General features: G+C 40.4%; 7 protein-coding genes across 24 annotated transcripts; 3 read left to right on the forward strand and 4 right to left on the reverse strand.

Annotated features, from left to right (window-relative positions):
• The first annotated feature begins 4,854 nt into the window (after nucleotides 1-4,854).
• Nucleotides 4,855-7,943, forward strand: pih1d1 (PIH1 domain containing 1). Its single transcript, XM_072443565.1, has 10 exons — nucleotides 4,855-4,983; nucleotides 5,113-5,170; nucleotides 5,291-5,479; nucleotides 5,908-5,969; nucleotides 6,760-6,841; nucleotides 6,918-7,014; nucleotides 7,266-7,289; nucleotides 7,366-7,444; nucleotides 7,621-7,764; nucleotides 7,838-7,943. Exons 1-10 carry the CDS (start codon nucleotides 4,903-4,905, stop codon nucleotides 7,871-7,873), a joined length of 852 nt encoding a protein of 283 aa, XP_072299666.1. The 5' UTR covers nucleotides 4,855-4,902; the 3' UTR covers nucleotides 7,874-7,943.
• A 1,144-nt stretch (nucleotides 7,944-9,087) lies between these two features.
• tnnt1 (troponin T type 1 (skeletal, slow)) lies at nucleotides 9,088-24,404 on the forward strand. 18 transcript variants are annotated; one of them, XM_072443563.1, is made up of 20 exons: nucleotides 9,114-9,160; nucleotides 16,587-16,614; nucleotides 16,694-16,713; nucleotides 16,789-16,818; nucleotides 17,241-17,252; nucleotides 17,576-17,596; nucleotides 18,142-18,171; nucleotides 18,503-18,523; nucleotides 18,821-18,841; nucleotides 19,663-19,683; nucleotides 19,876-19,899; nucleotides 20,084-20,105; nucleotides 20,180-20,240; nucleotides 23,029-23,145; nucleotides 23,288-23,365; nucleotides 23,562-23,672; nucleotides 23,741-23,850; nucleotides 23,974-24,064; nucleotides 24,135-24,175; nucleotides 24,246-24,404. In XM_072443563.1, exons 2-20 carry the CDS (start codon nucleotides 16,589-16,591, stop codon nucleotides 24,289-24,291), a joined length of 903 nt encoding a protein of 300 aa, XP_072299664.1. In that variant the 5' UTR covers nucleotides 9,114-9,160; nucleotides 16,587-16,588; the 3' UTR covers nucleotides 24,292-24,404. The 18 variants fall into 18 exon arrangements, with proteins under 18 accessions (XP_072299649.1, XP_072299650.1, XP_072299652.1 ...); XM_072443548.1 differs by lacking the exon at nucleotides 17,241-17,252 and having other exon boundaries at nucleotides 9,088-9,160; XM_072443549.1 differs by lacking the exons at nucleotides 17,241-17,252; nucleotides 18,142-18,171 and having other exon boundaries at nucleotides 9,088-9,160.
• A 771-nt stretch (nucleotides 24,405-25,175) lies between these two features.
• syt5a (synaptotagmin Va) lies at nucleotides 25,176-30,239 on the reverse strand. The gene is made up of 10 exons (XM_072443543.1): nucleotides 30,140-30,239; nucleotides 28,480-28,655; nucleotides 27,585-27,599; nucleotides 27,327-27,511; nucleotides 26,665-26,751; nucleotides 26,440-26,607; nucleotides 26,204-26,371; nucleotides 25,983-26,100; nucleotides 25,767-25,900; nucleotides 25,176-25,678 (listed from the first exon to the last, which is right to left on the reverse strand). The coding sequence occupies exons 2-10, from the start codon at nucleotides 28,646-28,648 to the stop codon at nucleotides 25,469-25,471; spliced, it is 1,254 nt and encodes a 417-aa protein (XP_072299644.1). The 5' UTR covers nucleotides 28,649-28,655; nucleotides 30,140-30,239; the 3' UTR covers nucleotides 25,176-25,468.
• A 3,488-nt stretch (nucleotides 30,240-33,727) lies between these two features.
• On the reverse strand, nucleotides 33,728-35,233 carry LOC140358612 (ferritin, middle subunit). The gene is made up of 4 exons (XM_072443566.1): nucleotides 34,924-35,233; nucleotides 34,395-34,541; nucleotides 34,167-34,292; nucleotides 33,728-34,085 (listed from the first exon to the last, which is right to left on the reverse strand). Exons 1-4 carry the CDS (start codon nucleotides 35,023-35,025, stop codon nucleotides 33,927-33,929), a joined length of 534 nt encoding a protein of 177 aa, XP_072299667.1. The 5' UTR covers nucleotides 35,026-35,233; the 3' UTR covers nucleotides 33,728-33,926.
• A 3,735-nt stretch (nucleotides 35,234-38,968) lies between these two features.
• LOC140358613 (ferritin, middle subunit) lies at nucleotides 38,969-40,477 on the reverse strand. The gene is made up of 4 exons (XM_072443567.1): nucleotides 40,169-40,477; nucleotides 39,639-39,785; nucleotides 39,410-39,535; nucleotides 38,969-39,328 (listed from the first exon to the last, which is right to left on the reverse strand). The coding sequence occupies exons 1-4, from the start codon at nucleotides 40,268-40,270 to the stop codon at nucleotides 39,170-39,172; spliced, it is 534 nt and encodes a 177-aa protein (XP_072299668.1). The 5' UTR covers nucleotides 40,271-40,477; the 3' UTR covers nucleotides 38,969-39,169.
• A 2,529-nt stretch (nucleotides 40,478-43,006) lies between these two features.
• aldh16a1 (aldehyde dehydrogenase 16 family, member A1) lies at nucleotides 43,007-49,155 on the reverse strand. The gene is made up of 17 exons (XM_072443569.1): nucleotides 48,955-49,155; nucleotides 48,240-48,339; nucleotides 48,004-48,130; nucleotides 47,779-47,936; nucleotides 47,625-47,702; nucleotides 47,364-47,551; nucleotides 47,132-47,290; nucleotides 46,654-46,812; nucleotides 46,416-46,572; nucleotides 46,117-46,192; nucleotides 45,903-46,008; nucleotides 45,674-45,804; nucleotides 45,391-45,564; nucleotides 44,662-44,866; nucleotides 43,671-43,856; nucleotides 43,338-43,463; nucleotides 43,007-43,260 (listed from the first exon to the last, which is right to left on the reverse strand). The coding sequence occupies exons 1-17, from the start codon at nucleotides 49,042-49,044 to the stop codon at nucleotides 43,096-43,098; spliced, it is 2,385 nt and encodes a 794-aa protein (XP_072299670.1). The 5' UTR covers nucleotides 49,045-49,155; the 3' UTR covers nucleotides 43,007-43,095.
• Nucleotides 49,156-49,939: 784 nt separating this feature from the next.
• On the forward strand, nucleotides 49,940-58,895 carry LOC140358614 (histone acetyltransferase KAT7-like). The gene is made up of 15 exons (XM_072443568.1): nucleotides 49,940-50,159; nucleotides 52,484-52,625; nucleotides 52,921-53,094; nucleotides 54,197-54,445; nucleotides 54,652-54,734; nucleotides 55,113-55,199; nucleotides 55,533-55,631; nucleotides 55,700-55,810; nucleotides 55,910-56,101; nucleotides 56,578-56,667; nucleotides 56,736-56,876; nucleotides 57,329-57,422; nucleotides 57,495-57,641; nucleotides 58,546-58,652; nucleotides 58,732-58,895. Exons 1-15 carry the CDS (start codon nucleotides 49,977-49,979, stop codon nucleotides 58,828-58,830), a joined length of 1,998 nt encoding a protein of 665 aa, XP_072299669.1. The 5' UTR covers nucleotides 49,940-49,976; the 3' UTR covers nucleotides 58,831-58,895.
• Nucleotides 58,896-62,294: the final 3,399 nt, after the last annotated feature.

Here is a 62,294-nt window from a genome sequence, read left to right on the forward strand (position 1 = left end):
AAACAAACAATGGTATATTACTTTGGTATTTGACCATTTTGTTCTCATAAACATTTGACTAATAAATTAATTCATGTTCTTCCAGTGGCCCATGACGGTGTCATATATTCAGTGTTGGCACTGTCTTTGACTGTGAATTTGCTGTTGGTGTGTTATGTTGTGAGTAATCTAAACCACAGAGTGAGTGAGTAAATGCCTTTTTATTAACATTTTCAATTAAGAAGTGTTACGGCAGTTTCCTGTAAACAATGATCAAGTAAAGAGTAACCAGGCAATAACTTGAAGCAGAAACAGAGTCTCTCGGTCTCTCTCAAAAGGTGGAAGTTTATTCACGTGCACAGTGGATAAACACCCTCTCTCTCCCTAAGACAAGTTCGTTCTGTCCCTACCTAACTTTACAATTTACAAAGTACACCTTTTATAGGTGGTAACAAACATAACATAATCACAACCCAAATCAGCTCAAAAAGAGATAGACCAGACTATCACGTATGTGACGGTTCCAGCCATCTCTTCAGAGGTTTAATCAAAGACCATTTCCACACCGAATCCGGTCCTGACGCATTAATTGATGATTAAGAGGCGCCGGACAGTAGATATTCAGTATAATCATATTCTTATCCCATCTGCACACAGGAGAACAACAAAGATATTAATTCCGTGACATGTCATGGCCTAAAACAACATTAGAATGACATGACATGACCCATTTTCTGCCATTACAAAAGTTAAGTTCTTAACAAAAAGGGAAATATGACACCGTTTGTGTACAGCAGCATGATAGAATCCGGCTCCTTTTTAACATTCTAAATCTGACATGTTCTTCTTCCATTGGACAGGACTGAGGGCGCACCTGCTCCGTGTGAACATGGACTCAGAGACATCAGACTTGTGAGAACAGGTGGTCTACACAGACTTGATACTACCGTGATTCACCACCAAGACGCTTCTCAAACATGAGCTACAGTGGACAAGAGTCAAGCACAGAGGTTTTGAACTCTACAGTGAAATTCGAGCCTGCATCAGACATGGAACATGTTGCATGTCTGAAGAGAGATGGACTGATAAGATGGCTAAGTGAGCCGTTTCATTCTGCACAGCCTTTTCTTCTTCCAAAAGCAGGTCAACAAAGAAATTACACTAGCACACAAAGTATGTGCACAGATTGTTCTTGAAGATAAAGAAAAGTTAGCATAATGCTATAATTTGGAGTGGGAACCAGAAACAACCCATGTACCATGAAATAGTTCTCAATCTCTGAAAAGCACTGCACTGGAGATATATACACATGTATATATATATATATATATATGTACACACTTCAGTTAAGTGAAACAGAAACCTGTTATTATGTGTAATCATAATCTCAGATGGTGGGCACGTGCCTAACCCTATGGGAGATGTAGTTTGTGAAGGATATATCCAAACAGAAATCCACAAATGTTTAATTTACCATTATTTGTTTTGGATTGGCTTATGGCTTAAAGTCCTTTCGACTGACAAGAATCACACCTTTAGAGTTGAATAATGGCACTACTTTCTGAGGCTAGTGTGAAGAAATTATTTTGTGCAGACGCACAAAAAAGACACATGCGTTTGTTTATTAGCGCGACGGAACGCATCGCATCTCTCGTCTCCCGTAGATTTTCGTCTCTTCTGAGTCCGCTCGAACTGTCTTTCTCTGTCTTAATATTGTCCCTTACACTGAGGGAACGATATTATGATAGATCCATGCGCTTAGACATAGGGAAACGTGCTGCTCTCCTGGGGACAAGCCGCACGCGGCTGCAGGTGAGCGGTAGGTGCGTTTTATGATTGACACGTGGCAGGACTAATGGACAGTCCACGAGGAAATGAGACTCAGATTTGGGCCAAAAAATCGTCCATTCAACACGCATGCAAAAGTTCGAATGATTCACTTTGTCATTCAACAAATTCGACATTGTCAAGTTGTTTGTGGCCCTCTGCCCCGTTTAGTTTCAAAAAAAGTTAAAGTGAAAAAGGTTTGGACACCTGGTCTAAGGTAAAGAAGGAGGACATTTTGCGAGCATCTCCAGATGCTGTCCTAAGGAAACTACCTCTCGTAGGTCCAGCCTGAGCGTGTACTACTACTGCACTGTGCGGTATTAAAAACACAAGCAATGATGAGCGAGTATTTTCAGGACAACCGTTGTGACAATGATAATGATAGTAATAATATAACAAGAGTGATAATAGTACTAACAACAGCAACAATGATAACAACAACAATAATACATGTGCTAATAACATGTTTGTGTAGCAGGGTGGTGGTTGTGTAGAAGTCGGCTCACAGACAAATACATAAAGTTGGTAGATGACTAGAATGTATGAAGAGTGGAAGATGGAGGAAGAAGAGGAGGGAATCAGAGTTGTAAAACGTCAGAGAGCAATGGGGGGGTCGGGTTCAGATGAGTGATTTTAGGGGTAGAGATGTACATTCCATTCAAATTAAGTTGTGAGAAGATGTCTAAAGTGGTTATGTAAATATGTTATTGCAGGTTTTCCAGTTTGTGAGGATAGTTTTCTTGGCGATGGTTAGAGCTGTGAGGAGTGTTTTGAAGTTTACAGTTTGTTCAGTAAATGTGAGATCCCCTCTCAGGCAGGCAGTGGGGGGCAATGAGATGTCCCACTGTAGTGGATAGTGACTGTGTGACCTCTGCCCAAAAGTGTTTGACTGGAGTGCAGTGCCAGGTTGCGTGGATTTATGTGTTTATACCTTTCTGAGTGCAATGTGTGCAAATCTCTTATGTGAAACCCATTTGAGCTAATCTGTTACCCGTGTAATGTGTTCTGTGAAGAGTTTTGTATTGTATTAGTGAAGAGTTGGGCATTTTTTGGACATAAGATAAATCATTTTCATGTCCAGTCCTTCCCTATTCCAAAAATGCGGCCCTCAGTGGAGGACTTCCCTGATCTAGAAATGTTTAAACTGTTTTTCATCCATATGATAGTTAGAAAGCTTTCTTACAGGATAAAGAGTTAATGTCTCTCCTGGGAAAAATAATGTAACCTATTTGCAGGTTTGTCTTTTTTACCCGTGTTCTGCATGTTCTTGAATGTATTCAATTTGTTAAGATTCCACATAAACAAAGTATTCTAGACAGTATAGCTCAGTGCGACTAAAGAAAGGCTACAAAGCTGGTGCCTGCTCATTATTCAATCAAGCTCAAATAACGCCAGAAACACGAGGGCCTAGATAAACACTGCAAACTATAGGCAATTTTGCACTTATGTCATTTGACCATGAAATTTGAATTATGAGTTTGTATATGTGTCCTGCTTTATTCAAATTTGTGTATAATTAATAAAATGTCTCCAAGCGTGACCTCAAATCTGTGTTTTATCTCATTAACAAGCACTGGTGTTAATTCTTCTCATCTTATTTGACAGTTCTGGTATTTGGTTTGTGATCTGTGCAGCTGTGCTCGTGCCCTGGGAACCTCTGATCTGGACTGAGTGGTCTCAATAGCTACGGCTTGTCTCCATGATTGGCGAAAGTTGAAGTGTCCAATGAAGCATACAAAAAACGCCCAGCAGGCTCGTGTGACCAATAGGGTTCAACTGAAAACTTCACTGTTGAATGACGCTGATCGGATCTGCAGTTTTTGCTTATCCCGAACGCGCCTGCTGTCAGCTGCTGTCAGCTACTGAACAGCTGAATGAAGGCTCCCACTATTCATCCTCACAGAGTGCACACTGTGCCCTCTGCGCTGATGTTCTTATGTACGGAAGCTCATTGTATTCAGATTTTTTTTTATCTCGTAATAACGAGTTTCGAGATGATTATCTTGTTATTTCGAGATAATTTTCGAAATTATGAGATTTTTTTTTTGCCGTCATCTCTCTGCTGCACCACCAAAGTCAGAAAAACCGACCAATGCAATGGAAAGATATACACAAAATATCTATCCCAGCAATTTCCTTATTGATAACATGATAGACATTTCTACTTACTGAACTTTTGCCAAAAAGAAGTAAAAACTAAAACATCTCTTTTAACGAGTCTTTCAACATAAGAATAAAGATCTGGAATATATAGTCAATCTTACGGAGCCTCGCAAGTGACATCAGCGAAATATTATTATTTTTTTTTCCATATTTTTTTATTTTTATTTCTATTTTTTAAATCATGTTCCCACGAGATGATTATCACGTTCCCACGAGATGATTAAAAAAATAATAATATGGAAAATATAATATTTTGCTGATGTCACTTGCGGGGCTCTGTACAATCTGCTGATTTTATTAGAAAAAAACACATCCTCTAAAATGAAATCCCCCTTCAAGTTACTGGTATATGATTTGCACAATTTGCACAACAAGCTCCTTAAATATGGGCTGGAACAAAAAAAATCTATAAAAACACTAGAAGTATATGGGACATTTTTCAATCCATCTTAATTGTAGCATGTTACTCTTTGTATTACAAACCTCAACCCTGGGCACTGTACTCTGTCGTGTTCATTATAGTGCATTATAGTCTGTCAATGTTTGTGTTGCTTTATGTCAATAAAACAAAACAAAAAAATGAGCCTTTCTGACCATGGTCCACACATTCCTGCCGCTAGAGGGCGGTAACGCGCCGTCAGGTGGTTTCCAACCGCCTAAAACAAAAAAGAAGAAGTTTGCTGCCAGACTCATACTCCGAAGAGGTAAACGTTTATTATAAGAAGTTTTATGGCACAAAATCAATTTGAAACCAAGTCCAAAACAAAAACAAGCTTCGGATTGCACTTTGTAATGTGGGTTGTGCTTTACTAACGTGGTTGTGCTGCGTATTTGATCTTAAGCTAACGCTTCTCTTCCAAAGTAGAACTGCACAGTTTATTTAACCAGACAAACATTTGACTTAACATTTAAGTTCCGTGAATCCTCGTCGTCATGACTACGGACTCCTCACTTCTGACCTCTGAGCTGGAGCTCCAGCAGCAGGAGGAGCTGTACCAGCAGATGCTCCTGCAGGTGAGGATGTAGTCACTATAAGTCACTATACACGTTACTATACGATGGTGATCATTGATTTTTTTTACACTAAACAATTTATATACTAATATATAAATACATTATAATAAACGTGTATCTTTTGATCAGACAATGGGCAAAATTCAGGAGGAAATGCCAGACTCTAGAGTTATAAGACCACAGCCAGGTAAGTGGTAGTTCTTCCTTTGTCCTTTGTATAATTTTCACTATGATTTATTTGAAATATGTGTGTTTGTTCAATTGAAACCTACACTGATATACTAAACTCTTTTGCATCTTGTACCAGGCATGTGCATCAAGACAGCAATAGAGCCATCAAAGCAGAAGGTTTTCATTAACATCTGTCAGTCAAACTCGGTCCCGCCCCCTCCAGACCTGTCCCGGGACGAGCTGGTGGAACTGCTCCAGTCTGAGGACCCCAGTGGATTTAGAGTTCCTATGAGTCTCGGAGAGCCCCACTCAGAAACTGATAACAGTACGGATATTACATCTTCTGCAAATAGTTTCAACAGCAGATTTCTCTCCACATGCCCACAATACTGTATTGTCCTGCATTTGAGGCTTGAGTGCTATGAAAATGTAAATTTTCACTTACCCCCGATCTCTTCCTTACAATTATTCATGCAATTATCACATGTATCGTACAAAAATGTTACATAGCTACAGAAAAATAAACATTAGCTGCGTGCCACAGTGAAAGAGGCAGAGTTGCTCAGTTCTGGATGGGTATTTAGATTTTAGTCCAAATTAATTCAGTGGAAGATTAAACATTCATAAAAAAAATAATTTTGGGCTGATCTAAACTTTACCTTCAGACAGCAGTTTTATTTAACTTAAAGTGTATGTTATTGAATAACATGTTACATGAGTGAGTTGTAACTTTGTTTGTCTTGTGTGTGTCAGACTCTCAGGGCTGCTCTGCGTATGACGTGGTCATAAACCAGGACTTCTTCCAGACCTGTCAGGTGTGTACTTTTTATTATATTTTAACAAAATCTAATCAAAGCAATGTGTGTATCAACATTTATTTTTATTTATAATGTCACATTTACACTGTCACACACTGTTGATCATAATTAACATCTGATGATGATGAACAGCTATTTATATTAAAATAAAATCCTATGCTTAGTTATACAACTGTCGGCTTCTAATATAACTGAGTAAAACAAGACAGGATCGTGGTCGTGTAGATCACAATAATTTATTCCTTACAATTACAAAACTAACAGATTAAAACACGCCAGTCCCTCAAGTTCCCCCAGACCGTCTGCCCCGGCGCTCTGGGTGCTCTCTCACACACAAAAGGGTGTGTGTGTTTGTGCGTGTGTGTGTGTGTGTGTGTGTGTGTGTGTGTGTGTGTGTGTGTGTGTGTGTGTGTGTGTGTGTGTGTGTGTGTGTGTGTGTGTGTGTGTGTGTGTGTGTGTGTGTGTGTGTGTGTGTGTGTGTGTGTGTGTGTGTGTGTGTGTGTGTGTGTGTGTGTGTGTGTGTGTGTGTGTGTGTGTGTGTGTGTGTGTGTGTGTGTGTGTGTGTGTGTGTGTGTGTGTGTGTGTGTGTGTGCGTGCGTGCGTGCGCGCGCGCGCGCGCGCGCGCGCGTGTGTGTCCAGTATGCATAACAATGAAAGGTTTCTTAATGCATTTCAATATTAAATGAATTAACCAGCTCTAGTATGAAACCTTAGTAGACATACTAGACTGATGTATTCTTATTATAAGTATAACATCAGGTAAAATAGTATTTGTATGTGATTGCAGAAGGATCCTCTCTTTCAGCAGTTTATTATCCTAGTGTCTGTGGAGGGTTTGGAAAATAAGTACGGCCTGGAGCTGAGCAGAGGTGCGCACACTCTGTCTATCTGCAGATCTGGGTTTATCATAAAGGCTAATCATGTTTATGTTTCTCCCTCCAACAGACTGGAAAGTCTTAAAGAACAGGAAGTTTCTGGGTTCCATTGGAGAGCAGAGTATTCGGACAAAGAGCCGCCCGGTCATCCAGGAGCTGCAGCCTCAGTATGTCACGGAAAAAAGATAGAGTTTTTAACATAGATAAAATAAAGTCATAATTGAATTGAAAAGCTGTGCCACTGACTCTGAAACCTACCGGAACCAAACACAATAAAGCCTTTTCTATCGTAATGAATGCAAGTATAAAGTTTTATATCTGAAAGAAAGAAGAAGAAGAAAAATTGCTTAACAATAAATATATGATAATAAAAATATTTGTATGCATTTCTAATATTTTTGTCTGCTTGTTTCGTCAGGGAGAGCCTGACTGCTACCAAAAGGTACATTTGCTGTTTAAATGTCTCTACAAAGCACTCGTTGTACTTTCTTGATGGTGGTGATATTCTGTGTCCTCAGACCCGAGTTCACGTTGCTGGTGGAGCCCCCTGCTGGAGAGGCACAGTACCTCATAGCAGAGATAAAGCTTCCTGGAATAGTAAGGAAAAACACTCTCAAACAATCCAATAATAATGTGGTGGTTTGAGGTTGCTAGAGGATGAAAAAGTACCATGACCTCAATATACATCCCTAAGTTAATACTACTCACTTGTAATTAACTACTCATTTGTTCTATCATCTACTCATTTAGTTTGACTAACGCTCTTTGATCAGACCTCAGCTCGCTCTCTGCTGCTGGACGTGGGAGAGGACAGACTGGTTCTGAATGCCCGGCCTTCTCTGTACCACTTGGACATCTTCCACCCTTTTCTGGTGGAGCAGGACAGCAGCATGGCCCAGTACAACACCACCACTCAAGTACATCCAAATACAATCAGACAGACAAATCTACTTTTCATACATGAATGACACCAAGTCTCTTCTTTTCCAGATCCTTACAATTACTCTGCCTGTTGCATCTTCATAATGGAAATATTTTCTGCATATTTATTGTTTATATAGTAATAAACTGATTTTTTTTTCAAACATTGTTTGCATATTTCTATAAAAATGAGTCCATTGTAGCAGGTTTAAAATTTCAACTAGAGTTACATAAACTAGATGGTTTGTGTAAAGTATGGCACCAATTTTTGAAAGAATAAAATGTGTAATTGTGGAATTTCTCATGAATTTAGAGCTGCCAATTGTCTATTTCTCCCTCTCAAATTCCTCCATGTCGCATAGTTAAACTGCTTTTCACAAGACTACTTTTTAATCTATAATATTTTTGTCAGTTATAATTGAGCATTTACCATTATAGTAAATACAGGTATAATTTTCTTTGTGTTAAAACATCTTATAGTCAGTGTGGTGATGGTGGTTGTAAATGCATAAGCTATTTGAACTTGATGTGAAATACATTTATAGGTATGGATAATACTATGAGTACAATTTTATAATAACTACACCTAAACTTTGCCTTGGTAAACCTTAAATAAATAGTTGAATAGTTTATCAATGATTTAAGTAGTTAGTAAGCTTGATGTCTTTGTTCATTCTTCATTAAGCCTAATCAAAGTGTAGTTCTCTAAGTGTTACCTTATTTTGTACTTTCTTCTACATTGTGCACTACATAGATAGCCTATCTATACTATCAATAGCCACTATTATGCAAAAAAACATGAAAATATATCGAAAAATACATCTGCACTTTCATACTGGCCACTTCAAATTGGTTAGTACTTCTTAAATGTGAATAAACTCAGTGACCAGTGAGTAAATCCAATCGCTTGGTTAGTAGAAACATATTCTTGATTTGTATATTGACTTCTATAATCTACTCGCTTCTATATACCATAGATCATCAGACCTTTAATCTACAGCTATCTGAAGATCATATGGAATTTAATCAACTATTACAGTTGTGGGTTTGTGTGAATACTGTCTTTGATCTGGTCAGTCTTCTTCTCTGTCCCGTGTGCAGTTGGTGTCTGGTGGTAGCCGTGCATTTGTCCAGTGAGATCATCCCTCTGTTCTTGCCTGATCCCAGAGGCTGCTCGTCTTTCTAATCCACATGTGGCCCCTGGCCCTTCAGCCACGCTCTCAGTTATTCTGGTAATGTATAACCGTTATATCCCTGCTTACGCACACACCAGCGCTGCTCCCACATTTAGTATAAAACCCCTGGCTCCACACTATAGTCATTCTCCAGTCTGCCACTGTCCCCGTGTCCCCGTGTCCCTGTGTCCCTGTTGTACTCGTCACTCCACCGCAGGTACGTCTCTGTATGTGTCTGTCATTAATGTAATCATTAAAACATGTTTCTTAATGGACAGAAAATGCATAATAAACTATGCATTTTTAAATTATGTGTGTTTAACATTGTAACATCTATGACAACTGTTGATTACAATCAAAATGGCTTGAAAGGTTAATTTGGTGAGAGAACACTTACTTACATAGATAGAGACAGTTGTGGAAAGTAAAGTTGCTTAAATGTACAAGTCCTGCTGCTAGATTTGCATTCAAGTAAAAACGCATATAAATAATACTTAAACAAAATAATGTTTTAATATTATTTACATTTGTTCTTTGTACAAATCCTGATTATTTAAACTGTTAAAAGCTGCATGAAGTTGTTTTGAATGGCAATCCGCATATTCTCTGTCAGGGGTTTGTCAGTAGAGGAAGGCAAGTTTATTTGTAGAGCACATTTCATACACAAGGCAATTCAAAGTGCTTCACACAGCAGGAAAAAAATAATTCAAATCACAAAGAAATTACAGAAATCACAAAACAGTTTAAGAAATAAAAGAGAAGAATGCAAAGAAAAATCCTTTCAGTCATATGCACAGCTAAACAAAACCGTTTTTAGCTTAGATTTGAACATTGTCAGAGTAGAACCTGTCTCACATCTTCAGGAAGACTGTTCCAGATTTTAGCTGCATAAAACTGAAACACATGTTTAGTCCTGACTCTGGCACCAGCAGGAGGCCGGTCCATGTTTAGTCCTGACTCTGGGCACCAGCAGGAGGCCAGTCCATGTTTAGTCCTGACTCTGGCACCAGCAGGAGGCCGGTCCATGTTTAGTCCTGACTTTGGGCACCAGCAGGAGGCCGGCCCATGTTTAGTCCTGACTCTGGCACCAGCAGGAGGCCGGTCCATGTTTAGTCCTGACTTTGGGCACCAGCAGGAGGCCGGTCCATGTTTAGTCCTGACTCTGGCACCAGCAGGAGGCCGGTCCATGTTTAGTCCTGACTCTGGCACCAGCAGGAGGCCGGTCCATGTTTAGTCCTGACTTTGGGCACCAGCAGGAGGCCGGTCCATGTTTAGTCCTGACTCTGGCACCAGCAGGAGGCCGGTCCATGTTTAGTCCTGACTTTGGGCACCAGCAGGAGGCCGGTCCATGTTTAGTCCTGACTCTGGCACCAGCAGGAGGCCGGTCCATGTTTAGTCCTGACTCTGGCACCAGCAGGAGGCCGGTCCATGTTTAGTCCTGACTCTGGCACCAGCAGGAGGCCGGTCCATGTTTAGTCCTGACTCTGGGCACCAGCAGGAGGCCGGTCCATGTTTAGTCCTGACTCTGGCACCAGCAGGAGGCCGGTTCATGTTTAGTCCTGACTCTGGCACCAGCAGGAGGCCGGTTCATGTTTAGTCCTGACTCTGGCACCAGCAGGAGGCCGGTCCATGTTTAGTCCTGACTCTGGCATCAGCAGGAGGCCGGTCCATGTTTAGTCCTGACTCTGGCACCAGCAGGAGGCCGGTCCATGTTTAGTCCTGACTCTGGCACCAGCAGGAGGCCGGTCCATGTTTAGTCCTGACTCTGGGCACCAGCAGGAGGCCGGTCCATGTTTAGTCCTGACTCTGGCACCAGCAGGAGGCCGGTTCATGTTTAGTCCTGACTCTGGCACCAGCAGGAGGCCGGTCCATGTTTAGTCCTGACTCTGGCACCAGCAGGAGGCCGGTCCATGTTTAGTCCTGACTCTGGCACCAGCAGGAGGCCGGTCCCTGAGGTCCTCAGAGTCCGAGATGGTTCATATGTCACTAACATGCCCAAGATGTACTTTGGTGCTAGGCCATGGAGAGACTTGTACACAAGCAGAGCTGCTTTAAAGTCTCTTCTCTGAGCTACAGGGGGCAGTGCAGAGACTTGAGAACAGGACTAATGTGATGGTACTTCCTGGTTCTAGTCAGGACTAATGTGATGGTACTTCCTGGTTCTAGTCAGGACTAATGTGATGGTACTTCCTGGTTCTAGTCAGGACTAATGTGATGGTACTTCCTGGTTCTAGTCAGGGCTAATGTGATGGTACTTCCTGGTTCTAGTCAGGACTAATGTGATGGTACTTCCTGGTTCTAGTCAGGACTAATGTGATAGTACTTCCTGGTTCTAGTCAGGACTAATGTGATGGTACTTCCTGGTTCTAGTCAGGACTAATGTGATGGTACTTCCTGGTTCTAGTCAGGACTAATGTGATGGTACTTCCTGGTTCTAGTCAGGACTAATGTGATGGTACTTCCTGGTTCTAGTCAGGGCTAATGTGATGGTACTTCCTGGTTCTAGTCAGGACTAATGTGATGGTACTTCCTGGTTCTAGTCAGGACTAATGTGATAGTACTTCCTGGTTCTAGTCAGGACTAATGTGATGGTACTTCCTGGTTCTAGTCAGGACTAATGTGATGGTACTTCCTGGTTCTAGTCAGGTCTAATGTGATAGTACTTCCTGGTTCTAGTCAGGACTAATGTGATGGTACTTCCTGGTTCTAGTCAGGACTAATGTGATGGTACTTCCTGGTTCTAGTCAGGTCTAATGTGATAGTACTTCCTGGTTCTAGTCAGGACTAATGTGATGGTACTTCCTGGTTCTAGTCAGGACTAATGTGATGGTACTTCCTGGTTCTAGTCAGGTCTAATGTGATGGTACTTCCTGGTTCTAGTCAGGACTAATGTGATGGTACTTCCTGGTTCTAGTCAGGACTAATGTGATGGTACTTCCTGGTTCTAGTCAGGACTAATGTGATGGTACTTCCTGGTTCTAGTCAGGACTAATGTGATGGTACTTCCTGGTTCTAGTCAGGACTAATGTGATGGTACTTCCTGGTTCTAGTCAGGTCTAATGTGATAGTACTTCCTGGTTCTAGTCAGGACTAATGTGATGGTACTTCCTGGTTCTAGTCAGGACTAATGTGATGGTACTTCCTGGTTCTAGTCAGGACTAATGTGATGGTACTTCCTGGTTCTAGTCAGGACTAATGTGATGGTACTTCCTGGTTCTAGTCAGGACTAATGTGATGGTACTTCCTGGTTCTAGTCAGGACTAATGTGATGGTACTTCCTGGTTCTAGTCAGGACTAATGTGATGGTACTTCCTGGTTCTAGTCAGGACTAATGTGATGGTACTTCCTGGTTCTAGTCAGGACTAATGTGATGGTACTTCCTGGTTCTAGTCAGGGCTAATGTGATGGTACTTCCTGGTTCTAGTCAGGACTAATGTGATGGTACTTCCTGGTTCTAGTCAGGACTAATGTGATAGTACTTCCTGGTTCTAGTCAGGACTAATGTGATGGTACTTCCTGGTTCTAGTCAGGACTAATGTGATGGTACTTCCTGGTTCTAGTCAGGTCTAATGTGATAGTACTTCCTGGTTCTAGTCAGGACTAATGTGATGGTACTTCCTGGTTCTAGTCAGGACTAATGTGATGGTACTTCCTGGTTCTAGTCAGGTCTAATGTGATAGTACTTCCTGGTTCTAGTCAGGACTAATGTGATGGTACATCCTGGTTCTAGTCAGGACTAATGTGATGGTACTTCCTGGTTCTAGTCAGGACTAATGTGATGGTACTTCCTGGTTCTAGTCAGGACTAATGTGATGGTACTTCCTGGTTCTAGTCAGGACTAATGTGATGGTACTTCCTGGTTCTAGTCAGGACTAATGTGATGGTACTTCCTGGTTCTAGTCAGGACTAATGTGATGGTACTTCCTGGTTCTAGTCAGGACTAATGTGATGGTACTTCCTGGTTCTAGTCAGGACTAATGTGATGGTACTTCCTGGTTCTGGTCAGGACTAATGTGATCATACTTCCTGGTTCTGGTCAGGACCCGAGCAGCAGCGTTCTGGATGTACTGCAGTTGTTTTACAGCTCGTTTGGAGAGGCCAGTGAGCAGGCCGTTACAGTAGTCTAATCTACTGGAGACAAACTCATGGATAAGTCTCTTCAAATCTGGTTTTGACACAATATTTTTGATTTTGGCAATGTTTTTTAGATGGTAAAAAGCTGCTGATGTTATTGATTTGATGTGGCTGTTAAAGGTCAAGTCTGAGTCCATTATTAGCCCCAGATTTCTAACTTGATTTGTAGGTTTTAGAGCGAGACTCTGGAGGTGACCACTAGGAAGGAGCAGAGAAAGCAGAAAGACAACTGGATTGGCACGATTTAAACTTGTGTAGTGTCTCCCATTTTAAATGTAGCTAATTACATTGCATGGCAAGAAGTATTTTCAAATACAAAGTGCAGTTTAAAAAAGCCAAAAAAGTATACACTTTCCCCAAAAAGTTACCGGTGCTCAATTTCAGTAACTTGAATATATGAATGTTATAATATTATGATTAGTTACTTTCCAGCCATGGATAGAGCCGTTCTGCACAATAACCTTAATATCATTACATTGACACATCTGCTTTATCCATTCTTCAATGCCACTGGACATCACAGTACAGCGCTCACACACACTGAGAATCAAACCAGGATCATCTGATGTTCTTGGTCTTAAATGATCCTTATCCATCTCCCAAAAAGAGGCACAAACCAGAGCATCAAGGAGCAAAAGGATACTATTTTATATAGACAGCCTATCTGTGAGATGAATTATTTCAGTGTAAGTATTATTCTTGATGATAATACTTTCTAAACATTAATGGAGCTTTTTTTAAAACGTTAATTTACTCCTATCACACACAGATAACTTATTTTGAAACATGTTTAAAAGTCTATGATGTCGGATTGACTAATGTCGTAATCCAGTGTGTTATCCTTAGTTTAAGCTCTCTCAGCTGAGTACAATCATTAGTATCTTAAAGACTATGTTTGGGAACGTCATTGTTGTCTTTGTCTTCTCCGTGGCAACTGCTCTGAATGCTAATAGCATGAGCTCAGGCTCCAGCTAACTTTAGTGCCCTGCTTCAAACAGGTGTCTGCATAACCCAGTGTGGAGTGTGTGGGGCCGTGTTATTGTGTTGTCATCTCATTAGCAGCTCTCCTCAATGAAGCAGCACCTTGTAACGCGCTGTGCTCCGACAGAGAATGTGAAACCAGGAGGAGAACTGCCAAAGAATAAAGGTTTAAATTAATCGTGTTGTAATTTTGGATCAACAAAGTCCAAGTATGCATTTCAAGGTAGCTGCAGGTATCATACTTGATGCCTTTCTTGCTTTATGGGCACTAAAAGAACATTACATTAGACACGTTATCCATACTTGACACCACTGGAGGAAAGGTAGAAGGACATGTATGTGCTGGAGGAGCAGGGATTAACCTTTCCCATCAGCCTGTCCTGGGACAACGGATCTGTCATATTTATATCTATACGCTGTCATATGTTAAGGAATATGCACTGTCCCTTTTAAAAATGAAGAATATTTGGCACACGTTCACTTTCATATTTGTTTACACCAATAAACGGTTCAAACGAGGCATGTCAAATTCCAGGAATGTGTAATAGTGGTAATGGTGTGAGTAACTTATTCAGAATGTCTTCACAAAACATCGAGTAGTGAGAAAACCTTTGGTCATACCACAAATAATACCACCACACACTCCTCAATGTGAAATCAGGGTGTTACAAATATGTTGAATTGTTAGCCCTGCGAACGTGGCATTTGCCTGTAAAAGATATTCATAACCTTCCTAATCAGCCTGAGGAACAGGTCATACATCAAGATGAGACATTTGTCAACACAGGACAATAGCCATGGTAACAGCGTCATGTCTATTCTTTATGTCCTATGCCGTTACACACATGTCCTTGACTAAAATTATCTGAGCTGCAGCTGATGACTCTGACTTGGTGGAACTTGAATCATGTCCAGAATCCCTGGACAGATTCAGTCCTCACCCTTTAGTTTAACTGACAGTTTCCGAGAGGACTGGCCTGTGATCCCAGAGAGGATGAGCAGCTTTCATCAGAGTAAAGCTCTTACATGCCATCATTTCAAATGTTTTGCGTTACACAGTAACATTGTTATACAAATGTAATTTATTGTACTCATAGATTTGCACATTTAGTAGTAACTGGTAGTTAAGTTGAATATTGTCGCTAGAACAGCAAACTAGCTCCGAAGGCCCTTTTGTTTCTTCTGATATGTATTTGTTAGTATTTGTTACAAGTTTATGTTGTTATTTTTCTTCTTCAGGAATAGTAGATTTTGATATATATATATATATATATATATGTGATTTATGTCTGTTAGCTTCCGGGACAATTGCCAGAATGGTCAGGTCAAGTGGCTGTTGACTCAAGAGGATGCGTTCCCCTTTCTCACGCCGGACGCTAAGACGGCCAGAGTTGAGACTAGAAAGCGCTCGAAACATTATCTGCAAACCTGCGTCACATTCTCACCTGTTGCCTCCTCGTCAATCCGAGTCGCTGTGCGTTGCCAGATCTGTCTCAGCCTGGTTTTATATCAGGACAATGGCAGCCCGCAGGCACCATTAATAGCCAGAAGAATGTATGTGCGCGTGCCTTTGAATGTTCACAGAGATTTATGGCAGGGCATGGGGAGTATGTCCACCTGTGATGAGCTGATAGTTTGTCCTGTTAGAGGAGCGGCAGCCAATGAATTTGATCTTGTGCTAATAATAGACATACGTTGAGGACACATAAGTAATATTGTCTTCAAGGAAAAAGCTAAGCACAATTTAACACATACTAGAAAGCTTCCAGCTGAAACATATCCTGTGTAACTGTGCATCAGAATGAACGGGATATGTGCCTGTACAAGCCTTTACTGAGCTTCTAGAGTCGCACAAATGTTAAAGGCCCGTAAAATAACCCTTCTTATTATAGACAGTATGCTTGATAACCTAACAGCAATGTTTAACTCACTTTATTTCTATTATTCTCTCAATTGTAATGGCAAAAATAGGGCAAGGAAGCAAGTTGCTTTGTCTCAACGTTAAGGTGATTTAATCAGGCGTTTCTCTCTCTCTGGTACATCACATGATCAGTTCTCCCCCTCGTCCCAGGTCCTCCTTATTTATACACATTAGTCACATGACCCAACACGAAAGTTGAAAGTTACCGGTCACTCAGGTACAAAGGGGGGAAAGGAACAGGGGTTTCAGGAAGGAGACAGTGGATAACATTTGCATTCATTCAATTCACATGTCCTGCTGTCTTTGTCCTAGAGTGAAACAAAACGGGGAACTTCCTGGTCACTCCAGGAGGTCCAGACATGTACATTTCCAGGCAAAGAGGGGTTGTGTCAGGCTGTGACTAAATAGAATTGAAATGGAATTGACAATTGAAAAAGGCAAAGGGCCAGATTATATTTTTCCACAACACTATGCATTTACCTGTAGGTCTACTGGTCTCAACTACCAGCTATTTGAGCGTTGACTAACCATCTGCACTAATATTTACTGGCTGTAAAAGTGTGTAACACCAACTCTACAATGAATAATGTCATGTGTGTGTTTGCAGCCATGTCGGACGTAGAAGAAGAGTATGAGTGAGTATCTGGGAGTGTCATTCACGTCCATCGTGCTTTTGACAGTTTCTCACGTTTCTCGTTCTTGTTCACGTTTCAGGGAGGAGCAGGCAGAAGAAGGTACGATCAGCTCCGTTTGTGCTGTGTGAAGAATGTATCTTATAATATGTGCTTTGTGTTGCCTTCTTTGTTCAGAAAATGAAGAGGAGGAGTTTGTGGAAGAAGGTGAAAAATAATTGAATTTACATTTTCACAACTTAAATACTTCTTATTCTTTATTGTTTTTTTTTTTTTCCATTTATTTAATATGGACATAGCATTGGACGAACCAGATGCAATGTTTTAAGTGCTATAGCAAAATAAGCTAATTTTCAACACCTGTCCATAGGAGGCTTTTAGAATTAAAACAATGCAACATTTACAGACTATACACAATACATTTCATTTTATACATCACCATGTGCACAGTTCTGTCCTGATTTCAGCCACAGTTTCAAACACCTAATAAAGGTGCTCGTGTCAGTCTGCAGGTTCAAATGTGTGTCTTATCCTAAACCTGTCAATATTTAATCATATGTGTATTTTCATTGAACACTGACTTTCTCATATTGCATTCTTTGTTGCTTATTGGCTGGTCGGGGCGACAGAACCACACCGAGGTACGTCTATGCTACTGTTATATAGTATTTCTGTATGGATCGTTTGAGGTAATACAACACAAATAACACATACAACACTCGTTTAAATAGCCTTTTTTAAGGGCTAAATGCTTGCTGGCTTTAAACTACTACATTTTGCATAAAGGTGTTACTGTGACCGTGGCTTCAGGTGCAACATCAGCCAGTTTCATCCTGTTCTGTCTGCTTTTAGTCTGTTATTCTGCTTTTCTCTCCTGTGTCTCTTGGCTTGGCTGATATCCTACGATGCCCTTCACATTATAACACCTTTGTCCATCATCGCTTGTGTTGACTTTGTGCTTCAGAGCCAGACATCCTGGAGGAAGGTGGGTGACAGCTCTACATCCCTCATGAAACACAAATGTATTATTCAGTGTAGTGTGTGATTATGATGATGTTTGTGTTCTTCTAAAAACTGGTAAGCAAGATTTGAAATGATTGTTACACTAATTTATCCCGTCCAAGTCAAAACACTTAAATAGGGTGTAAAATTTAAGCCTTCCTAGCCATTGTTAAAACTGTAGCTGTGCTGCATTATGGGAAATGCTAGTTTTAAACTTCACTTGGGCTACTGCCTGCTTTTCCTCTGCTTTTCCTCTGCTTTTCCTCTGTTTATCCTCTGCTTTTCCTCTGCTTTTCCTCTGCTTTTCCTCTGTTTATCCTCTGCTTTTCCTCTGCTTTTCCTCTGCTTTTCCTCTGCTTTTCCTCCTCTTTTCCTCTTCTTTTCCTCTTCTTTTCCTCTGCTTCTCCTCTGCTTTTCCTCTTCTTTTCCTCTGCTTATCCTTCTCTTCCTCTCTCCTGTTCCTGATAATCATGATGACCATGATTGTCGTCCCTCTTGGCTCATGCCTGTGTGTGGCTGCTGCTTCAGAGCCAGACGCCCAAGAGGACGGTGTGAACGGTGAGACATGGCACAGACATAAACTTCATTTTGTGCTATTGGAATTTGTTTATTGTTAAAAAGCCCTCATAGCATCATTCAGCACATACTTGCAAAATATCTTTACTTGGCAATTAAATGTATGCTGTAATTTGCATTCTGCTAGAGCAATCATTGTCGGTACTGTTGCTTCAGTCTGTGCTTATTCAAGTTTGGATATTAGTTCACACAGACTTTTCAATGTTCTGCTTTTGTTTATATTCTTCTTTTTGGCATGGCTGGTTCCCATAATGCTCTTCTCACCACATCAACATCAATCTCTGCTTGTGCTGATGTGTGACTGGTGTTTTAGAGCTTGATACGCTGGAAGAAGGTGAGTGATGAACACACAACATTATTTACAGACCGTTAAAACACAAAAAAGGTGCTATATAATTCATTTGTATTAAACCCAGGCGTAAACGTATCTATTGCTTACATATGCTTATTGTCTTTGTGCCATAAAACTACATCTTCCTCTTTAACGCATGCTGGGAAATTGTAGTTTTTCTATTCTACTTTTGCTCTGGTGTCAATCACTGCTTCTGTCTCTTGGCTTGACTGCGTAACCATGACGCTGCTCTCATCATCACTACAATATCCTCCATTTTGGGTCTGGTCTGGGCTTCAGAGCAAGAAGACCAGGTAGAAGGTGAGTTGGAGACGTAGTTACGCTGGGGTACCTGACCATTTTTTTTTTGTAAATGAGGGAATTTTGTGCTTTCTATTGTAAAATCAGCCCTTTGTTTTTGAAATGAGACCTCTGCATGTTAATACATCTGATAATAACGTATTTTAACACTCCAAGAGCCGAAAGCGGCGCTCTGATTGGCTGCGCGGGGTTTGTCCACTACAGCGTCGCACAAGCTGTTCTAAAGCTGTGAATTTGCCTGAAAAGAAATGCATACAAATAGATGGATAGATTTAAACACAATACCTACTTCCTCCTTTTGCAGTTTAAAAATGAGGTACCCCAGCTTTAATGTAACATGTAAAGTCATAGTCCCTGTGTCTGTGGTTTCTTACTGATTCAGGAGAAATGTGATATATGTATAAATAATGCTTCTTTTAAATTTACATCCTGATAGCAGTTGTTTTATTATGACGGAAAATGTACTTTGAAGCATCTTTGTGCTTTTGCTGATGCTGCTGCGTATTTCTCTTGGCTCGGCTGATCATTACTACACTATCCTCCATTTTGGCTCTTGTCACATACAATAGTTTGATTGATTTGGGTTCAAACAGTTCTCGTACCCTCCACAATCCTCCTTCCTGTATTCTCGCTCCGGTATGTATAGATTCTACAGAAGCAGATGTAGGCTCTGATTTAAACCACATCTTCCCACCGTCTCTGGCATGCTGGGAAATGTAGTTTGAAGCGTGTCTGTGTTTCTGTTCTGCTGATGCTGCTTCTGTCTCTTGGCTCTGCTGCTCTCTTCGTCACACGGTGGCTGTGACGCTGCGATGCCTCAGATGAAGACGCACACGAGGAAGGTGAGGAATCAGAGTTGGCACTGGTAGGATTCATTTAGGGCACATATCGAGCTGAAACTACATCTTCCTGTTTCGGTGCATGATGGAGATTGTAGTTTTAAGCAGCTGTTTGTTATCTTTTTCTCATCATCGCTTCTGTCTGGCTGATATCCCATGATGCCCTTCTCCACTTGCTTGCTTGTCTCACTTCAGATCAAGATGCCGTGGAGGAGGAAGGTGAGAGTTGGCCGTTGATGTATTTTGGTTGAATTTCATGTATTTCCTCACCTGTTTTCTCACATTATTGTATATGCTATTTGGGGTGGTTATGGGGATGCTTTTATTGACATCTAAACAGTTCCGAGTTCTTGAGAAAAACACTATGAATGACGGTGCTATATGTTTTTTTTCATTCTTTCAGAAGAGGAACGCCCTCGACCCAAGTATGTGCAGTTTTATAATAATATATCTTATCAGACTGTTGAATCACTTATCACACAATGTTTTGTATCTGAAGACCTTTGGTTCCCAATCTGGCCCCTCCGAAGATTCCAGAAGGAGACAGAGTGGATTTTGATGTAAGTCCAAATAACAGACGCTGCTTTGTTGAGTTCAGACAGACAGAGATTGTGCAGAGTCACAGCACAATACAAAAGGAATAGTGCAAGCATTGAAGGCAAGGCAAGTTTATTTGTAGAGCACATTTTCATACACAAGGCAATTCAAAGTGCTTCACACAGCAGGAAAAATGCATTCAAATCACAAAGAAATTACAGATGCAATAAAATTAACTAATTAAAAACAATTTAAGTCATAAAAGAGAAGAGTGCAAAGAAAATCCTTTCAGTCATATGCACAGCTAAACAAAACTGTTTTTAGCTTAGATTTGAACATTGTCAGAGTAGAACCTGTCTCAAATCAAATCAAATCAATTAATTTTTGTAAGGCCCAAAATCACAACAACAGTTGCCTCTGAGGGCCACAGGGAGAAATGAATCAACAGCGTCTGTGGTGGCGATGGAGTCAGACAATGTCTGTGGTGGCGAGGGACGATGTCCCAGGGTCCTCTGTCCTTAGACTCTCCTTCTCGGCCAGGAATAACTACAAAAAAAACCTCTTTGGGAAAAAAGCGTAGAAACCTGGAGGAGTTCCAGTGAAGGAGAGATCCGACTCTCATAGACGGACACGAGGGAGACTGGAGCTGGAGCCACTCCTCAGGCAGATGAGGGACCGACTGAGGCGAACTGGACCCACTCTTCAGGCAGATGAGGGACCGTCCACACAGGGCAGGGACCACTTCACCAGGGGAGGGGCATCTGGGTCCACAGGTCCATCACGTCATGATGAGATGTCTCACATCTTCAGGAAGACTGTTCCAGATTTTAGCTGCATAAAACTGAAACACAGATTCCCCATGTTTAGTCCTGACTCTGGGCACCAGCAGGAGGCCGGTCCATATTTAGTCCTGACTCTGGCACCAGCAGGAGGCCGGTCCATGTTTAGTCCTGACTCTGGGCACCAGCAGGAGGCCGGTCCATATTTAGTCCTGACTCTGGCACCAGCAGGAGGCCGGTCCATGTTTAGTCCTGACTCTGGCAACAGCAGGAGGCCGGTCCATGTTTAGTCCTGACTCTGGCACCAGCAGGAGGGCGGTCCATGTTTAGTCCTGACTCTGGGCACCAGCAGGAGGCCAGTCCATGTTTAGTCCTGACTCTGGGCACCAGCAGGAGGCCGGTCCATGTTTAGTCCTGACTCTGGGCACCAGCAGGAGGCCGGTCCATGTTTAGTCCTGACTCTGGCACCAGCAGGAGGCCGGTCCATGTTTAGTCCTGACTCTGGCACCAGCAGGAGGCCGGTCCATATTTAGTCCTGACTCTGGCACCAGCAGGAGGCCGGTCCATGTTTAGTCCTGACTCTGGCAACAGCAGGAGGCCGGTCCATGTTTAGTCCTGACTCTGGCACCAGCAGGAGGGCGGTCCATGTTTAGTCCTGACTCTGGGCACCAGCAGGAGGCCAGTCCATGTTTAGTCCTGACTCTGGGCACCAGCAGGAGGCCGGTCCATGTTTAGTCCTGACTCTGGGCACCAGCAGGAGGCCGGTCCATGTTTAGTCCTGACTCTGGCACCAGCAGGAGGCCGGTCCATGTTTAGTCCTGACTCTGGCACCAGCAGGAGGCCGGTCCATGTTTAGTCCTGACTCTGGCACCAGCAGGAGGCCGGTCCATGTTTAGTCCTGACTCTGGCACCAGCAGGAGGCCGGTCCATGTTTAGTCCTGACTCTGGGCACCAGCAGGAGGCCAGTCCATGTTTAGTCCTGACTCTGGCACCAGCAGGAGGCCGGTCCATGTTTAGTCCTGACTCTGGCACCAGCAGGAGGCCGGTCCATGTTTAGTCCTGACTCTGGCACCAGCAGGAGGCCGGTCCATGTTTAGTCCTGACTCTGGCACCAGCAGGAGGCCGGTCCATGTTTAGTCCTGACTCTGGCACCAGCAGGAGGGCAGTCCATGTTTAGTCCTGACTCTGGCACCTGCAGGAGGCCGGTCCATGTTTAGTCCTGACTCTGGCACCAGCAAGAGGCCGGTTCATGTTTAGTCCTGACTCTGGGCACCAGCAGGAGGCCGGTCCCTGAGGTCCTCAGAGTCTGAGATGGTTCATATGGCACTAACATATCCAAGATGTACTTTGGTGCTAGGCCATGGAGAGACTTGTACACCAGCAGAGCTGCTTTAAAGTCTCTTCTCTGAGCCACAGGAGCCAGTGCAGAAACCTGAGTAAATAAAAAAAATAATTGTAGAGAAAACTTTATAGTGACATTGCACCAGTAACATCTTGTATGTCCCTAAACATAATATGTTTAGAGATATATGTGGGACATAAGTGCTGCTTGTCTCTGTGGTATAAAAGTTATCTATCTAAATCATTTTGTTCCCTTCCTCAGACCAGTGTTTGTTGTAGCTTGACATAGTTTCCACTGCTTGTCTGCAATCATCTTTAGCTGCAGACAACAAAACATGTCTGTATGACAACAAAGAAGAAGAATATACTGGCCTGAAGAAACAAGAGCTTCTAGAGTTAAGGAAGACCAAATAAGTCTTTTTGGATATATCTAGTATTTTATTCAGTTACAGTTAGTTTGTTTTTTTAAGTATTCTTACAGTGAGCTGGGTCGCCTCTCCACAGAGCTGACCTGAACCTTGGCCAGGATCTGTCATATGCTTGTTTCCATAGTAATAGATAAGTTAAATGCCATGCCAGGGAACTTTCCAGGCAAAGCAATAACATCCAAAAAAACCTGTAGTTTTCAAACTCACACACATTTTTATATTTTAACATTGACAGAGGATTTGAAGTGTGGTGTTTTGCTCAGGACATCCACAGAAAGCGAATGGAGAAGGACCTGCTGGAGCTGCAGACTCTGATAGAAGTGCACTTTGAGCAGAGGAAGAAGGACGAGGAGGAGCTCATCGGGCTCAAGGACCGAATTGTGAGTTCAAGAGATCTCAAATACATGACAACAAACTGTAACGGAGATGTATTTGACTACCATTTAGCTTATTTCACAATATTATCTGTTTATTCTATATCAGTTGAGCTGAAATGTAATATTCATACACTGCTGTGTCCAGGAGAATCGCCGGTCAGAAAGAGCTGAGATTCAGCGAGTGCGGGCAGAAAAAGAGAAGGACCGGCAAAACAGGATTGCTGTAAGTTCTCTACTAAAATTCTTCCCAAAAATACGATTATATTTTTTTTGTTTTGCCCTCGTCCTCACCACATTTGACTGATAATGACTGAGGAGCGGTTTTAGAGATCCTTGAGGTCTATACTATATATTAAGACGTGTAAATCATCATTATCAGTGTTCTTAAAATGACATTTCAATTCAATTCAAATATTCAGGAGGAGCGCCACAGGAAAGAGGAAGAGGAGGCCAAGAAGAAGGCAGATGATGACGCCAAGAAGAAGAAAGTGTTGTCTGGCATGTCCAACTTTGGGGGCTTTCTGGCGAAGGTGTGATCTGTTCTTATGACTATTGTTAATGTGAGAAACACGATGTCAATAATGTGCGTGTGGTGCAGGCTGAGACGAGGAGGGGAAAGCGTTTGACAGGAAAAGAATCCAAGATGAAGACTTTGACCGAGAGACGACAGCCACTGAACGTCGACAACGAGAGAGAGGACGCGCTCAGGTAAAGCCGGCGTATGATTATGGTCAAGCAGACTATGATAAAGCTGTGAGAGAATATGAACTTATTACAGCATCTCTCCACATTTCATTTAGATGCACAGATTTATTTTATTTTGTTTTCTAGGCAAAAGGCCCAGGAGATGTGGGATTGGATCTACCAGTTGGAGTCTGAGAAGTTTGACTACATGGAGCACATGAAGCATCAGAAATATGAAGTATGAGAAAGCATTTGACTCACTTTTATAAACGTGACATTTATGTTTATGGTCTTTGTTTTTCGTGTAGATCGTCGTGCTACTGAACAGAATCCAACACGCCCAGAAATTGTAAGTAAACGTTCACAAATCATGTTGTTTTTTCCCTTCTACAATCACATCTCATCTTGTGTGTTCACAGTAAAAAGGGCCATGGCAAAGGGAAGGTGGGCGGGCGCTGGAAGTAAACAACCGTAAAGAAGAAAATGACTTGAGTTAAATGCTTTAAAAACAATCGGAAATAAGAATTTATGGCAGATATTTGTGACCTTTCATAGGAATAAATAATATGTAATAGACAGACTGCTTGTTTTTTGTCACTAACTAAGCCATCATTACAGCCAATGGCGTCCTCTAGTGGCCATATTATGTCACTGAATTATTGATAATACAACAAAATCTTTTTTGAATTGTGTAAAGTTACATATTTTAACTACGATATTTCTGAATCTGTGTTTGTAAAACAATACAATGTAATCAATGCAAAAATAAGCACACATTGTGCCATTTAAAGAATGATTGCTTCCATCCTGTAATGCACTGTAATGCACTGAATTGCACTGTTGTCTGGCCAAGGTTGGAGGAAGGTCAAAACGTGTATACACTCCAGAGAAGTGGTTGTAGTAATAATGTACTGTATCTTCTTCAGTCCCTGCAGTAATTCCTGGTGCACATGTTGGGCTCGGCGCGTGAGACAGGGCTAAAGAGGTTAATCCACTCAGTCAATCATTCTCTGTCAACCTTGTCACACAGCAGCTGTGGTTTAGAAAGATTTTATTTTACACCTTTATTTAAAATGAGTCTCAAGTGTCTAATAATGCTCACAAGACATCCCATTTAAATATAACACGGTCACATGAACAGAAAAAAGCATTACAATACAACAAAAGCAGAAACAAAGGGCACAAAAAGAATGAAAATCAAGAGATTTTCGCATTCAAAAGTTAAAGATATAAGGAATAGGAAAGTATCCTCTGTAAATACACATACATTTACACCATGCTGCATGTTCCCAATCCCACTGCTGATCCTGAAAACATCTGACATTACTTAAAAGTATTCTGTCAGTCATACAGGCTTAAATGTTGTACACGATCAAACTGTGAATGTTATGCACCTTTTGTGATTTCCTAAAACAAATTGCCTTAACATTTACTTCTTCTTTCGTGAGTCCCGTTACATTACAGTGCCAAATGAGGTCACAATAATCTATACTCCTGTAGGTAAATGGTCTACTGCTAATCTGAGGTGTGAAGGCCTTGAAGTATTACTGAAAAGCTCAAAGATGGACGATAATACTACTGGTAACTTATGCACGTTCTAAAATTGAAAACCGCCTCTAAAAGGATGTGATTAGCGTGAGATTTAGCGGATGGGGGCCTTCAGCGCCGCGTCGATCTCCTCCTCTGGCTGCAGCGTGTGCCACTGGGCAACAGGGCGCCTGGGGTTGGCCAACATGTCAGACCAGTGCCGCAGACCCACCCCCGAGGAACCGTAACCGACCCAGCACTTCCCGATGGGGTCGTTACTGCCCAGCTTGTCGTAATCGTACACAGTCACCAGTAACTGCACTTTCTGTGAGCCAAGAGACGGTTAAAGGTCAAAAAACGTTCAAATACACAGGCGACGTGCATACACTCGACAGAAGCACACTTTTACAAACCTGTATCTGAGAGAAGGGGATCTCAAAACTGAAGCTCTCGTTGAAATATGGATTCAGAGTGTTTTGTTTGACTGTCGTCTTCTTCTTCTTTAAGCGTTTGCCGTTGTGTTGTAGCACCAGTTTTACAAAGGGATCTGAAGAGAGACAGGGTTTAATGAACCAAACCAAAGACAGTTCTTCTAGTGTTAGGTGGCAGCAAAGTGATCTGCATCTAACCTGAGAGACCTCCCACATCCATTTTCTTCAGATTCTTGGCTTCCATGACGTTCACTGTGAGCTTTCCAGCAGTGGGGACGTAACGCAGGGAAATGCAGATGTCACCCAGCTTTTCTTGCTGTCAGTGACAAGATGCAACGTTATCAAAGTGTGACAACTGATACTGTCCTGTAGCCGGCTTCTACTAAATACATTAGGACATAAATATAAGGATGTCCTACCTCTTCTTTCTCTCCTCCACTCAGATCCTTCCACTCATGGATGGGCTGTCCCATGTCGATGCTGTTCATGGGGATCTTGATCTCACCGATGAGGTCATGTTTTCCAAACCGATCGAAGTCAAAAACCTGCAACACTAGGGTCTGACCGCCGAGCTCGGCGTAGGGGATCTGCAAACCACAATCATGTTACAATCAAACACGCTCTAAAGTCTATGTTACCAGTCCGGTGTGCAGACTTTAAATGTGAAGGTCTCGTTGAAGACTGGACACAGGTTCTTCCGCTGGATTTTAGTCTCAAACTTCTTCTTCTTCTCCGGGAGCATGTACACTTTCACATAAGGATCTGAAGTGCCGCCCATATCCATAGCTGCAAGGTCCTGGGCTTGAAGGATTCCTACGATCAGCTGCAGAAAAACAATTCAGTCTTTGTGAGAAACCACCAACAGCAATTGAGTTTATACCTGATTATCATTGAAGTTATAGTCCAGAGAGTACTCCAGTTTGCCAAAGAACTCCTTCTCCTCTTCTTCTTTGGTTTCATCTCCATCCTGTGAGACATGACCACAACAAACAGTCAACACTTATTCTGATCATAGAAATAGAAATGTTGTGAACTTGACTTGAAGTGCATATGACAGTCACTTAAATGTAGTGATCATTATATTCATTATATTTAACATTTTACAAACAAATGGTGCCTATTTTTCCCACTTTGACAATCATGGTAACGTTTAGAATCGTACTTCCTGGTAGGACATGAGCAGCAGACGTGACAGGTAACTCCACAAGCGTTACCTAGCAACCATATTGAAAACGGGGGCCAAAATCCATATGAACTACGCAATATGTTATAATTTGACAAAGAATAATACACTTTTATCAGTTGCGTTTACATTTTTCCCTGCATTTTTTGGATTGAATGTCGCTTATTGACGACTCGCCTCAATTTCCTGTCATTTTCACATTGTAATTTTCAAATTTTCTCCACAAACTGACTGATTTAACAACAGGACTATCCCACCAAACAAAGTAATAATCAGAATACCTTTACCAGCACACTTCTCCTTCTGATTAATACCGGGCCAATGCACACACATCCACACATAAGAATATACATCATTACCTTGTTCTCACCGTCCTCTGCGTCCTTGTCCTTTTTCCTGCGTCCTCGGCCTCCCCCGGACTTCCTTTCTCTCACTTTCTTCGGCTTTTTGCCCTTGTTGAAACACTTCCTGTAGATGCAGAAGCCCATACATGCCACAAGGGCCAGGACCACCACCACGATGGCCCCCACAGCCCACATTGGCACTGCAAAGAGAACAATGCAGAGTTATGGCCTGAGCAGTCATTATCTTATCGTCTTTAACGATACAAAACTTACTGCGAAGTTTGTGATCTGGATTGCAGAGCCGAACGGTTGCATGAAAACAATTAGAAATAAAACAATTCCATTAAGGGCAAATGAATGTGTCAATAAAGAAACGTATTTACCTCACACATGTACAAAATCTGTAATATTCAGGTCGTTTTATTATTCATATGTCGTTTCCTCCACTAATACTAACACTTATAACGTTGACATTAAAGATGCACTATGTCATTTCTCTTCTGAGCGTCCATCACCATAGAGATATTATTGCTTTGCCTGGAATGTTCCACAGTAAGGCATTACACTTACGCCATATTGTGGAACATTCATGTGGAAATGCAATAAAATCTCCACGGCGACAAGAAGGCCCTCCAACAGAATATAGTTCATAATCCTAATCTTTTAAATTAATAATAATGTTCAGTATTCCAGAATGGAGGCGACTGGAGGCAAATTAAAGTGCAACTTCACTCACTTTCAACATTTAACTGATCAAAACTAAATTCTAATGGTTTTAAGTCTTTTTAAGTCGACTCCGTGCAGAAATGCCAATTGTTTTGTTTTTTAATGGGAAGAATATTTGAGCTTGGCAGAAATGATTTGTGGTAATAAATCTAAATAACTAAATACAATGAACTGAACTAAGTATTTGTCCAGTAAAAAATAGCAAGAGTCTATCATAAAGCTATCATAATAACCTATTCAACTGTAAATGTCTTTAAGCCAGACTCTGACATCCCTCACATGTGTTCGGCTGGTTCTCATTCAACAAAACCACCTTCATTTTTCATATTTTGTGATACTCTGAGGTTAATCCCACTTTCGCCTCCATTCTGGAATCGAGAACGTTTCAGATCACAAACGTTTAAAGTGTCTGCGGCGCTGGCGAGTGTCGGGAGTCGCTCACTTGGCAGGTGTGTGAGCTCATCGAAGAACTTATTTTTGAGGCTGTTGAACTGCTGGTGTGAGACAGGAGGCAGGGCAGGCGCGGCAGGTGCGGCAGGGCGCTCCCTCTCTCCCCCCTCCTCCTCGGCCGCCCTCCGGAGCCGTGGCCCGGACACGCTGACCAGTCGCATCTCGGATCTGTGCACAAAACACAGACGATTCACGCTCACTTACTGCAGAAAGCGCGCAGATATGGGAACAAATCAATCTAAAAGTGATGTGTCCGTCCCGGAGACGCCTGTCATGCTGCAATGTCAAATAAATATGGGAAGGAGTGTCTGGAATGCCAATGTGCTCCGATAAATGTGGATTTGGCTAGGTGTTTTTCATTTTTATTTTTTATTTACTTAATTTTATTGTATTTCTGTTTCTGTCATTTCTTTGTGATTTTAATGCATTTTTCCTGCCGTGTGAAGCACTTTGAATTGCCTTGTGTATGAAATGTGCTCTACAAATAAACTTGCCTTGCCTTGCCTACTAATTTAGGCAACGCTTCAACATTCCTCACTGTGTCTTTAGTATTTGTTGTCGTCCGTGAGCTCCATCTGACCTTTCACCTGTCTCTAATCCTCTAAATCCTTGGTCACTTGCCACAAACACAACCCTCACTCTGCAGCAAGAAGGAACTGAATATATAAGATTGTGGATGTGATGTTTTATATGCAAGAAAGCTACAGACACAAGAGTTTGTTTGGGCTGTTTTAGTATGTATGTGGTACAGTTTTGAGCCTTATACAGCCTGCAGTGTGGGATGAAATCGTTATGTTGAGGCAAGAAAAGAGCATAAATCAAGTGTTTAAATCAGGCAGGCAGCAGGCCCATTACTCTCTAGAGACTATTCTGCTCTCCGTCTGCAGAGTGCATGTGTGTAACGAGATTAATTGCCAAAGGTAATCCAGAAATCCACAGCTTAAACAAATCAAGAGCAGAGTGTGTCTCCCTGTGTTCTAACCCGTCACTGCTTCTGCCATAATCCTCCTCCACACAATACAAATCCAGTCCAAAAGCATATTATTTTAAGTCTGATGCCATTTTCTAACTGCATTTTGAGAAAATACATTTGAATGACACGCGTGCTGTTATGTTCTGAGATAGTTTCATCATACTTGCTCATGTGGAATGTGTTGTTAGACTATATCAGGTCGATGTATTAATCTGTTCTATAGATCTGGGTGTCAAGTGGATGTTGCAGGTTACACACACACACACAATAAAAGAATTTATGTGTAAGAATTGCAGACTTTGTTGGTGACTCTGGTTTTAATAATGTCAACAACAATGGACTGTTTACCATGGCTCATATATTCAAGCATCACCAGCAGGAATAAGTCTCCCAGACGGAAATAGACGTGTAATGTGCTTAATCCACTTCAACTAATCTGTGCCTCAAGCAGATAGAAAAGAAATGGTCTAAATAAAAGGTGCCAAATTCTGCATGTATAGGTTAGGTTTTTGTTTGATTGCAGATTTGCCTAATTTGTCAAGTCGTTTTTTTTGGCCTCTCCTTTGGGAACATTCGTTTTATCGCGTTTAAGTTATTTTAATTTAATCTTAGCAACAATTAAAAATCTGACTCATGTTAAGAGCCTCGGTACAAGACAAATTCCATAGAAAGTCCTTACCTGTTCTCAGCACGCCGGTGTGATCCTCCTCTTGTTAGAATTCATGTATTATAACCTGAAGGATGCACGCGCCTGCCCCTCCCCTCCCGCTAATCTGCTCCTCACGCATCAACATCACGCACTTTTACATGACAGAAACACTCACTGTTATTTATGTCACGCATCAACATCACGCACTTTTACATGACAGAAACACTCACTGTCATTTATGTCATGCATTAACATCACGCACTTTTACATGACAGAAACACTCACTGTCATTTATGTCACGCATTAACATCACGCACTTTTACATGACAGAAACACTCACTGTCATTTATGTCACGCATTAACATCACGCACTTTTACATGACAGAAACACTCACTGTTATTTATGTCACGCATCAACATCACGCACTTTTACGTGACAGAAACACTCACTGTTATTTATGTCACGCATCAACATCACGCACTTTTACATGACAGAAACACTCACTGTTATTTATGTCACGCATCAACATCACGCACTTTTACGTGACAGAAACACTCACTGTCATTTATGTCACGCATCAACATCACGCACTTTTACGTGACAGAAACACTCACTGTTATTTATGTCACGCATCAACATCACGCACTTTTACATGACAGAAACACTCACTGTTATTTATGTCACGCATCAACATCACGCACTTTTACGTGACAGAAACACTCACTGTTATTTATGTCACGCATTAACATCACGCACTTTTACGTGACAGAAACACTCACTGTTATTTATGTCACGCATTAACATCACGCACTTTTACATGACAGAAACACTCACTGTTATTTATGTCACGCATCAACATCACGCACTTTTACATGACAGAAACACTCACTGTTATTTATGTCACGCATCAACATCACGCACTTTTACATGACAGAAACACTCACTGTTATTTATGTCACGCATCAACATCACGCACTTTTACATGACAGAAACACTCACTGTTATTTATGTCATGCATTAACATCACGCACTTTTACGTGACAGAAACACTCACTGTTATTTATGTCACGCATCAACATCACGCACTTTTACATGACAGAAACACTCACTGTCATTTATGTCATGCATTAACATCACGCACTTTTACATGACAGAAACACTCACTGTTATTTATGTCACGCATCAACATCACGCACTTTTACGTGACAGAAACACTCACTGTTATTTATGTCACGCATTAACATCACGCACTTTTACATGACAGAAACACTCACTGTCATTTATGTCATGCATTAACATCACGCACTTTTACATGACAGAAACACTCACTGTTATTTATGTCACGCATCAACATCACGCACTTTTACATGACAGAAACACTCACTGTTATTTATGTCACGCATCAACATCACGCACTTTTACGTGACAGAAACACTCACTGTTATTTATGTCATGCATTAACATCACGCACTTTTACGTGACAGAAACACTCACTGTTATTTATGTCACGCATTAACATCACGCACTTTTACGTGACAGAAACACTCACTGTTATTTATGTCATGCATTAACATCACGCACTTTTACGTGACAGAAACACTCACTGTTATTTATGTCACGCATTAACATCACGCACTTTTACATGACAGAAACACTCACTGTTATTTATGTCACGCATCAACATCACGCACTTTTACATGACAGAAACACTCACTGTCATTTATGTCATGCATTAACATCACGCACTTTTACATGACAGAAACACTCACTGTCATTTATGTCACGCATTAACATCACGCACTTTTACATGACAGAAACACTCACTGTTATTTATGTCACGCATCAACATCACGCACTTTTACGTGACAGAAACACTCACTGTTATTTATGTCACGCATTAACATCACGCACTTTTACGTGACAGAAACACTCACTGTTATTTATGTCACGCATTAACATCACGCACTTTTACGTGACAGAAACACTCACTGTCATTTATGTCACGCATTAACATCACGCACTTTTACATGACAGAAACACTCACTGTTATTTATGTCATGCATTAACATCACGCACTTTTACGTGACAGAAACACTCACTGTTATTTATGTCACGCATCAACATCACGCACTTTTACATGACAGAAACACTCACTGTTATTTATGTCATGCATTAACATCACGCACTTTTACGTGACAGAAACACTCACTGTCATTTATGTCACGCATCAACATCACGCACTTTTACATGACAGAAACACTCACTGTTATTTATGTCATGCATTAACATCACGCACTTTTACATGACAGAAACACTCACTGTTATTTATGTCACGCATTAACATCACGCACTTTTACGTGACAGAAACACTCACTGTTATTTATGTCACGCATCAACATCACGCACTTTTACATGACAGAAACACTCACTGTTATTTATGTCACGCATCAACATCACGCACTTTTACGTGACAGAAACACTCACTGTTATTTATGTCACGCATCAACATCACGCACTTTTACATGACAGAAACACTCACTGTTATTTATGTCACGCATCAACATCACGCACTTTTACGTGACAGAAACACTCACTGTTATTTATGTCACGCATTAACATCACGCACTTTTACGTGACAGAAACACTCACTGTCATTTATGTCACGCATCAACATCACGCACTTTTACGTGACAGAAACACTCACTGTCATTTATGTCACGCATTAACATCACGCACTTTTACATGACAGAAACACTCACTGTTATTTATGTCACGCATTAACATCACGCACTTTTACGTGACAGAAACACTCACTGTTATTTATGTCACGCATTAACATCACGCACTTTTACGTGACAGAAACACTCACTGTTATTTATGTCACGCATTAACATCACGCACTTTTACATGACAGAAACACTCACTGTCATTTGTGTTATTCACGCATTGTGTTTGGTTTACAAGTAAGAAACTGGAACTTGGCACAATGTCAGATTATTGGCTAAAGAGTTAGAATATATAAATACAAAATGTGGTGTATTTGGAACCTGTGTGTGTGTTTTTTGTAGGTGTGTGATCACAATTCTGTCGAACTGCAGTTTTAGATCTCGTCCTTGCCGCAATTTGTATAATTGTAAAAGTAAATACTAATAACTATACAATCTAATGTCGCCATCTTGTGGTGTAGCAGAGCAAATGCGTGTAATAAAAAGGAAAAAACTTATGTTTGAAAATGAGACTTGTTTTCACACATTACTACGCTTTATGGAACGACCCAGTGCCCCAATAAAATACTGTAAATGTTTAACATTAAAGTATAAAATGTAAAAGTTCTAAACTTCAGATTAAGGGGAGCTGTTTTAAGTTGTTTACGCAGTGCAAATAACCTAAAGGTGGGAATGAAGCAGTTGAATAACAACCTGATCATTGGTTGTTTTTTGCCGTCCGTCAAGGCAACTGCTCGTGTGATTAAACCTGGATCTAGTGGTTTACACTAGATTTTGGTATAACATGGACATACATTTTGTTTAACAGTGCTTTAGTTCCATGTAGTGAAGTTTATAGCCCAAAAGATATTTATATGAACAAAGGCCAAAACATCACAGACAGGATTAATTCAGCTCAAAGGTTTTATTCAAGGTAATTGGGCAAAGAAGTTTTTACAGGTGCAGAAAAACATAAGTCATCTTTGTGTCAGATTAAAATCCATCACTGATAAACATAAGAGAAACAGGTGATAGAGGATTAGATGAGTGGGGCAGTCAACAGGAGTGGAAAGTTGACAGTTAGGCCTGTTGATCTTGCAGGATGTGACGTTTAGCTCTTGCCACCGCCCAGAGTGTGCTTGTCAAACAGGTATTCAGCCATCTTGTTGTTCTGAGAATCCATGCGGCGCAGGTTGGAGATGTAGTCACCCAGCTTCTTGATGCTCTCCACCTGCTCAGTCAGGTAGTGGCTCTCCAAGAAGTCACACAGCTGAGGAGAGAAGAGAAACAAATCAGAATCTTACTCATGAAAACAAAGCTCTATACATAAAGCAAAGTGGTCTTGACTTACATGAGGGTCAACGTGGTCAGAAGCCACTTTGTGGAGGTCAAGCAAGGCCTCGTTCACCTTCTTCTCCAGTTGCAGAGCGCACTGCAAGGCCTCAATGCCAGTGCTCCATTCATCACGCTCCGGTTTCTGCAACAACAATTATAATAATTAACACTAAAAAGAACTGCACATCAATAAAAAGCCTTTTTTTGATGCACTAATAATGGCTAGACTGATATCTAAACTCACCTTTATGTCCTGGAGAAAGATGCGTCCGCCCCTCTTGTTCTGGAAGGAGAGCAGCTTCTCTGCGTGCTCCCTCTCCTCGTGGGACGACTCCTTGAAGAAGTGAGCAAAACCAGGCAGGGCCACATCATCACGGTCAAAGTAGAACGTCTGTAGAGATGGACACAAACAACAATCATTAGAACATGGTGGATTATCATTAGATCAGCATGGTGATAAACAGTAGTTATGAAGGCAAGCAGTGGTCAAGCCGAGTCATGGTGTAGAGCCACTGTCTAAGCATGACGGAGCAGTTTAGGAGAACAGGACTTGTCCTTGTGAAGCCTCCAACCACGTAAACAAAGCAACATTCACTACATTCCACTTAAATGCAAACAGGTCCTAATGAGGTTCACTTGAACCACTTTAACTAGAATTTACATTCTTTTGTATCAACTGTGACACATTTGATCCCACTTCCTGTTTATTATAATAAAGTAAAGCATTTGTCATTGCAGCAGGAGAGAGCCTGCTCCACAGAGCCCACACTTACCATAGAGGTGTAGGTGTAGGAGGCGAACAGCTCCAAGTTGATCATCCTGTTGATGGCGGCCTCGCAGTCGCGGTGGTAGTTCTGACGCACTTGAGACTCCATTGTAGCTGGCGTTTTTCTTGTGCTTTTCTTATCAAAAGCACAAAAATATAGCTCTGCGCAGACGGTATTCAGTAGTGTTCAAGTAAAACGGATTCTTTGTGTCCAAAATGAGACGCAGACGACTGAAAAAAAACTTGGACGAAGAAAGAAATTCCGTTCAAACACTGTTGAAGCAAGAATTTCTTTTCCGGATTCTGAATTGGAAGGTGTCGCACAGCCTCTATTTATACTGTTCTGACCTCGTGACCACAGCACCGCCCCTCAACCAATCAGGAAGCACGGCGTCATGTGACCATGACGTCACATTAGCAGACATGAACCATGACTTTGCACTTTAAATGTTTAATTGAGTAATACGAAGCTTGTGACTCACATGCGATTACAAAGCACATTTTATACAGAAAAATAATAATGAATAATATCAAATAGAACTCTAGTACTGGTCAGCATGTAATAAACTCCATGGGTCAGCGTGACCTTTAACCTCCCTCAGGTTTTAGATTGCAGATGATTTTCTTCTGCTGATCTTCCAGTGTTTGCCTCACTGTGATCCTGAAGAGCAGCTGACCTCATGTTCCATCCACCCACTGAAGCGCTCATCTTTCTTATCCAAATCTTTTAACTACTTGAGTGTAGTTTTTCATAACGATATATCGACAATTTTAGAAGAAAATACTTACCCAGCTTTTTGCTACTACAAAGAAAGACTAGTCAATATAAAATCTAACGTTATACCCAGACTCTTCCTATTTCCATCACCAACTGGTTATTTGAAGAATTATTTATTTTCTATTTATTACCCTTTATTTAACCAGGTAAGAACCCATTGAGGTTTTTTAAATATTGTGTTGCCCATAGGCTTTATTAGACAGGATGAAACCTCAAATACAATCCAAAACCCTACAAGAAAAAGGTGGTTCTCTTAAAAATGACAGAGTGTTGCTTTATCGGTGTGACCCAGAATATGTGGCTTAATGGAAATATATTGAATGCAAATGTGGCGTCAGAGGTCCCTGTACTGGCCTTACTGGCAGGTGACAAAGTGGAAGAAATGGAAAATCTTTGAGTAAAAACTGTGTATACTATCTGGAAAGAGCTGATAAAGAATATACAAACTAAACAAAAACATTAAACTCCTAAGATAGTGTGCTTATGATCAAGGTTTTGTCCCAAACAGCACTGGTCTAAGGTTTAAGGTCTGGATAGTAAAAGGTATAACTCTTTATTTTAACAGATTGCCAAAGAAAATAAAATGAAAAACTTTGATACTTTAACTTTTAAGGACTTTAATAGGTATTTGAAAAATTAGGAGTTATTACAACGAGGAACCAAAACAATTTAATAGGTGAAAAACTTTATTTAAGCACAAAAATCAGGACTCTCCACGAGATTCATTTGAAAATATAAATGTATTACTGATCTTAACAGAAATTCACTAAAATATATCTAAATAAATGAGAAAAAGAGAAAATTGTGTTGTAACTGAATGGAAAAATATATATATACACATGTTAATCCCATGTTAAGGAGGAAATTCTGATGAAAAATTGAGTCACAATATTTAATGACACTAGATTTGTAAGAAAACTGCACATTCAGAGGGAGATACTGATCATTGGAGAAACTGTGGCTGTCACGGGGCTCATCACTATCATGTGTTTTGGGTCTGCTCTATATTATTCATAAATACTGGACTGAGATCAATGAGACACAGATCATTCTATTTGACTTTAAAACAATGTGTCTCGGATGTGAGGCTCTGGCAATAGAGATGATTGATGGATACGTGTGGAGTCAACTTTTAGCTGCAGCAAAACAGGCAACAACAAAAGAATGGACGACAGGGATGGGACTGGACGGAAATAACAATACAAAATGTAAAAATGTACTTTCACATTGTACTTAAATATGAAAACATTTAACGGACTCTGGGACAGATACACGGGGACATACGTGACTGACATTTTATCTTCTGGTTTATGCTTTGTGGTGCTCTGATCCTTTTTCTAACGTTATCTTTCGCTCTCTGATCTGGTTCTGATCCGGTTCTGATCCGGTTCTGATCTGGTTCTGTTTGAGGACTTGCAGACTCCATTCACAGAGGTCACGTGCTGTAGGTCAGGCCCAGGAATCAAACCCATGATCTCCTCATTGGAAGGCAGGAAGTGTCAACCAGAGCTGGGAAGAATAGATACATTTGCACTCAAGTAAGAGTAACGTTACTTCAAAGTAATATTACCGCACTCAAGTAGAGACCCAAATAATGACTCAAGTAAGAGTAAAAAAGTATTTGGAGAAACTACTGCTGGAGTACTGAGTCATATTTTTGCACAGAAAATGTGTTAATTGGACAAACAAAGAATTAAATAATGTACATTCTGGTATTTTCATAGAATCGACATGCAAAAAACCCCCAAATAGTAATATCTGAAGGCTGAAGTGTAAGAAGTGCAAATAATGAAATACTGCTTGCATAAAGCTTTTGTCACATGTGGACTTACTCACGATGAGAAGAGTAACACAAAAACACAAATATTGTAGCGTCCAGTCGAATTGAGAAGGCCAGAACTGATGGTTGAATGTCGTTTAATTGGTTCCTTTTCTTTGTCATTCAACCAACTTAAAAGCTAGACAGAAGAAAATAAAAAAACAAATACATTTTGGCCGTAAATCACCGTATTTCTAGCTCATTACATTAGTACAATATTTCCCAACATATTCGTCAATTAAACATTTCAAATCTTTCATTAATACAGTCGTTTTAACTACAGACCTTGTTCCCCTGTCGACTGTAGCTAGTACCTTGAGTTTGTCCGTGTTTTGTCCGTTTATGTGTTCAATTTACTTTGCGTCTTTTTTCTTAGTGTCAAGTAGACTTCCGTTTCACGACCACTTCCGGTTACTCAAGAAGTTACCAAAATAAAAGCAAAACGTTACCATATGACATAAATGTGTGAAATTGACCTTTACAAATATAGTTTTACTCAAGTAAGAGTATTGATACGATAAACAAAATATTACTGAAGTAGAAGTAACTCAACCAGGTTAGGAAGAAACCAACCACTGGACAACAGTGCATCATACATCGCAGTGTCCTCGAGTTAATGCTCTGGTGCTTATTCCAGATTTGTTTTACTTAATGGATTTTTTACTGCAATAAGCACCAGAGCATTATCCAGAGGAGACTGCCATGAACAGTATACAGTGTCTATGAGAGGCACAAAATGATGGAAGACACTGCTAGAGCACATCAGAAACTGCAACAACTACTGAACATTAAAACAGTAAAAGATTGAAAACAAACTAGTCTTGACAGATGATTTCAGACTGCGACTGAATTAATGTCTTGTAATGTCAAGTAGTCCGTCGTGGGAATGTTTAGTGTGTTTTTTTTTACCCGCCTTTGAACAACAGATTAAATGTATCAATTGCACAAACTCTGGCATATTTATGTGATTGACATGATTAATATGCACTGTAATTCAAATAAAATGTACACACAATGAGGGATGAACAGTATTATTTTGGGCTGAATATTTATCGTATTCACCTTTTATTTACAGTAGTAGATATATTTTTCAGTGCAAGTCAACAGTCGAGTTGTAGTAGATTGAATAGTTGAGATATCTATGACTCAAGAAAAGCTTTCAATTTGTAGAGCCAATTCTACACCAAAGCAGGAAATGAGACTTACGGACTGTTCATACTTGACATTATTTTCTCCTTGAGCCCAGGAACTTGAGTTTGACTTGTTCTATTCCTGGTTTAGTCCAGATTGTAGTGTTTAAGTGTGAACATACATTTCGTAGATTTTGATGTTGTATTACATGGTAGACATTGTTTAACAGTGCTAATGATTTTGTTCCATGTAAGTTTATAGCCCAATAAACTTTAGTCTTTTTACATCTGAACAAAGGCCAAAACGCCATACAGACAGGATTAATCCAGCTCAAAAAGTTTATTCAAGGTGATTAGGCAAAGAAGTTTTTACAGGTGCAGAAAAACATAAGTCATCTTTGTGTCAGATTAAAATCCATCACTGATAAACATAAGAGAAACAGGTGATAGAGGATTAGATGAGTGGGGCAGTCAACAGGAGTGGAAAGTTGACAGTTAGGCCTGTTGATCTTGCAGGATGTGACGTTTAGCTCTTGCCACCGCCCAGAGTGTGCTTGTCAAACAGGTATTCAGCCATCTTGTTGTTCTGAGAATCCATGCGGCGCAGGTTGGAGATGTAGTCACCCAGCTTCTTGATGCTCTCCACCTGCTCAGTCAGGTAGTGGCTCTCCAAGAAGTCACACAGCTGAGGAGAGAAGAGAAACAAATCAGAATCTTACTCATGAAAACAAAGCTCTATACATAAAGCAAAGTGGTCTTGACTTACATGAGGGTCAACGTGGTCAGAAGCCACTTTGTGGAGGTCAAGCAAGGCCTCGTTCACCTTCTTCTCCAGTTGCAGAGCGCACTGCAAGGCCTCAATGCCAGTGCTCCATTCATCACGCTCCGGTTTCTGCAACAACAATTATAATAATTAACACTAAAAAGAACTGCACATCAATAAAAAAGCCTTTTTTTGATGCACTAATAATGGCTAGACTGATATCTAAACTCACCTTTATGTCCTGGAGAAAGATGCGTCCGCCCCTCTTGTTCTGGAAGGAGAGCAGCTTCTCTGCGTGCTCCCTCTCCTCGTGGGACGACTCCTTGAAGAAGTGAGCAAAACCAGGCAGGGCCACATCATCACGGTCAAAGTAGAACGTCTGTAGAGATGGACACAAACAACAATCATTAGAACATGGTGGATTATCATTAGATCAGCATGGTGATAAACAGTAGTTATGAAGGCAAGCAGTGGTCAAGCCGAGTCATGGTGTAGAGCCACTGTCTAAGCATGACGGAGCAGTTTAGGAGAACAGGACTTGTCCTTGTGAAGCCTCCAACCACGTAAACAAAGCAACATTCACTACATTTCCACTTAAATGCAAACAGGTCCTAATGAGGTTCACTTGAACCACTTTAACTAGAATTTACATTCTTTTGTATCAACTGTGACACATTTGATCCCACTTCCTGTTTATTATAATAAAGTAAAGCATTTGTCATTGCAGCAGGAGAGAGCCTGCTCCACAGAGCCCACACTTACCATAGAGGTGTAGGTGTAGGAGGCGAACAGCTCCAAGTTGATCATCCTGTTGATGGCGGCCTCGCAGTCGCGGTGGTAGTTCTGACGCACTTGAGACTCCATTGTAGCTGGCGTTTTTCTTGTGCTTTTCTTATCAAAAGTACAAAAATATAGCTCTGCGTAGACGGTATTCAGTAGTGTTCAAGTAAAACGGATTCTTTGTGTCCAAAATGAGACGCAGACGACTGAAAAAAAACTTGGACGAAGAAAGAAATTCCGTTCAAACACTGTTGAAGCAAGAATTTCTTTTCCGGATTCTGAATTGGAAGGTGTCGCACAGCCTCTATTTATACTGTTCTGACCTCGTGACCACAGCACCGCCCCTCAACCAATCAGGAAGCACGGCGTCATGTGACCATGACGTCACATTAGCAGACATGAACCATGACTTTGCACTTTAAATGTTTAATTGAGTAATACGAAGCTTGTGACTGACATAATGATTACAAAGTACATTTATAATGCAAAAAAGTAATTATTTAGTAGTTTAATCAATCAGTGATAATTATTGTAAGTCATAAAAACTTGGCATGTTCTTAGGTTCTTCTGTTCTCAGATTTCAGTCAGATAAAGCCCTGTCTCCAGGAGCCAGATTTACATTCAGTGACATGATTTTACAATGTCAAATCTCTATCCTTTTCAATTCTTTTATATTATTTTTAATAATATATTATATACACACACATGTTAGAGTGTATACAGTACCTTTCAAAAGATTATTCAAATCTACATGTCTTCTTCTTTGGTGTTTTACACTACTTATTGTTTTTTATTATCTTTACAAAAGAAACACATTCTAGAAGATTCTACAAATAAAAAGCAAAAAATATATATATCAGCAAAAACATAACTGAGGTGGCAAAGATGAAGTAACCTACATAGTGTTGAAATGATTGCCCTTTGTCCAAACACTATGTTTATAGAGCTGTAAAACCAACCCGCAAGAAATATTTGGTGTTCAGTTGTAGATAAAACTGAACTTGCACAACCGCTTAGAAAGACACTCAAACAAATTGCTTTTCAAAGTGTAAACTGAATCATATCTTTCACAATTCAAAATATAAAGCATAAAATGTGCATTGACAAATTCCCCTTGGAGTAATACAGATTTAAAACGTCATTCATCTGTAAATATGAAAAGCATTATGGTAAAAAGAAAACACGTTTCAAGTAATGGTAGTCTGGTTTATGAGGCAGAATGTGCAGAGTCACAGTAATGACTCAGCAGTTCTGTCTTCAGGTTTCATGTGGTCAGAAAGGAAGCTGAATCTGCTGGATTAAACCAGTTAGGAAAGGAACCAGCGACTAGACTGATGTTCCCACAAGTCACAATGAAAGATGAACAATATCATATTTCTCAATTTTCTCAATTTTAAACATTTGAGCTGTAGCAGGTTGAACAGTAACTAACTACTTAAGGAGTAGTTCACTTTATTTATTGTAGGTCAGGTTTAAAAAAGTTATCCAGAGGTGGACAGTTGTTGCATTTACCCAAGTAATCTTTTCATAAAATTGTACTTCAGTGGGTCATTTTCTGACACCATAACCTTTATTCTTACACGAGTACAACATTTAACAGTTTAACATTACTCTTACTTGTGTAGTTTACTCTTCCTACTGTGAGTAAGCCTGTTTTTGTTTATAATTGTCCTGTTTTTAATACAACTTTTGCCAAATAAATACATTTGGCTGAATATCATACACTATAATGATGTAGTTATAAGACTATAATAGTACAAATAAAAAGGACAGTTTTAAAGCTTAAGAATTACTTTATTGTTTATGTTTTACAGTTAAAAACAGACTTTTCCCCTCTGGCAAAGTTCCACAAATAAAATGCTATGTAGAAAAGACACAGTACAGTATTATGATTGGTCCAGTTGCTGTTACAGTGTTGGTCTCTGAGTACTTCATAGAAAAGGTTTGAAGGCAGATATTTTCAACTGTAGACTTATATCTGAAGGTACAAATGAGAATGACCGAGCCACTTATTGTTGTCAAAAGGTAAAACCCATGGAATGTAACAAATAAATCAATATGGCTAAAAAGGTAGAACAATTAATGAATCGTTATTACCATGTAAATGATACAAATAAACTGTTGAATTGCAAATATCAAAGATGCTTTTAATAAACACAAATATGAAAGGTCTCATTTACCAAATTGTTGCATAGGGCATATTTCTAAAATATCAGGACCAAAAATAGAAACCTGCCATCCAGCTATAATCTGGTGCAGAACAGTGTTTTTTATGAGCTTAATGTCTCTTTGCATTGTCCCTTCAAATAAAGACTAAAGTAGTAATAGTACATTTGACACGGCTTTACATGTGTGGGAAAAATGACCCAACTTTACCTGACTGACAGAACCACTTTGAATGGTTCAATCAGTACCTTCAATATCTTGTTTGTTGAAGCAGACGGGTGAAATTATTTAAGGCTTTTTAGTCATCACAAACTGTATATCCAACTAAACGCATCACTGCATTTGATTAAACGTACACCACTGAAACGTCTTTTAAACGTGTTTTACAATACAGTAAAATTCAAGCTTCCATAGAGAATAATCTATAACTCCTTCAGTCTATGTAATCCCTCATTCGTACTTAACTGTACAGAAAATAACACTTTGCTCGGGATAAATGTCTGTTTTAGTCCACTTACAGCAATTGATCAATACCATATTAACCATTATCATTATAGAGCAAAGATTCAGTTGCTTTACATTGTCCTCATTTAATTTCCTCTTTTAAAAAGGTTCATCTGAAGGAATATCATGCTTTGTTTTTTGTCCACAGTAGTGACTATTCAAAGCAGTAGTACTTGAAGTGCTGTGATCTTTAAACTGACTGTGTCCTTCATATTGGATGCGTGCCGGGCTCTGGGACCTCAGGCGGTCGGGAGCCACACACTTTTCCACTGAACTGCGGTTCTCCACTTGTGTTCCAGGAAAGGCTGGTCACACAGGGTCCATTCTACACCTTCGTCATCATCCTTCTGAGAAAGCAGAGACTTCATGGGGCTGGTGCATGTGCTCTGGAGGTACTGGCAGCCCTACAGCGCAAAGAACAACAAAATGATGTAGAAACATGGGGGAAAAAACAAGCTGCAGCAGAATGTTTCAGGCCCACCTCAGCAGTGCCCCAGTACCAGATGCCCTTGATGACATTGTGGTTGGCCAAAGCCACAGTCAGCTGGTCCTTAAGGCCAGTGATAACACTGACCAGGCCAGGAGGCAGATCGGAGGACTGCAGCACCTACAGAGGACAGCGAGGGGTAAAGGATTGTGACACAGGGTAAAATTTAATGTATAGCTTATTTAATTTCTTTGTAAAGGCTCAAGTTATAAACACCCCTTTTTGTCAGAGCTAAAATATGAGGTAATTGTAGAGTGTTATGTGAATACACTTAAACTTGTGGATAAGTGGTAGTCTAGCATTGTACTCAGAAACTCGCTGCTGTACCTGGATGAGTGTCAGTGTTGGTAAGGGATACTTCTGACTGGGCACCATGACGACAGCGTTGCCCGTGGCGATAGCAGCTCCCAGGAGAGTCACAGTGGAGAGGAGCGGGTTTTTGTCAGGGAGGACAATCCCAATTACTCCCAGGGGATGAGGGAGAGAGAGAGCAGAGCCTGAAAGTGGCACAGGCTGGACGAGAGGACAACATGAATAGCACACTCTTGATTGATTTGACGTCACAATTCTAGACAAACAAACCAGTGTAGAAACTAAAACTGTCCGGGCAGACAAAGGTGCTGGGTGTTTGCATGCGTTCATACTCAGTTGTTGTTTATTTTCATTCAGCCAATCACAGTCCGCATGTCACAGACCCCCGGCATAGTTGTCTGTTTGGACAGTTTTAGTTCCATCACTGGATTATGAATGTTTAAAAAGGCACATATTCTGAAAGTTAACGCCTTGTAAAGCCAGAAATTATACATGAACTGGAAATAGAGGATGTTGTTTTGTCTATACGCAGCATTTCTCCACATATTGGAAATCTTCCCACATAAACACTGCAAGTGCTGTGTCAGTCTTTCCTTTTGGTTTGCTCTTTACACATCCTTGGCACATGAAAGCAGGTTGGCGTTTGTCTATTTCTAAACCATGGAAAGTACTATTAGCCATAGAGATGATTAACTCAAAACCAATCATCAACATACAAGAACATTTTGTCATATTGTTGTTGGTAGTTGATGCGCTAATGAGAATTTTGAAGATGAAATTGTTATTTTTCTTCTTTATCTTCTGTATTTTCTTTCTTCTGTATTATCTTCTGTATCTACCTCTGTATCTACCTGCGTTGCATCAATGAAATTTCCCCATGTGGGACAATAAAGGAATATCTTATCTTATTTTTTTCAAATCCTTCTTGACAAGACTGGGGCATTTTACTTGAATAGATTACATGATGCTACATTTTCATGCTTTGAACTTTATTTCTGATCCTTACCAGAGTTGCACCGTGCATTTTGTCGCAGTAAGCTGCCCAATCATTGAGTCGGTCAATGCTGAGCTCCACCTCACTGTCAGCGCTCTCTGCTGACACACCAGTCTGTGCACTCAAAGACGCCACAAAGTCCTTCTTCTTTGCTTCTAGGCCTTTTGCCAAAGAGTACAGCGACTGGGAGCGTGCAGACAAGCTTTTTTTCATCCAACTGTAACAAAATAAATAAAATAATGCCTGATAAGATAAAATATTTCTATGCCACGTAGCAACTGTTAAGCCCCGTTTGATTTTTGTTTGGTTATATAACAATTTACATTTGTGTGGTTAGAAAATGAGACTTGAATGATCACTTTTGAGTCGAGTTGGACTTTGGCTGCCGATAAACTGATTCAAGCTGTTTTCTAAAGGCTGCACCCATAAACCGTTTAACAGCTGAGCAACTAACAAATGCCAAATTAATCATTACAGATTTACTAACTGTATTTGCCAAAACCATATTTGCACTAAACAAACAACATCATAGCAGGCTCAGCCTAGCAGGGATTCATTGTAACTGATTCTTTGAATTGTTTTCCACATACATTTCAAAAGTCTGCATCTGCATCCTTTAGTCTTTGGTCAGTTTAGATCTGAAATTATGTGTTCAGAACTGGGTTTTTATAAATGTAATAAGGGCCACAGATTTTCTACTGCCTGTTTGAGTTGTGTTTACACTGGGCTGTTTGCTCTTACCCGGGCTGAACTTTGGTCGCTGCTTCCACTGCGTTGCGGACATCCTTCCTGCCTCCATCTGGACAGTAGCCCAACAGTTTAGCACCATCTGCTGAATACACAGCCACACTGCCTCCAGATACAGATTTACAGGCCTTTCCTCCAACAAATTGTTGATAGACCTTTGGAGCACTGTAGAAGTAAATGGGAAATATTATTTAGTTAATATATGAATATTTTTGTATCAAATCAATTGATTTGATACAAAAATATTCAGTTCTGTTGTATAATAATAACTTAACTGGCAGGATCAGAATCATCTGGAATGATAGTTGTGGGGGCTGCAACTCCAAATTTAGCATAGTCCAAAGAAACAGGTGAGAATCGAGGAAGAGGCAATTTGGAAGAGGACAGTCTTAGGAAATGGTACAGGCCCTAACAAATGACAAAAAAACAAAACAATGATGATCTAATCAAATAGCGTTGAAAAAGTCGGGTCAACTGTCACACTAAGACTGAAAGGAGAGACATACCTCCTGACCTCCATCAGTGCAGGTTCCACTGTCTTTGTGCCCGGACACAGGCATGCAGGGGTCAGAGACAGAGTGGGAGTTCACCCACACACACCCTACAGACAAACTGGAGGGAGAAGAAACACTGTTGTGACCTAAAATACTTTACCTACAATTCTAACATTTCTACCAAATATATTAAAGAATGTAAACATTCAATCATTGATTATTGCACCTCTTTGCGGTCTCCAGAGCCAGTGTGAGGTCCTCAGTCCAGATAGAAGCTGCCAGACCATGGGGGCTGTGGTTCCCTGAAAAACAAGAAAGAATGGCAATACCAATTATATCAAGGACGAGCGGTAACTAAGGGAATTACAATCTGTACAGCTCAAGTTGAACTACATGAATTGGCCAGCGTAGGATTCAAAGACTGACCTTCTGGTAATAAGAACACCACTTCAACACTTGAAAAAACATTGCTTCACTCTGGAGTTTCATGATGACAAAGGGCTATTAAAACCATTCTGTTCTTACCCACAGTGACAGCTTCTGTGTTAGTCCTGAATGTCATGAGAGGCAGTAGTGGTCCGGGCGCGGGACTGACCACACACGGGGAGGAGGGGGCCGTCCCACACAGCACTGTGGCGGGATACAGTGCACCAGGGGGAGCAGGCTCACCGGCTTGAATCAGCTGGGGCCGACAGAGAGGTTATCATTTATGTTACATCATCGAAACATCAACTATTCCTTTGAATTGTGAACAGCTTCTAACCGTAGCCCCCTGCTGTTGAGTCTCCTGTACTACAGCGTCCACCAGGGCTCTCGCTCCATCTGCAGCCAATGGAACACTCTTCATTCCCTTGATTCGCAGTTTTAGACGGGCCACAACGTTGTTCAGTACACTCTCCTGGACTAGCAAGACCCAGTGAACCTGAGAAGGGACAGAACACAAAGAAAAAAATATTCAAAAAAACAGTGAAACACAAAGCATGGTGGACACACATTTCTAAAGCCAATTTCAATTCTTCATTAAAACTTGAATATCAACTATACTGGAGTTGTAACAGTTATGTTTTCCTGTTTACTACCAACAGGCCTCTGAATCTTATTTGATGCACCTGGTTTGATTTAACCTGGACAAACGAGAAATAGGAACGAGATTCAAAACACTATTCAATATGGAAGATGGATGGATAAGCATATAACTCATCTTAGAAGTACAGTTCTTAAAAGACACACACTTAGATTACCTCTTTCTTCTTCTTAAAAGCAGCTTCAATCACTCCATCCACTGCACTATCAATGTCTGCAGTATCAAAGATGATAAAGGGACACGTGGCACCGATTCTCGCAGAAAGTGAGACGGGAACGCCAAAACCAGCCGTGGTTTTACAAAGGTTCACTCCATCCTAAAAGGGAGAATACTTTCAGATGCCGTGTAACAAAACTGACACGGTATCAATAACTGGCAAACTTGCAAACCTGCTTGTTTCCGCTGTAGGTGACATAGCTAATGCTCGGGTTCTGGGCCACTTGAGCACCGAGCGACACGTCAGTTCCTGTCAGAACGTTTAGAGCCCCAGCAGGTAGTCCCGCCCCGATGAACAGCTGAGCCAATAAGAGCGCAGCAGGGGCAGCGTTGTGTCCAGGGACAATAATAACAGCGTTACCTTGAACATGAAAGAACTGAGTAAAGAATAATGATGCATTTTATAATACGATTTCAGTTGCAAGATGCATTACCCATGGCTAGAGCTGGCAGGACTTTGGCCATAAGCAAATAGAGAGAACATTCATCAGAGCAAACCACCTCCACCACACCTGCATAAGAAAACAAAATCCATGTAGAATCATGTAGTGGTCAAATATAAGGATGTAGCACCACACCGTTACTGACCGCGTGATGTCCAGCCAGAGAGAAGAGTGTCTCGGAGTCTGGCCCAGCTGCTGTAATACTGCAGCAGTCTGACCACAGAGGAGGGCGAGCAGGGGGCTTCACACAGATCACACAGCTCTGTGACACAGGCCGCATGCTGACCAAGGACGCCCACCAACCTGAGGTAACACAAGATGTTCAAAACAGAGATTTCTCACTAGTATATCCTTGGGTTTTCAGTTGTACCTGAGCAGGACTTTTCCCCTCTGCTGACAATTCAGACCACTCCAAGATTTAAATCCATTCACAGAAGAAGAGGCACACTGCAAAACATCCTCCTCAGCAGCGCACACTGTACTACACACTTGAACACCTGGAGGACAACAAATAAAGCACATAATATACAGTATACTGCTATACTTTTGAACGTTCTGTTAAGTCTATTATGGTAATGTAATCAAATATGTCTAATATTCCCTTGCCTTTGGAATCCACCAGCGAGCGAGTCTTTCTGTTTGCTGGAAGGACAAACTTGCCATCGATGAACAAACCAAGGGAGCGGGAATGGTGATCTAGCCATGCCTGAAAGACCATAAAAGAAGAGAGAAAGTGTTAAAAAGTACTAATGAACCCCAGAATAAATATAGCTGGGATGAACTGTATACGTTTGTGGACTGAACGATAAAGAGGGTAGTGTGTAACCATTGACAGATACCGAACAAAGGGCAAAGCAGTGATTTTGTTATATAAACTAACTGCAGATTTACCATTATCAGTTTTAATTTTAAACATATGGTTCAGCAAGTACTATTTTATTATTTTTTTTAAAACAGATGTTGTATATATAGTCTGAAGTGAAACCAACATGTGATTCCTTTTTCTATCTTTTGCTACCTTTTTTGTCTTTTTATACAGGTTAGTCTTTTTTTTTGTAGTCGATAATCATATAGTTGATGATCGTAAGACATTTCTCCCTTTTCCTAACTAGATGCAGAAGGCTAAGATCAGTCAGTCACATGTTTGTCTTGTGAGTTATACTGCTGCCTCACTGTAAATGAACTTCACATGGTGCTACAAGGTGTGCGTAACATCCTATTTGCAATGCGTAAAACAGTAACAGGATTTATAGTAGTGTAAATAATGTAATGTAATAAAACACATTGGACTGATAGCAATGGCAATCTAAACACACTTTACCTGTGCAGTGGCAGTGCTTGAACTTGCAGCTGGTTCATATTCCATGCTTTGAAAGATCTCGTGCACAGTCTTGTTGGTGCTGCCAGCCATAATATTCAAAGGCGCTTTCTGCTAGTAATTTCCCCCCTTTCTGCGAGTTTATAATAAGAAGAACCGAAAACAGAATGCACTTTGCAGCAAACCCGACGTGTAGTCTTGCCCTCCGGTGGAAAACTTCTAACGAAGACGTACTGTTCTTCTTTGGTCTCAAAGCAAAGCAACCCCTAGATATTTACTGCCACCTACTGTATTGAAATATACTCACAATCAAACAGTAAACGCTCCAAACCAATTTGTTTATGCCATGGATCTATTATGGTTTTTGCCCATAATGTTGTTGTTGTTGTTGTTGTTGTTGTTGTTGTTTTATGGCGGTTGGCATCCAATTGTTGCATTACCGCCAGACTTTATTCCTCAGACTTTTCAATGTTTTTTGTTTTACTTATCCTCCAACACTAATGGAAGGTATGGCTATATGCTATTAATTGGTTGAATATGATTAAATGCTAGTTAAATTAAACATAAAATAGAACTAAAGTAGAGAGCAGTTAATAATAAATGATAATAATTAGTACTACATCAAAGTTGACGGAACGTTTGGACAAATATATCATATATATTTGCTATATAAAAAAACGAATAAAAATAAACGATTTATAGTCTATTATAAAAACACAAACATGGTTGTATCGGCTTTTAGTTGTTTGGGGGCATGTCTTTCCTATGTATCAAACACGATACCATGCCGTTTTTATTCTGTACAATCTACTTAATGCATAATAACGCTTGAAAGGCTTCACTATCGAGTCCACGTATCACTAAAATTGCAACAGAACTCATACCTTAGCTTTGTACCAAAAAAATTATCGCCATCGAGCCTTTGGGGAGCTTTGATGTACGCTGAAACACCGGAACCCTTGTCATTGTGGGGCGTCATCATGTTCCACCCGGATGGAATTTGTCGACGGACTTCTCAGTAACGAATGAACAGAGTCGTAAACATTACCGATTCAGATTATTTTTGTGCATTTTCCCTGTTAATTTCGAGTATAGGCGCGATCAGAAAACTTCCATATTCACATAAGTGCCGGGTAATCTTCTTTACCGTTCGGAGTACATTACAGCAAGAATCAATAAGCCACACCTTTAATATGCCACGGAGAAAGGTAGGTTAACTTAACGTTAAGCGGACTCAGTCAGACTCCACAACATACCGCCATTACTAATGTTATCAACTAATGCTGGCCCTTTTACAAAACGGTAATGGTAATCCCGCAAAATAACTTTGGCCATATTGTATCAATATACTGATAGCGTAAGCTAAATCAGAAACCAAGATGTGAATCCGAGCATTCTTGCTAAAAGCTAATCTAGCATTTGCTAAACTTGTGCTTGTTTCCTGTGGTTGTATCTTGGGCATCACAATAAACGTTTTACGCAAATGAGACTCTATTACCCACACCCTTTGTGTGTTGGTTTTGCGTACTGTCGTTTGACAAAACGTGTTAAATTCAACATAAAGAACAGGCTGTTCTTTGGTTCAGACTGAGACACACCAAAACAACGGTGTGATTGGTCAGAATTAAAAACACCCGCCCTGACGCCCGGCTCCTTCTCTTTTTTCATTGGCTGTATGTAAATAAGGCGCGCGTTCAGCACCATCGCTGAAGCCTGATGGCTCTTATTATTATATTATGTAAATTTTACTAATGAGTGTATTTATGTCAGGTCACACGATTTTGCTCGCTTCTGTTATTACAGTATAATGTCATCATTCACTGCTCGGGATCTACTGTCAAAAACTGTTAACACAATTTTAAAGTAAACAGAAAAGATGTGGAACAACAACGGGAGTGGCGAGTGACTACTATTAAACACACATTATAACAGTTTATCACACATTTCCAGAACACCTTTGAATGACCGCTATGTTAAGTATTTGTTATCAATTTCCTCAGGTTTATGGGTTTAACATTAGGCCAACTGAAAATTCGTCATCATCTCGACTGAAACGAAATTATTTTAGCATTGGAAATTCTTATTTTATCCTCCCCGATGAATTGTCAAACGATTTTATCCATAATGTTTCTAGGCGATCACGCAAATATAAATATTTATATTTTCATTTATGCAGAAATATGATTGTACACTGTGTATTTATCTATAAATTGGCAGGTTACACTCTCAATTTACACCCAAATCTCAAGATATTGTAACCGGTCCACCCCTTTAGCTGTAACTGTGTTGTGTTCTGGGTGTTGCTCAAGTATTTAGTGTGTTTCACAGCTTAGGGTTGCGAGGGGTCCGACAATATTCCCCCACTCAAAAATACAATTCAAATGGTACTACATTGGCCATACATACATTCCAAAAATAAGTTACTTCAACTGTAAACAAACACATTGTAACTGAAGTCATTCTCAACTAATTAAACTAATTATCGTGCCTGTTTCACAGATAAACAAAACACAAAATGCTATGAGCGTGAGGGGTCTGACAATATTCCTTAACAACAAAAATACATACAATGAATGTATTTTTCAGTGAAGACAGCCAAAACAAGCAGTAACAAATGAACAATGTTTTCCAGTTTGATTCAGCTAGCAAGAAATGTATAAATGAACTTGCAAAACAATTTGATTGTATACAAAGCATTAATTAGTGAAAAATAACACTCTTGTCTGGGCCCCAAATTAATACTCCCTTTTAAATCCATGTTGCTAGGGCACACCCCAACTCACCCCCAGCAACACAGGCACATGATTATTACACAAAAGAACAACTGATTTGGTGGAATTGGTACAATATATTATTGGCATAATATCAATTATTATTAACATGTTATAATAACTAAACCTTCTCCTTTCTGCTGTTGGCTGTATAAGTCCTTTGAAATCTCCCCAAAATAATTAATTAATCAATTAAGCATCAACCGATTAATCGACCGACGTAATGACTAAAGGTTTCTAGTCTCGATTACTCCACAATTAATCACAACAGCCCTACTATGCTACTAGTGCTCTATGCAAATGAGTCAGCTGTGGAGTCCCGTACCCCACCCCCACTCTTTCAGCAGCGGATGAGTGTGTGAGGAGAGCCCATTATCTGCTACCCCCACTCATCAGCGGGTCCACATTAGCTTGGCAGCCAACATTTCCATTAAATTAAGCCTTAAAATGGTTGAATTCTGAGGATATGGACAGCTGTCAATTATAAAAGCCATTTGTTCAATTATTTTAGGCAGTTGTTATTATTACTGAGGTGGTCCTAGTGACTAACTTCAGTTAAATAGAACTTAAGTGGGTCTCTAGGACCACCTCAGTAATTGCTAAGATATGCAGTAATGGAATATCTTAGCAATATTTAATAAGCTATAACTTGGACACTATGGGATCCGTGTGGAACTACCCGTTGGTAAAACGAATGCACGCACTAAATTTTTCCTTTTTTCTTTCATGTCTTATTTCTTTTCATTGACTGTTGTTTGCAGAGGACGGCAGGCAGCAGCTCAGACGGCACGGAGGACCCGGAGGACTCAGACTTCTCTGCTGAGGAACCCGCTGAGGTCGCACGGAGACGTAGCAGCACGCGTCTTACCCGCGCATCCCTCCGTCTCAGTCGGAGCTCACAAGGTATAAGGTGTTCACATAGAATTTTTCACAGTCCACCGGATCCCAACTGCAATTACAATTTTATTACATCTTCATGTGGTCATTAGAAAGAAATGTGTTACAACTGAAAATATTGAAATGTATCTTCTGAAATTAGTGTGGATTGTGTATGTGAAAGAAGAGTTCTAAAATGTTCCAAATGCATCATTTAAATCCCCATTAATTGTCACTGCTGTCATGCATGTTCAATTTGTGACTTTATGACAGTGTCGTTACATTGCAAATAAACAGTTGATGCATTCTTTTGTGTTTGCAGAGAGCAGAGTACGGAGCAGCTCTCCTGTAGCACCAGACGAAGGCCGAAAAGAACCTCCAGTTGCAGCCTCCGTCTTCACATCTGGGCGCAGAATCACACGCAGCCAGCTGGGGGCAGCAACCGCCAAGAAGTACTCACTGCGTCAAAGCAGGTCATCAGGCTCTGACACTGAGGGTGAGAGCATATTTTGTAGAGGGAACAGAAGATGGCAGCAAACAAAGTCTTGTTTCTTTTTGGTCACACTAATGGGAGAAAAGATCATGGGCTGAAAATGAGGTGCGTAGGTGGAAGATAGCACTGTATTATGACTTAGCAACAGTCCTCCCCCTTGTCTTCCTCATTATTGGAAACAAAACTACAAAAATGAAGATTTAAAAGTTGTTTTTACCATCTATTTATTGCAACTGCCATACTAAGCGTGGCATTATTGTTGCAAAGCAGAAGAAACACATTTTATGCTATGCTAATGTTTATAGGCTCTTATCATTTTTTCTTTTTTTTTTTTTTTAAGTTCGAAGGTAAAGAGAAGATACTCTTACAACGTCACTGGCCAAATGTCCGTACCCTCTCTCTCCCCATTTCACGCTGCAACTATCCTGTCAAATATATCTTAAAAACAAAACTTTCCCCTCTGAAGATAAGGGAAAACATTTTGACAGTTTATTTCTGAACTACCTGGAACTATTCACATTCAAACATGGACCATTATTCACACAAATAGAACTTTGTCTCTTTGAACTCAAACTGACATCATTATTTGTATTGCACTGGAAAAATGCCTTTCTTCTTTAGCACCTGCAGTTAACACATCAACTCTTCTCAACATCCATCCATCCATTTTCTTCTGCTTATCCGGGGCCGGTTTGTGGGGGCAGCAGTCTAAGCAGGGACTCCCAGACTTCCTTCTCCCCAGACACTTCTTCCAACTCCTCCAGGGGCGATCCCGAGGCGTTCCCAGGCCAGCCGAGAGACATAGTCCCTCCTTCTTCCCCGGGGCCTCTTACCGGTGGGACATGCCCGAAACACCTCCCTATGGAGGTGCCCAGGAGGCTCCGGGACAGATGCACGAGCCACCTCAGCTGGCTCTTCTCAACATTCTTCTGGCCTGAAGACTTTATTAAACAAGATAGTTATCGCATGAAATGGGGAGAAACATTCAGCAAATAGCTGAGGCCGAGGACCCAAGACACCGCTATGGTGGTAGCAACCACACATGTGCAATGAGCCCCCCTCTCTATGTTCTTAATGTCACACTGTCTTTTTTCTTGCTCCATAGAGCAAAAACATGGGGCAGACCGAGACGAGAGCCCTCCTCGGACCCCAACAGGCAACGCTCAGTCATCTGAGTCTGACATCGAGGCTTCCAGTCCTGCAAATGACATCACCGAGGATGAAAGGTTAGCTAAAGAGCTGTCACTCAAAGAGGCCGCTGCCCACGACCTGTCCCATAGGCCTAAGAGACGACGCTTCCACGAGAGCTACAACTTCAACATGAAGTGTCCCACTCCAGGATGTAACTCACTGGGTAGGAACTAGAAACACTTCTTTATATATATATATATATATATATATATATATATATATATATATATATATATATATATATATATATATATATATAGAAAGTACTATTACATAATAGTAATTAATAGTAGTTTTACGTAATGATTAGTAGCTGGATCAAAGCTTGTTCAGAACGATATGTTAACTTAAATGTGCTCTTTCATTTAGGTCATTTAACGGGACGACATGAGAGGCATTTCGCTATATCTGGATGTCCTCTTTATCACAATCTGTCTTCTGATGAATGCAAGGTACTACTAAAGCACTTAATCATGAACATGGGTATAAAATGAACATTTTAAACACAGCAGCAATATAATCCTTTATTGTCCACACATGGGGAAATTTCATTGTTGCAACGCAGGTAAATACAGAGGAAAAGAACAGATAACTTATAGGAAGTTTGAAAAACACTCAATAGAAGAACTCTTATATACAAAAACTCCTATAGACAAAACCTCCCATTTCCCTGCAGTAGAGCATCAGTGTCTGTTCCAATTTTTCAAGTCACTTCTGCACTGCACTGTCTAACTTAACAGAAACAAGCAAGCAAATTAGATATTGCCCAATGATTAAGTGATGGAGCGCTGTATATTTGCCACGGGGCTCACAGTTGTTGTTTTTGACAGGGCAAAGCCACAGTGCGTGACAAGCAGGCTGAAGAAAGAACACTATCACACCGACAGGACGAGAACAGACACTCCACAAGAAACCAGGTATCACCCACCTTCTTTCCCTCGAGGGTAAACTTTCAGAACTGTGACCCCTCTGTCCAATCACACAGGTGGAACTATTTTACCTGCCAGCTATGTTCATGAACTGACATTTATTGTTTATACTGACATGGTGATAACGTGTGAGGGAGTTCACACTGCAGTCTCCATGGTGCAAAGTTAAGCCAGTTCTTCCTATCTTTTGGGCTTTTGCTTGTCTCACTGACTTTTGATTTCCTTTTTTTTCAGTTTTGTTATTAGAATAATATAAAAATTAAATAGATAACAAGAAAGATTGAGATGGATAGGTGACTTGTGAATGCATTTTGCCCATAGGCACCTTCAGACCGTCAGTTGCGCTACAAAGAAAAAGTGACAGAACTGAGAAAGAAAAGGAACATTGGACCAAACAAGGAGCAGAAAGACAAGCACATTGTAATATTCAAATACACATCTTTTCAGAGTATAATTTGATATATTCATTAGTTGATGGTTCCTTTCAGGAGCACCGGCAGAGCCATGGCAGCTGCAGAGAGCCTCTTTTGGAGAACATCACCAGTGACTATGACCTGGAGCTGTTCAGGAAGGCCCAGGCCCGAGCCTCAGAGGACCTGGTCAGAGAGAGAACACACACACATCTGGATCAATGTCAAAGTGTCACTTTGGTCTTTTATGAGCCGTCTCACTTGTTGTGTGTCATTGTCTGTCCACAGGAGAAGCTGCGACTGGCTGGCCAGGTATCAGAGGGGGGCAACATGATTAAGACCATAGTGTTTGGCAGATATGAGCTGGACACCTGGTATCACTCGCCGTACCCTGAAGAGTACGCCCGCCTGGGGAGGCTCTACATGTGCGAGTTCTGCCTCAAATACATGAAGAGCCAGACCATTCTGCGCAGGCACATGGTAGGCATCTCTGTCGTCCGGCCGCAGTTTAAGAAAATCATCTGTGTGTTTGTGGATACCTGCTGGTCAGATCTCTGGAGAGTCGACCCAGCTCACTGTTAGAGAGAAGGTTTTCAAGGTGTTTTTGAGGATTTTAAATATCGTTTTACCTGAATTTCAACCATAATCTTAGTTTCAAATATGCATACCAGTAATGAAAAGAAATGGACAAGGAAATGTATTCAGACTTCTCTTTAATATACTTCATCATTATGTTATTTATGCCAGTGTAACACACAAAAGGTGAGTCCCTTGAATCAGTGGAGCTCTGGCTTTAGGACACTTTGTTAATGTGTTGCTTACGACCGCACGCCACAATATGACTAGACAACACTGAAATTAAATGTTTGTGGTGATGCAATGGAAACATAGATATTTATATTGTCGCAGTATAAAAGTATCCTCAATGATTCTTTCTTTTCTTCTTGTGTCTAAAGGCCAAGTGCGTGTGGAAACATCCTCCAGGCGACGAGATCTACAGAAAGGCTAATATTTCAGTGTTTGAGGTGGATGGCAAAAAGAACAAGGTAAAAATTTTATTTTTGACATCAGAGGCTTAAAAGTGACACTTTACTAATGAAACTGTCCTGAACAGATTTATTGCCAGAACCTGTGTCTACTGGCCAAGCTCTTCCTGGACCACAAAACTCTGTATTATGACGTTGAACCATTTCTATTCTATGTAATGACTGAAGCTGACAACACAGGCTGCCATCTTGTCGGCTACTTCTCCAAGGTACTAAATACACTTTAATAAACATTAAACTGGCCTCTTAATACATGTTCAATCTTTTCAAGTTCATGATTTAACCAAGGTCCCACAATCAGTTTTCCAATAGCTAAAATTAATAAGAGCCCGTGATTACAGGTTGTATCAAAGAATGATCAAGAAATATCATTCAGTTAAGGCATTACTATTGATGGACCAAAGAAACTGGACTGAAATCTATTTTAATTTTACTGTATGTGTGTTTGTTTGTTTTTTATTATTAATCAAATAGGAAAGAGGAGATTACAGCCACATATTTTTTTTAACAAGCATCGGAAATCTTTTGGCTGTTTGTGGTATCGGTTTCAACACTGATCCAGGGTTCAGGGTTGGGACTGTCTGGTTTAGTGTGAATTGTGTGCTGGGATTTCTTGAGCCAATAAATAAGTAATAATTTGAATTAAAAATGTCACTTACAGGAGAAGAACTCTTTCCTGAACTACAACGTGTCATGCATCTTGACCATGCCTCAGTACATGAGGCAGGGCTACGGCAAGATGCTCATTGACTTTAGTGAGTGCACAATATGACTATAAATACAATCTGTACGTGCAGATGTGTTATACGAAATGATGGTGTCTTTAGGTTACCTGCTCTCTAAAGTAGAGGAAAAGGTGGGGTCACCAGAGCGCCCCCTGTCGGACCTAGGCCTCATCAGCTACAGGAGTTACTGGAAAGAGGTTCTGCTGCGATATCTCAACGACTTCCAGGGCAAAGAAATCTCCATCAAAGGTACGGAGGGAATTTTCCAATGCAACTGTCCTGTTCCCATGGAAAATACTCTTTTATTTACCCCTTGAACAAGACTTCTGGTCTTTTCTACTTATGTCACAGACTCAACAGCCCAGAACATACTATTATTGTTAAGTCAAGGCAAAAACAAATATTTGTTTCCCATTCAAATCCTTGAACATGTGACAGCTTTGGTATTTCATTCTGTAAAATCTGCTTTATGAACCACTCTGTTCTCAAAGCGTAGCGGACTGAAATGGGTCAGCCAGACAGTCAGAATATTTTTGGTGTTGTTAACACTTGACTGAACCGGAAAACCCCAGTTTATGTTCATATGACATAAGTGCGCCTGACTTCAAATCAAGTGTTTTTTTTTAAAATAGGTCAGCACACATTGCAAAGTCTCAATGATGTTAGCAAGTTTACTTTTTAACCTTTTGCCTCTTGAGTCTAAGGTTCGTCTGAGGGATATTACTTAGAAACTTTAATATTGCGTTTTCTTTTAGTATTGCATTCTGCTTTTAAAATGAATTGCCACCTCAACTCAAGCCTCTGCTTTGGTCAATATCAAAGAGATGGGCAAAAACACAATTTGATTTTTTTATCATTGAAAAACATTTTGATTTAAAAATTGTGTTACAGTTTGAGAATATAGTAAAGTTTGACTGAGGTCATGAGTTTTTAAGTTACTTTTTTGGAAGTAAGCTTTCTGTTGAGTCAATCAACATGAGAAACTCTATTCAGTCTAAATGTAATGTAATTAAATTAATATTGGTGGAATGTTATTTCAAGGTTTTACCACAATTGTTTACATTGTGATGAATCTTGCACTCCTATTTGAAACGTACAAACCCAGACTCTTTGTATAAATCCAATGGTCTGTGATGTGCCCTTGTGTTGACAGAAATTAGCCAGGAGACGGCGGTGAACCCTGTGGACATTGTCAGCACACTGCAGTCGCTCCAGATGCTCAAATACTGGAAGGGAAAGCACCTGGTGTTAAAGAGACAGGTACAACGAAGGCGCCTATGCACAGATGACATACTGTGCTTGACTGCTGAGCACTTAGACTTCCCTTCTTCTCTTTTAGGACCTTATAGATGACTGGAAAGCCAAGGAAACCAAACGTGGTAACAGCAAAACAATTGACCCCACAGCCTTAAAGTGGACACCTCCAAAAGGAACGTAGAGGAGCTTCTTTTGACACATCGCGCCTGCACAAGAGAAGACATTGTGGGCTGCATTTTGCCCCCGATCTTAGTGTTAACGTGAGCGCTGCGGAGCTCATTTTGGCACTTCTTGCATTGGCGCAATTGATGACAGCGCAGGGCGTGGAATTCTAAACAAGAGGTGATTATGCCAAAATATGAGGTGGAGTGAAGCAATTTGAGGGCGTGGTCTGGTGCATTCTGTGAATGACCAGAATCGTAACGAATAAACTTCCAAACTATTACACTGGAGTCGTGTTACTATCCTGATATGGACGAGATAATAATAATAAAACAACCTTCATGGCCATAAATAACACAGATTATGTTTATAGAATAATTAATACAGTCAAATTTGACATTAGTATTTTTTTCCCACTCACATAAACAGCACAGCACCATTACGCTCTTAAAGCTGTTTGCTGGACACCTCCAGACTGGACTGTGCAGACTCGTGCTCAGCTCAGAGAGGAACATCTATTTGGGAAACGGATAAATCTCCACCGTCACCATCACATTCATGTAAAATCCTTGTCCCAGTCTGTGTAAAACTGGCACAGAAATAGATGCCCTGGAACTGCCCCCTGGAAAAGGCTCCTGTTAACGCTAAGTCCAGGGGAAAAACACGGCCCAGAATCTCACATAACACGACTTGATCTGGGTTCAGCAGTCACACACGTGTTCATGTTAGAATGTGTTACAGCGTTCACACTCAGTGAGTCACACTTGTTTCTAGTAGTTTTCTTATCATAATTACCCCAAACATTTCAACTCAAAAGAGCATCCCCCTTTGATTGCCGCTGAGAATCATTTGTATGTTCACAAAGTTTTACATGAACTGTTCATCCAATCTGTAGCGTTAGCTCTGTAATAGGAACAGCTTTATTGTAAGCTTTACCAAATATATACCCGTGATATGCTAGAGATTAGGTTCTGCAAACAATATGCTCAAATCTTGAATGTGAAATAATGTGTTTGTTATATATTTCATCTTGTTTATTATCTTCATAAGAAAACAATTTGTCTGTTACAAGATAATCACTTAGTAACCATCTTGTTTTGTAGTGGAAGGAAGGAAGAAAAGACACACACATACATATACACATACATATACACATACACACATATACACACACACACAAACATGCATACATACATACATACATACACACACGTACACACACACGTACATACACACACACAAACACGTACATACACACATACGTACACATACATACACACACGTACACATAAATACACACACACATACACATAAATACACACACACACATATACACATACACACACGCACACACACACACATATACATACATACACGTACACACACACGTACGTACATACATACATACACGTACACACACACGTACATACACACACACAAACACGTACATACACACACATACATACATACACGTACACACACGTACGTACATACATACATACACACACACAAACACGTACATACACACACATACATACATACACGTACATACACACACGTACGTACACATACATACACACACACACATAAATACACACACACACACATAATAATAATATACACATCTTAATTTATTAGATTCATAAAGCAATTAGATTCATAAAAGTGTCTGTTTGAACCCAGAACCGTTCACCTGCTGAACCCCTACAACTGTCACTGGCCACATGTCACCATCAAACACTCTGTCCACATTATTAGAACATATCTTCTAATCACAAGAATGCTGTGTAATTACATTTAAGGTGATTTAGGTAAACGTTGCCAGTGTTAATTACAATACTTTCATTACAAAGTCTGGAAGGGGATTTTGTCATTTGTGCAGCTTCCATTCTTACTGTTTATAGTTCTACCTCTGAGATTCTGCCACTGTTTAACAGCTACAACAGCCCTATAACCTTTTGTTATTTCCCTGTGTAAACATAAAAGAGCATTTTACTAGATTTTTTACTATTTATAAAATATTCTTGGTACAGTTTGTTAAAGACAAGAGAAGGAATGTGTAGGGGGTAAAGTCAAATCATTTTAGTCTTTTTATTTCATCTTTATTTTCCGAGTTCAATTGCAAATTATCCTTTTAATTTTGGACAATCTTACTATTTAGTTTTGCCCTGTCTGGCTGAGGCCCAACATTTTAAAAGTTGATATAATAAATTAGTTTTTATTCTGTCACCATTATATATTTTCTACACTGTTACCTTTTGCATGCATCGACACAATGTCAGATACACCTTATTAAATCGTAATAAATCAGTGTCATTATCAGCCAAATTGCCTTTATTTGAACTTGAGTTTGTGTAGAACTGATGCATGAGCTGGTGTATCTGATCATGTGGCCGAGGATCCTTCTGCGTTTGCCATATTTCACACAAAGAATAGAATAATAAGCCTTTTACTTTTTTACACAAAAGAAAACACACTTAACAATTTAAGGATTTCTGAAATACAGCAATTTGTCCACGTGCCGAAACATTTACACAAGTGCATTTACACCATTTAAGTGTCATAATTGCTCAAATCATTAGAATCAAAGGGATCGAAAACCATTCTTTTTATTTGTATTCATATTTTTTGTGTCATAAAATAAAAAAACGATGCTGAACATGTAACACTGTCTATGTTGTTTTTCACTAATGAGATGAAATGATATTGAAGCTGAATCAGGCTCATAGTAAATGACATACTACTTATACTACTATATATATTTTATGGAAGGTGTTTTATTGTCTTTGCCGTCATAAGAACTGCACATTTCTTGCACCCGTAGCTCTGAGAAGAAGTTGTGATTCTAACTAGTCTATATATTACTATATTTTACCATAATAAAATATAGTAAAATAGAGTGATTATTTACCATTATTATTATCATTATAGAGTGTTTATTTTACCATTATTATTAGTATTATCTTGTCTTACACTAGCTGTTTTTATTTTATCTTTATTTTTCCCCTCCATTCCTTATTAAGAAATGATTATGAAATGTCTATAGGAGTTTTTGTTTATAAGAGTTCTTCTATTATTTTTAAACTTCCTTTACGTTATCTGTCCTTTTCCTCTGTATCTACCTGCGTTGCAACAATGAAATTTCCCCTTGTGTGGACAATAAAGGAATATCTTATCTTAAATTATCATAACAGTGGCCCTAATGCTGCTGTTAAATTACGCACCTGTCACAAGCAACAAACCCACCCGTCTTTGAGGCAGAAAACAAAAGAAGCCGCATTGCGTCTCTTATTTGTCGTTTTCCACACTTTCGTTTTAGTCAATTCTCAAACCAAAAGCACTGGCTCTAGAGTCTTTGTGCCTCTTCTGTCTCCACATGTGTCCAGCATCAGGGCTCCTCAACTAAACAATGAGACTTTCAGTGACACAGTTCAACTTGAATATTTTTATTTGGCTAAATGAACATGGGCTTAAAAAGAGTGT

This window comes from Eucyclogobius newberryi, unplaced genomic scaffold (assembly GCF_026437365.1).
Source record: "Eucyclogobius newberryi isolate DKJ021-1_F unplaced genomic scaffold, fEucNew1.0.hap1 SCAF_13, whole genome shotgun sequence".
Lineage (NCBI taxonomy): Eukaryota > Metazoa > Chordata > Actinopteri > Gobiiformes > Gobiidae > Eucyclogobius > Eucyclogobius newberryi.

Excerpts from the sequence above, each read along its gene's own strand:
- syt5a (XM_072443543.1), bottom strand. The coding sequence starts at position 28,648 with ATGCGACTGGTCAGCGTGTCCGGGCCACGGCTCCGGAGGGCGGCCGAG. Across the intron at positions 26,372-26,439 it reads ACGAGACCTTCACATTTAAA|ATCCCCTACGCCGAGCTCGG; the intron begins GTCTGCACACCG and ends TGTGGTTTGCAG. Across the intron at positions 26,101-26,203 it reads GTGGAGGAGAGAAAGAAGAG|CAAGAAAAGCTGGGTGACAT; the intron begins GTAGGACATCCT and ends TGTCACTGACAG.
- LOC140358612 (XM_072443566.1), bottom strand. The coding sequence starts at position 35,025 with ATGGAGTCTCAAGTGCGTCAGAACTACCACCGCGACTGCGAGGCCGCC. Across the intron at positions 34,293-34,394 it reads TCTTTCTCCAGGACATAAAG|AAACCGGAGCGTGATGAATG; the intron begins GTGAGTTTAGAT and ends TTGTTGTTGCAG. Across the intron at positions 34,086-34,166 it reads CTGACCACGTTGACCCTCAT|CTGTGTGACTTCTTGGAGAG; the intron begins GTAAGTCAAGAC and ends TTCTCTCCTCAG.
- pih1d1 (XM_072443565.1), top strand. The coding sequence starts at position 4,903 with ATGACTACGGACTCCTCACTTCTGACCTCTGAGCTGGAGCTCCAGCAG. Across the intron at positions 6,842-6,917 it reads CGGCCTGGAGCTGAGCAGAG|ACTGGAAAGTCTTAAAGAAC; the intron begins GTGCGCACACTC and ends TCCCTCCAACAG. Across the intron at positions 7,290-7,365 it reads AGCCTGACTGCTACCAAAAG|ACCCGAGTTCACGTTGCTGG; the intron begins GTACATTTGCTG and ends CTGTGTCCTCAG.
- LOC140358613 (XM_072443567.1), bottom strand. The coding sequence starts at position 40,270 with ATGGAGTCTCAAGTGCGTCAGAACTACCACCGCGACTGCGAGGCCGCC. Across the intron at positions 39,786-40,168 it reads CCTACACCTACACCTCTATG|ACGTTCTACTTTGACCGTGA; the intron begins GTAAGTGTGGGC and ends CCATCTCTACAG. Across the intron at positions 39,329-39,409 it reads CTGACCACGTTGACCCTCAT|CTGTGTGACTTCTTGGAGAG; the intron begins GTAAGTCAAGAC and ends TTCTCTCCTCAG.
- tnnt1 (XM_072443563.1), top strand. The coding sequence starts at position 16,589 with ATGTCGGACGTAGAAGAAGAGTATGA. Across the intron at positions 20,106-20,179 it reads GAGGAACGCCCTCGACCCAA|ACCTTTGGTTCCCAATCTGG; the intron begins GTATGTGCAGTT and ends TTGTATCTGAAG. Across the intron at positions 23,366-23,561 it reads ACCGGCAAAACAGGATTGCT|GAGGAGCGCCACAGGAAAGA; the intron begins GTAAGTTCTCTA and ends TCAAATATTCAG.
- aldh16a1 (XM_072443569.1), bottom strand. The coding sequence starts at position 49,044 with ATGGCTGGCAGCACCAACAAGACTGTGCACGAGATCTTTCAAAGCATG. Across the intron at positions 47,703-47,778 it reads CTCTGGCTGGACATCACGCG|GTGTGGTGGAGGTGGTTTGC; the intron begins GTCAGTAACGGT and ends TTTCTTATGCAG. Across the intron at positions 47,552-47,624 it reads CCTGCCAGCTCTAGCCATGG|GTAACGCTGTTATTATTGTC; the intron begins GTAATGCATCTT and ends TTCATGTTCAAG.
- LOC140358614 (XM_072443568.1), top strand. The coding sequence starts at position 49,977 with ATGAACAGAGTCGTAAACATTACCGATTCAGATTATTTTTGTGCATTT. Across the intron at positions 54,735-55,112 it reads TGTCTTCTGATGAATGCAAG|GGCAAAGCCACAGTGCGTGA; the intron begins GTACTACTAAAG and ends TGTTTTTGACAG. Across the intron at positions 55,632-55,699 it reads AGCAGAAAGACAAGCACATT|GAGCACCGGCAGAGCCATGG; the intron begins GTAATATTCAAA and ends GGTTCCTTTCAG.